Source organism: Perissodus microlepis, chromosome 20 (genome assembly GCF_051167445.1).
Source record: "Perissodus microlepis isolate ML-2025 ecotype Zambia chromosome 20, ASM5116744v1, whole genome shotgun sequence".
In the NCBI taxonomy this organism is placed as follows: domain Eukaryota; kingdom Metazoa; phylum Chordata; class Actinopteri; order Cichliformes; family Cichlidae; genus Perissodus; species Perissodus microlepis.
Window position 1 is genome coordinate 20,514,705 of NC_140480.1, and position 72,089 is coordinate 20,586,793.

Genomic DNA, 72,089 nt, shown 5'->3' on the forward strand with positions numbered 1-72,089 from the left:
TGTCGACCTCTTTGTTTGTAGCATAAATGTGTAATACATTAGATGGACAGTCTTTTATGTCATGGATAGCCTGTGTGAGCAAAGCTTTGTCATCGGCGTCAAGAGGATCTGTTTTTTGCTTCACTCTTATCCTGTTCAGAACTTCAGCAAAAGAATGATCATCTTTCTGTTGCATGATTTCTGTCAGGTTGACCATGTGGAAATAGTCTTTCCAGAGATCAAGGACATTGTCCTCGTACACACAGAGTGGTTTGGCTTTTCCAAGGGGTGGCAGCTGGTAAAAGTCTCCTACTGCAAGGATAGACATCCCACCAAAAGGTTTCTTGTTTCCTTTGATCTGCTGAAGTCTCCAGTGGATGTAGGCAAAAAGCTCTTTAGAAACCATAGATATCTCATCAATGATCAGAATCTCTGCATTTGAAAGTGAAGCTCTCACTTCATCCAGTGCATTCCCCAGTCCCTGATAAGACGGTTTTAAAGATTTTGGCAGCTTTAGCAGAGAGTGCAGTGTTTTCCCAGATATGTTAAAAGCTGCAGTGCCAGTAAATGCAGTCAGCAGTACTGCAGGGTAGAACATGTCTGCTTGGTCATGGAATCTGGGGAGTTGGTGCAAAATCTTTGTTGCCTCCTCATATATGCACTTAATAACATGTGATTTTCCACAGCCAGCTCCTCCAGAGACAAAATAAAAGAACTGCTCAGGACAGTGACCCCACACAAGTTTGAAACACCACTCACGCACTGTGTAGAATATGGAGGCTTGGGTTTCATTCAGACTTTGATACATCTTTCTGACAAAGTCTGGGCTCAGCTTTGGTGCTATGATTGCTGGCATGGTTCCACTGCTGCCACCACTGACTTGGTAGTCAGGAAGAATGTCCAGTTCATTTTCGTCAGTGTCATCTGTGGATTGTCGTTGGGCAACAACGCTTTTTGTTAAAGGTAACAATTGGCCGTACTGCAAAACCATGTTTTCGTCCACTTTTGTAGAACTGCTTGGATGTGGGGTATTTTGTGTTTTTAAGGTCATCATTTGATCGATGTGGAAAATAAAGTTTTAGTAGTCTGCTATAAAACTTTTCTGGTTGTTTCTTTTCTGAGAACCGAGGATATCTGATTTTTGCAGGTTTCCCTATTGTTCTTTTTTGAATATAACCCATGTTATTCAAAAGAGGGATGGCATTTTTGGACTCTGTTTGACGGCTGTAGAGAATCCTGTACTCTGAAGCAAATTCAGCCAAACACATTCTTTCAAACTCAGGTGTTCTGGGTCTGTTTGCATATTTTTCTGGCAATCCAGACATCCACACATTTTCAGCATCTGGTGACATGCTCTGCAACCTGCTCATCGGGAGACTCATTTTCAGGGCATCATCATCAGTCTGTATCCAATTTTCAATTCAATTTTATTTATATAGCGCCAAATCACAACAAAAGTCGCCTCAAGGCACTTCATAGATACAGAGAAAAACCCAACAATCATATGGCCCCCTATGAGCAAGCACTTTGGCGACAGTGGGAAGGAAAAACTCCCTTTTAACAGGAAGAAACCTCCGGCAGAACCAGGCTCAGGGAGGGGCGGCCATCTGCTGCGACCGGTTGGGGTGAGAGAAGGAAGACAGGATAAAAGACATGCTGTGGAAGAGAGACAGAGGTTAATAACAGATATGATTCAATGCAGAGAGGTCTATTAATACATAGTGAGTGAGAAAGGTGACTGGAAAGGAAAAACTCAATGCATCATGGGAATCCCCCGGCAGCCTACGTCTATTGCAGCATAACTAAGGGAGGATTCAGGGTCACCTGGTCCAGCCCTAACTATATGCTTTAGCAAAAAGGAAAGTTTTAAGCCTAATCTTAAAAGTAGAGATGATGTCTGTCTCCCGAATCCAAACTGGAAGCTGGTTCCACAGAAGAGGGGCCTGAAAACTGAAGGCTCTCCCTCCCATTCTACTTTTAAATACTCTAGGAACAACAAGTAGGCCTGCAGTGTGAGAGCGAAGTGCTCTAATAGGGTGATATGGTACTACAAGGTCATTAAGATAAGATGGGGCCTGATTATTTAAGACCTTGTATGTGAGGAGCAGGATTTTGAATTCAATTCTGGATTTAACAGGAAGCCAATGAAGGGAAGCCAAAACAGGAGAAATATGCTCTCTCTTTCTAGTCCCTGTCAGTACTCTTGCTGCAGCATTTTGGATTAACTGAAGGCTTTTCAGGGAGTTTTTTGGACATCCTGATAATAATGAATTACAGTAGTCAAGTCTGGAAGTAATAAATGCATGAACTAGTTTTTCAGCGTCACTCTGAGACAGGATATTTCTAATTTTAGAGATGTTGCGCAAATGGAAGAACGCAGTCTTACATATTTGTTTAATATGTGCGTTGAAGGACATATCCTGGTCAAAAATGACTCCAAGGTTCCTCACAGCGTTACTGGAGGCCAAGGTAATGCCATCCAGAGTAAGAATCTGGTTAGATACCATATTTCTAAGATTTTCAGGGCCGAGTACAATAACCTCAGTTTTATCTGAATTAAGAAGCAGAAAGTTAGTGGCCATCCAGGTCTTTATGTCTTTAAAACATTCCTGCAGTTTAACTAATTGGTGTGTGTTACCTGGCTTCATGGACAGAGCTGGGTGTCATCTGCATAGCAGTGAAAATGTATGCTATGTCTTCTAATGAAACTGCCTAAGGGAAGCATGTATAATGTAAACAGAATTGGTCCTAGCACTGAACCCTGTGGAACTCCATAATTAACTTCAGTGTGTGAAGAGGACTCTCCATTTATATGTACAAATTGAAGTCTACTAGATAGATATGATACAAACCACTGCAGCACAGTACCTGTAATACCTACAGCATGTTCTAATCGCTCTAATAGGATATTATGGTCAACAGTATCGAATGCTGCACTGAGGTCTAGCAGGACAAGCACAGAGATAAGTCCACTGTCAGAGGCCATAAAAAGATCATTTGTAACTAGGGCTGCCACGATTAGTCGATTAGTCACTTTTACGTCGACTATCAAAATCGTCGACGACTGATTTAATAGTCGACGCGTCGTTTGAAGCTTTGTAAGATCACAAAAGACGCAGGAATAAGTAGTAGGATTTAAGAGTGTAATAACGGACTGAAACAGAAGATGGCAGCACTGCATGTACAAGGATGCCAGCTGCCGTTAAACCCCGAAGAAGAAGAAGCTGTGTCCCAGAATTCATAGCGCAGCCCAGCTCAGTTTCCAACAATGGCGGCAGCTAGTTAGTTTTAATATTACTCTTATTATTCTTTCTGGGTCACAAAATAAACGTTTAACATATTTTTAGGCGAGAATGTAGCTGTGTAAACCTCAAATATCTGTTCAGTTTATCAAGACACCACATATTTTCAAAAGCGCTCCGACGTTTTCGGAGACGTCTGTTACCCACTAGCTCGATAGCTAGCCGGGGGCACGGCTCACCAGAGCCCGTGAGAACACCGGACTCCCGGCAAATCGTTTTCAAACCCACCGCCGTCTTTCTCAGGTTAAATATATATAAGTAACTTAGATAACTTCAAAATGTTATTGTTTGGCTTTTTTTTTAGTATTTTATTTGTTCCTGAGTAAATCAGTTTGGCTGAGATTAAAGTTATAGTTTTTACACAGGTGAATAAACGTCAAGCAGACAACTGATTATCAGAAGTGTGAGATGCTCGAGAATATACTCCGGTGTCCCGTTATATTTTAGATAGCAAGGAGTTTATTAAACTTCACCGAAACAATCTGCAAATTTCATTAAAATTTAATAAACTATCATCTTGTCTTTATTTTTAGTTAGCACATACCGTAAACACTTAAAGCTGTAAGCTAATGATAGTTATATAAGAGCAGATGCTGCTGGTGCAATAAGCTGTACACTGTACGTCCAATGGATGCATGATCTGATTAGTCGACTAATCGCAAAAATAATCGGTGACTAGTCGACTATCAAAATAATCGTTTGTGGCAGCCCTATTTGTAACCTTCACTAAAGCTGTTTCTGTGTTGTGATGAGCTCTGAAACCTGACTTAAACTCTTCAAATAAGCCATTCCTCTGCAGATGATCTGTTAGCTGCTTGACAACTACTCTTTCAAGGATTTTTGATATGAAAGGAAGGTTGGAGATTGGCTAAGACTGCTGGGTCTAGAGATGCTTTTTGAGTAAATGTTTAACTACAGCCACCTTGAAGGCCTGTGGTACATAGCTGATTATTAGAGATAGGTTGATCATATTTAAGATTGAAGCATTAATTAATGGCAGGACTTCTTTGAGCAGTTTTGTAGGAATGGGGTCTAACGTTGATGGTTTGGAGGAAGTAATTATTGAAGTTAACTCAGAAAGATCAATTGGAGAAAAAGAGTCTAACTTAACATCAATGGTACTAAGAGTAGCTGTAGATAATATTACATCTGTGGGATGATTATTGGTAATTTTTTCTCTAATGATTAAAATTTTATTTGTGAACAAGTTCATGAAGTCATTACTAGTTAACGTTAAAGGGATGGTTGGCTCAAAAGAGCTCTGACCTTTTGTCAGCCTGGCTACAGTGCTGAAGAGAAACCTGGGGAAGACATCTACTTTGATAAAGTCTACTCTCCACTGCTGTGTAATCAATTATTGTAAATGTAAATGTTATCAGGAAATGATCAGACAGGAGAGGGTTTTCAGGAAACACTGTTAAATGTTCAGTTTCTATGCCATATGTTAAAACAAGATCTAGAGTGTGATTAAAGTGGTGGGTGGGTTCTTTTACATTTTGAGAGAAGCCAATTGAGTCTAATAACAGATGAAATGCCATGTTGAGGCTGTCATTTTTAGCATCTACATGGATGTTAAAATCACCCACAATAATTATTTTATCTGAGCTCAGAACTAAATTAGATATAAAGTCTGAGAAATCAGACAAACTCTGTGTAAGGCGCAGGTGGACGATAGATGATAGCAAGTAAGACTGGTTTCTGAGTTTCACAGCTGGGGTGGACAAGGCTAAGCATCAGGCTTTCAAATGAATTAAGTCTTTCTTGGTCTTTCATTAATTAATAGGCTGGTGTGAAAAATTGCTGCCACACCGCCCCCTCGGCCTGTGCTTCGAGGTTTCTGGTAGTTAGAATGACTCGGGGGTGTTGATTCATTTAAACTAACATAATCATCCTGCTGCGACCAGGTTTCTGTACGGCAGAGTAAATCGATTTGTTGATCAATTATTAAGTCATGTACTAACAGAGACTTGGAGGAGAGAGACCTAATATTTAATAATTCACATTTCACTGTTTTACTCTTTGGTTCAGATGTGGATACTGTATTGTTCTTTCTTTGTAATTGTTTATGTTTAAGTTGTTTGTTGCTGGTTTTTAGTTTGTTTTTTGTCTTTTTGGGAGCTGACACAGTCTCTATGGAGATGGGTTTTTGGGGGGGTAGCAGGAGGAGAGAAGCTGCAGAGAGGCGTGTAAGACTGCAACTCTGCTTCCTGGTCCCAACTCTGGATAGTCATATTTTGGGGGGGGGGGGGTTAGGGGTTAATAAATTTGTCCATATTTCTAGAAATGAGAGCTGCTCCATCCAAAGTGGGATGGATGCCGTCTCTCCTAACAAGACCAGGTTTCCTCCAGAAGGTTTGCCAATTATCTATGAAGCCCACATCGTTTCTGGGACACCACTCAGACAGCCAGCAATTTAAGGAGAACATGCGGCTAAACATGTCACTCCTGGTCTGATTGGGGAGGGGACCAGAGAAAACTACAGAGTCCGACGTTGTTTTGGCAAAGTTGCACACCGATTCAATATTGATTTTAGTGACCTCCGATTGGCGTAACCGGGTGTCATTACTGCCGACGTGAATTATGATTTTACTGAATTTACGTTTACCCTTAGCCAGCAGTTTTAAATTTCCTTCAATGTCGCCTGCTCTGGCCCCTGGAAGACAATTGACTATGGTTGCCGGTGTCTCTAGCTTCACATGTCTGACGACAGAATTACCAGAGTTTGACCCCCGGCGGGTGTGTCGCCGAGTGGGGAAAAACGGTTAGACACATGAAGATCTTGTTTTAACATATGGCATAGAAACTGAACATTTAACAGTGTTTCCTGAAAACCCTCTCCTGTCTGATCATTTCCTGATAACATTTACATTTACAATAATTGATTACACAGCGGTGGAGAGTAGATTTTATCAAAGTAGATGTCTTTCTGAAAGCGCTGTAACTAAGTTTAAGAATATAATCCACCCACTGTTATCATCTTCAATGCCCTGTACCAACACAGAGCAGAGCAGCTATCTGAACGCTACCCCAACAGAGGTTGATTATCTTGTTAATAATTTCACCTCCTCACTACGTACGACTCTGGATACTGTAGCTCCAGTGAAAACTAAGGTCTCTAATCAGAAGTACCTGACTCCGTGGTATAATTCTCAAACACGTACCCTAAAGCAGATGACTCGTAATCTGGAGAGGAAATGGCGTGTCACAAATTTAGAGGATCATCATTTAGCCTGGAGAAATAGTTTGCTGCTTTATAAGAAAGCCCTCCGCAAAGCCAGAACATCTTACTATTCATCACTGATTGAAGAAAATAAGAACAACCCCAGGTTTCTCTTCAGCACTGTAGCCAGGCTGACAAAGAGTCAGAGCTCTGTTGAGCCAACCATCCCTTTAACGTTAACTAGTAATGACTTCATGAACTTCTTCACAAATAAAATTTTTATCATTAGAGAAAAAATTACCAGTAATCATCCCACAGATGTAATATTATCTACAGCTACTCTTAGTACCATTGATGTTAAGTTAGACTCTTTTTCTCCAATTGATCTTTCTGAGTTAACTTCAATAATTACTTCCTCCAAACCATCAACGTGTCTTTTAGACCCCATTCCTACAAAACTGCTCAAAGAAGTCCTGCCATTGATTAATTCTTCGATCTTAAATATGATCAACCTATCTCTAATGGTCGGCTATGTACCACAGGCCTTCAAGCTGTCTGTGGTTAAACCTTTACTCAAAAGGCCATCTCTAGACCCAGCAGTCTTAGCTAATTATAGGCCAATCTCCAACCTTCCTTTCATATCAAAAATCCTTGAAAGAGTAGTTGTCAAACAGCTAACAGATCATCTGCAGAGTTTCAGTCAGGTTTCAGAGCTCATCACAGCACAGAAACAGCTTTAGTGAAGGTTACAAATGATCTTCTTATGGCCTCTGACAGTGGACTCATCTCTGTGCTTGTCCTGCTAGACCTCAGTGCAGCGTTCGATACTGTCGACCATAATATCCTATTAGAGCGATTAGAACATGCTGTAGGTATTACAGGTACTGCACTGCAGTGGTTTGTATCATATCTATCTAATAGACTCCAATTTGTGCATGTAAATGGAGAGTCCTCTTCACACACTGAGGTTAATTATGGAGTTCCACAGGGTTCAGTGCTAGGACCAATTCTGTTTACATTATACATGCTTCCCTTAGGCAGCATCATTAGAAGACATAGCATACATTTTCACTGCTATGCAGATGACACCCAGCTCTATCTGTCCATGAAGCCAGATAACACACACCAATTAGTTAAACTGCAGGAATGTCTTAAAGACATAAAGACCTGGATGGCCGCTAACTTTCTGCTTCTTAATTCAGATAAAACTGAGGTTATTGTACTCGGCCCTGAAAATCTTAGAAATATGGTATCTAACCAGATTCATACTCTGGATGGCATTACCTTGGCCTCCAGTAACGCTGTGAGGAACCTTGGAGTCATTTTTGACCAGGACATGTCCTTCAACGCACATATTAAACAAATATGTAAGACTGCTTTCTTCCATTTGCGCAACATCTCTAAAATTAGAAATATCCTGTCTCAGAGTGACGCTGAAAAACTAGTTCATGCATTTATTACTTCCAGGCTGGACTACTGTAATTCATTATTATTAGGATGTCCAAAAAACTCACTGAAAAGCCTTCAGCTAATCCAAAATGCTGCAGCAAGAGTACTGACAGGGACTAGAAGGAGAGAGCATATTTCTCCTGTTTTGGCTTCCCTTCATTGGCTTCCTGTTAAGTCCAGAATTGAATTCAAAATCCTGCTCCTCACATACAAGGTCTTAAATAATCAGGCCCCATCTTATCTTAATGACCTTGTAGTACCATATCACCCTATTAGAGCACTTCGCTCTCGCTCTGCAGGCCTACTTGTTGTTCCTAGAGTATTTAAAAGTAGAATGGGAGGCAGAGCCTTCGGTTTTCAGGCCCCTCTTCTGTGGAACCAGCTTCCAGTTTGGATTCGGGAGACAGAAACTATCTCTACTTTCAAGATTAGGCTTAAAACTTTCCTTTTTGCTAAAGTATATAGTTAGGACTGGACCAGGTGACCCTGAATCCTCCCTTAGTTATGCTGCAATAGACATAGGCTGCCGGGGGATTCCCATGATGCATTGAGTTTTTCCTTTCCAGTCACCTTTCTCACTCACTATGTATTAATAGACCTCTCTGCATTGAATCATATCTGTTATTAACCTCTGTCTCTCTTCCACAGCATGTCTTTTATCCTGTCTTCCTTCTCTCACCCCAACCGGTCGCAGCAGATGGCCGCCCCTCCCTGAGCCTGGTTCTGCCGGAGGTTTCTTCCTGTTAAAAGGGAGTTTTTCCTTCCCACTGTCGCCAAAGTGCTTGCTCATAGGGGGTCATATGATTGTTGGGTTTTTCTCTGTATCTATGAAGCGCCTTGAGGCGACTTTTGTTGTGATTTGGCGCTATATAAATAAAATTGAATTGAATTGAATTGAATGAACGGGTTGGTGGTGTACCTGGGGCTTCTGTTTAGGACTATGCTTCCTCCTCACCGTCACCCAGCCGCCCTATTTCCCCAGCTGCTTGGGGTCTGCCGGGGAACAGCTAGCGGGGCCTACGCTATCTTCGGCTGCACCAGCTACAGGGGCCTGGCTAGCTACGGGCAGTGTTGGGGAGTAACGGAATACATGTACCGCCGTTACGTATTTAAAATACAAAATATGAGTAACTGTATTCCGTTACAGTTACCGTTTAAAAAGGTTACTTTGTTGGTTACAGTTACTTTGTTGAAATAAATGGATTACACTGCGGTACTTTCCTGTTTCATATTGTGGTGGGTCAGGACTGTTTTGGGTTTTGTTTGACAGCTACGTTATGTTGCTCCAGGTGGCAGTGTTACGGTTGCCATGGTTACAGGGCAATGCTCTCTCTCTCTCTCTCTCTCTCTCTCTCTCTCTCTCTCTCTCTCTCTCTCTGCGACTGTGTGTTTCCTGGGTGAGAGAGGCCTTTTTGTTGTTGTGCTAAGCTAACAGGCAGAATGCTACAGGCATAGCTCTAAAGAATGTAGCTTCATGGGCAGTGTAGTCCGTGCTGCAGGGAGAATGGACTGCTGTACCCGTTATGTGTGTGTGTGAGCAAGAGGAGGGAGAAAAAGGATAGTGGAAAAGTATGAGCTGTCATCGAGCAGAAACGGGAGCTTGAACCATGTAAATATAATAATAACCACTGCAGCCAAGAAGAGTGCCTGACGAGCCCAGCTGTAAGTAAGCTATTAAGACTGGACTGTACGCTGTGTTTGTGTTTTCCTCAGAAACAATAAGTTCCGTTGGAGCAGCCTTTCAACGCCTCTCTCTGTCTCTCGCTAGCAAAGTTGACCCAGACAACAAAGTAAAGCTATTTTTCGGCTACGAGCCCGACACAGACCCCGCCGTATTAGTCAGAGGTCCCTTTACTACGGTTCGGAGCAGCGGACCTTCAGTAACAGTAATAAATCACAGCAATAGTACATTCACGTAGTTGTAAAAAGCATGATAATATATTAAGTAATCCAAAGTATTCAGAATACGTTACTGTCATTGAGTAACGTAACGGAATACGTTACAAAATACATTTTGGGGCATGTAATCTGTAATCTGTAATGGAATACGGGTGAATGAAGGGTGCGAAGCCGAGTCTCCAATTCAGTAATCCTGGCCTCCAGAGCTGCAAATATGCTACATTTGTTACAGATATCATTACTGCTAAAGGAGGCCGAGGAGTAACTAAACATCTGACACAATGAGCAAGAAAGTGCAGGAGGGACAGGTGAAGTAGCCATGGTGCTAACGAGTCGGCTATGAGCTAAGCTAAGCTAGCGAAACAGTACAGAGACAGTGAGTGAATACTTTGGCTATAAATTAGGTAGTGAGTACACAGAAAGTGTGCTTCGGATGAAGCACGTGAAGATTATACTATGAAAAAAGAAGGTATCTAAAAGTTTTTAATTAAATTGCTAAGCAGATAAGCTATTCAGAAACACCACTGTGTTTGAGCAGGAACAGAAAGTGATACTCTACCGCAGAGCTAATTTTAAATACATTATTGAGGCAGATAAATCCATTTCAATAAGTGTGAGAAGATTATTGCATAAGATCTTCATAAGGAACGAACGTTTATACTGACATGAACTAAAAGTACATTTTGCCTGTGACGTGGACATGCTCTTACTGTGTGTGGACAAGATGGGCTACATTTCAAATCTCTTGTCCCTCTTACTTCTCACTCTTTCTTCTACCACCATTAGCCAGAGATTGATACTTGGAAAGAGGAATTGGCCCGAGCATGCCCACCTGGAGACAACCAAAATGTCACAGTTACAGCCAATGGCTTTGAAATTGTGGTGAGTTTTTGATCATCATTTGTTTTGTAAGATATTTACCTCTGCTGTGAAACCATGTTATTGTATGAAACAGGCTTTTTTATAACTTTCTTTTAGCACTTTACCATGGATTATGGGATAAAAGAAAAAGAACTCATTGAAAATATATTTTTCTACAAAAAGAATCAACCTGACAAACCATTCAAACTCCGTGAAGATGAGGTCAGAACCAAAACAATGAATTAAAAAAGTTTTGATCTTGGTATATTTCTATAAGTTTTTTGCTGTTTGTGTGTATATTTTTAAGACAACCTTTAGGACATTGTTATTTTAAACTTTATCTCTCATCATTCTTGTCAGGTTTCTATGCTTCTCCCAAAGTGCTTCTCTGAGCAGTTCACAAGGGTTTAATATAAGAACATCGATGAAGAAGTCGTTGAGACTGCCCAGAAGCACTTTGATAAGTGGCTCTCAGGTAATTTCTCTGATATCTAACGTAAAATGTACATGACTGGTTATTTTTTTTATCAGGGGTGATGACCAGCAGTACTCACCTGCTTTCATATCATCACAAACTAACACAGGTGGGGCTTGCAGGTTAAAAGATTTTAGTGATAGATTTTAGTGTTTTAATACGAATGAGCATCAGAAGTTAAACACAAGCAGATCAAGAGCAGATAAAAATTGTAAATATTGTCTGAGCTGATTTACGACAGACAAGGACTGCAGCTAATGCTTGTTCTAATCTATCATCTGAAGAATATACTGGTCATTTTCTTGTTAATCATGAAGTAAACCTTTGACAAACAGACACTTATAAATGATCAAATGTCTGCTAATAATAATGGGGATGCTGGGATCGAGCCCTTATTTATAGCATTTGTTAGCTATTCAAGCTTAAAAAATATCTAGTATAACATTAAAATATCTAGAATTAACTGTTATCACCTACAGATGCTAATAACAGACCATTTCCCTGCTCAAAACTGAAGTTTGTATTAGGCACTCTGCACTTCTCTCCTTAATACTAATGCACTAATTCTGTCTTTATTTAAATTACAGACTAAAATGGAAAATGCAGCAGTAATGAAAAATGAAGCTGAAGATGACCTAAAATGAAAAACATGAAACATTCAGTGACTCATTGAGATTGAGGACTCTAAAATAATGAATACATACTTTTAGTCTGATCTTTTTTTCTTTTATATTAGACTTCAGAAATTTGTAGCTTTGTTTTTTTTAAAAACTGATTAAGTTATAACATAAGAAAAGTATGCAAATATTTAAGAAGACTCAATTTACTTAAAGTACCATATATTATATATCAGATAATGGCTATATTCATGTCTTATATGCTATAGTGGAGGTTTGAAAAGAGGTAATTACATTGAAGGTTAAAGGACAGATGATCATGGCCGTACATGCTGTAAAACCCAAATGACATTTGTTATTTTATTATTTTAATTTAATTTGCTGGTTGGATGTCTGATTTGGAGAGTGTCATACTAACAAAAAGATGAGCGGCAGAGTTGAAGATGATTTTCACTGGGAGCGACCAGGATGAACGGGATTAGAAATGAGTACATCAGAGAGACAGCTCAGCGGTTTGAAGACAAAGTTAGAGAAGCAAGCCTGAGATGCTCTGGACATGTGCAGAGGAGGGAAAATTGATATACTGGACAAAGAATGACGAATATAAGGCTGTCAGGTGTGGAGGAAAAGAGAAATATAAAAGAGAAGATTCATGGATATAGTGAAGGATATGAAAGACAGTTGTTTGACACAGGAGGCAGCCAGGGATGGGAAAGATGCAGGCACATGACCCACTGTGGTGACCACCCTAAGTAAGCAATGGAAAGAAGATGACTCTTTGATGAGAACTGACCTCAACATCATAAGTTCATTTTAAGGTCTACTTCTTAAATGTGTGGATTTTCTGCTGTGCAGTCTGCATTTTATCTAATAGTTTGAGATCTTAACTCTTTGTTTTGATCATTGGGAAACTTTAACAGGTGTAAAAGCAGTCTACTTATCCCTTGTGTGTCCCTTTAGCTGGAATTCACATATATTTAGAGAAGGATGACCCACATTGTGAGACTTCAGTTAATCTTTAGAAAATGAAAAATAATAATACAAATAAAAATAATTTTAAAAAACCCACTTGGGAGGTTTAATTCGTTTATTTTTATTTGTTTTTCGCCCGCTGTACATGTAATGGAAAATGATTCTTTGCAAAAACTGGAAAAAAAAAACAAACCCAAATGCTTTTTAAATCTTGCTTGTGTCAATTACTACTAGACTGTAGAACTCTAAACATTTATTTGTGTAATTTAAAGTACCTCATGGGCTGACACACTGAATCAAAACATTGATTTGAGGGGAAATGTACAGCTTTCACACACATACAATGCCATCTAAAATAACTCTCATTTTATTTATTTATTTTTAATTAGCTTTTAAAGGACTAACCTAAAACAATAAAAGGAACAGGAGGCAAATGTATATACAATGAAGTGTCAAGTCCATGTGTACGTAGCAGAAATACAGCTGATCTGTAAACCTGCATTTTAGCTGAGTCATATGTTGCAGTAACAGTTGAGGTCTTCCTTGAATGAAAGGTAAATGTAGGGTGGTATGCACTCACAAATTAACTGATTTGCTGTACAAAAACCGCTAAAGATCCTGCTACATATCATTTTGGGGTGCAATAAGACACCACATGCACATCTTTGTACCAGATCTCTTGATTCTACAAATGCTGTGTGATCTGCTCTGTGATCTTTGAGAGTGACATCATAATGAAATAGCTACAACCCCGCTTCTTAAAACAAACTGACATAATGTGCTTTAAGTTATGCAAATTCTGGAAAAGATATTGTGGAATGCTTAAAATCACCCTTTTTCAAGTCTCTTTTAAAACAGCATTTTTAAACTAATACTCCATTGCAATAGTAATACTGAAAAACTGTTGGAAGCTGTGATCATATGCCTGCCCATACCGGCTGTGAAAACATCCATGCTACACTGATCATAGTGTAAGTAAACAGGGGTAAAGAAAGTTTTCTTCCCTCACAAATGTGCAGCTGATGTATCCCCTGAATAAAAAGATAATTTGATGATCAAAAAACACTGAAATCTCAATTTTGCTTCTTTAGGGTTTCACATCTCCTTTCTTTTGCACGCCATTCTTGATGACCATTGTGTACAATTTCCTTTGTCCTAAACTGTGTAAGTAGTTCTTCAGAATGTCATCTGACCAAAGACAAATGAGGCCCCCTTTCTCTGAAACAACGAGACTCCCTCGTTATGTGATATCATACATCTTCTCAAAGAGGATGGCTAGTTTCATAAACACACACACACACACACACACACACACACGGGACCTCATAAGGGTATTCTGCAATTGATACATGATCACGTTCACATACTCACTGATATATCACAGCAGGGCTGCTGTACAGTGAATGACCAGCAGATGTCAGTATTTCCAAATGAGCTGTTGAACGGGGCTTCGTGTGATCTGCGTTTTGGCGAAGCAATTGGCTGGAAAGATTCGACATATTCACGGGGCTTTATCACAACATCAGTAGTACTGTAGTTAGTGTAATGACACCCGATTATAGAATAAGCAAGGTGACTGAATATGAAACACATTCAGTGACATCAGACTACAGCAAAACAAAGCCAAAAAAAAGATCACGTGAACGTTTCCACATTGAAAGGAAAACAATCTTCGTCGTCACTCGGGAGATCTCGGAGTGCTTTACTACTATTGTTTAGTTCATAAACAGATTTGGTAAGTCAAACTTTGTTTCATATTTTCTCTCAAGGTGTTTATTCATCTCGTATACCTGTTTTTAAAAAAAACTCTCATGAAGCTTTGGGTTTATGTCCAGGCTCAGTGGGCTTTATAAAATAACATTTTCTTGTATTTTAAGTGATTTCATGTTTGCATGAAAGATTTACTCACAGGAGTGTTCCCAGATTAATTTATCAAACCAGCGAATTGTGCAAAGTTGTTTTTATAAATAGTTTTGTATATTAGACTGAATACATGTCATACTGTTGCAGTGCTTAACACATTTATTAGACCAGCTGTCATTAAAAACAATAAAGCAAAAATATTGTTTTTAAATCTGTGAAAAACTTGTTTAAGACTCTAAGTCAAAGTCATGGAACTGAATTCATGTTTTTATACCCATATTTTGGCCTGCACACTGGACCAGTCTGAGAATTCAGAAATTAATCAGACATAACATTCAATCACAAAAATTATTTTCTTAAATAAAGAAAATAAATTAACTTCTTTAATATTTTTTTCTACTTTTTTTGTCAAATGTGAATGTGAAAATCTTTGGATAACAAAAGTAATTGTATTGTATGATTAAAAGTATCATTTTAATTAAGGGGCTTATGCTTGCCAGTAGATGAAATACGTACAGGACACTTTGCAGTGAATGAGTTTCTACCAAATCTAAAAATGTACAGTGAATAGAACTGAACTGAGATGTCTGTTTAAAGTAAAAGAAGGCAAAGCATCATCCTGTTTCCTTGTAAACATGCAGCTCAAGACCAAATTAGGCTGCAGCATTGTCCCCTGTAGTGATAGCACTAATCTAATGTATTTGAAAAAAATCATAATATCAGAAGATTTATCTCTTTTTTCTAATTCATAAAGAAGTTAATGGTTGTGTGTCTCTGTCGTGGTTAGTCTATATCAATACAAAAACACATCAATGCAAAAAAGTTTACTTAGACATCAAAACATGAAAAAAAACGTTTGCCTGGGCCATGAAATGCCACCAATGGACTGCTGAATAATGGAAGGTGTTATGGACTGATGAATCAAAATGGGAAATCTTTGGTTCATCATGCAGGATTTTTGCACACTGTTGATTAGGCAAAACATTGGTTCCTTACTTTGTAGCATCAAATGTCAAACATTAAGGAGGAAGCATGGTTTGGGTGTTTTTGTTGGATACAGGTGGCTTTTACAGAGTGAGAGACATCCTGAACCAAAATGGCTACCATAGCATTCTGCAGTGGCCTCTGGTATGCACCTGGTTGGTCAGGGGTTCATCCTACAGCAAGATAATGACCCAAAACACAAGTCCAGGCTTTTACAGATCTATCTTAGGAAAAAAGAACAAGAAGGCAAGCTTGACAACATGGAATGGCCAGCACAGTCTCCAGACTTAAACCACATCAAGCTGGTTTGGAATGAACTGGACAGAAGAGTGAAAGCAAAGCAACCCAGAAGAGCCACACATTTATGCAACAGTTAGGAAGACCTTTCTGAAGAATATTTGGCTTCTGATGTAGAAAGAAGGGCATGAACACATTCAGCTGTTATATCTGTTAAAGGCAGCTATTTTGATGAGTCAGAAGATTAGAAAATGTTTGTTGTTTATAATTAGACTCCATGATTTCTTTTTTAACTTAAAAAGTTGTTTATTTGTTCTGTGCTTTAATTCAGAGAACAATGAGAAACTGAAGTGTCAGTTTCAATAAAAAACTGGAAGAACTGGTAAGTTCTCATACTTGACCAGTATTGAAAAATTACAATTACATTCATTGACTGTTTCCTTTCATATCCAGAATGCATGATGTGCAAAACTGTAATCTTTGGTCATTTAAACATTTACAGCACTATGGAGAAGCGCTTGAACATCAAAGATTTAAACAAGGTGATGTAACATGAAAGTATCTTATATAATATGGTCTTTGGTCTGTGGTCTAACTTACTGTTGTGATTAGCACTTTATAAAAATGTGAATTCATAATATATGTGTATCAGATTTGTCTATGTAAGATATCATTTGATGATCTTTTTAGGGAAATCCAATCTTTATATTAAATCACCTTAGACATAACGTCAGTAGGCTGGCCACCTGCCAGTGCCTTGGTCAAAGGCAAGGTGACAGAAAATTTGACCTAGCATGAGGCACAGTGTTTACTCACCAAGATGTGAGTGCTGAACGAAAATCTGAGACCAAGCCCTCCAAAACCCTCTAAGTTTGTCTATTTTTTGTTCATTTGTCTTCACACAGGTGTTTAATGATCCCATCCATGGCCACATCGAGTTACATCCACTACTTGTCAAGATCATAGACACACCTCAGTTTCAGAGACTACGAAAAATCAAGCAGCTTGGGGGCGGTTATTTCGTTTTTCCAGGAGCATCGCACAACCGCTTTGAACACTCAATAGGGTATGTCCACTTGTTTACAGTCAGATACACTAGTAATGCTTTTCTTTCAGTGCTGCATGATGAAGTGTGTGTGTGTGTGTTGGGGTGTGTGGTTTTTGGTGATACAGGGTGGGGCACTTAGCAGGAGAACTTGCAAAAACTCTGAAGCTGAAACAGCCAGAACTCGACATCAGTGAACGAGATGTCCTTTGTGTGCAAATTGCAGGTCTCTGTCATGACCTGGGTAAGTGCTGCACGTTTTTCACTCTAATAGCATCAAGTTTATAATACTAGCCAGTGTAAAATAAAACATGCGTGGTAAAATGAAAATGGCAAATGGTCAGTGTGTGTGTGTGTGTGTGTGTGAACTATAACAGGAGGCATTAATTATTATTATTATTTTTTACATTTGTTTCTCCATGAAGGACATGGACCTTTTTCCCATCTTTTTGATGGAATGTTCAACCCCGAAGCAGACCCAGAACATAAAGACTGGAAGGTACGAAAAACAATATATATTTCTACCGTGAGACGCGACATAATGGCCACCCACAAAAATCAAATATATTTGAAAACACTGTCAGATGCCATCTTGAGGAAATAAAGTACACATGGCACTAAATTATAGAAACAACACAGTGTTAACAATTATCAGCACATCAGCCAAAAAAATAAAAATCATATTAGGCTAAATCACAGCTGACAAGGAAAAATGCTTGTCAAAGGATAAAATGTAATATGTGTCTGAGCAACTTTTTCTGTAACACAAATCATCTCAGTGGCAAAATGTGTTCTCTTGCAGTAATAATATTATTATTTGATGAAGGATCTTTTTCTCAAAATTTGATTCTAAACTGATTCTGATTTTTTTTAAATCAGTCAAAGCGTCTTTAATTTGCAAACACAAACAAACATCATTTTCTGCTAAAAGAAGCCATACCACTGTTATGTCCACGCTCATCATGTCTAACTCATAAAAGTTGAGAACCTCTGGTTAAAACTGGAATACTGACACTAATTACCTCTATTAAGAGATGGTCATGTGCTCAAATTTGATTCTGTATGTTGTATCTGATCATTTTAAACTTTCAACCATTTGAATTCTGTTCTTAATATAAACAGTAATAAGGTATCTCTTACAGCATGAGGATGCCTCTTTAGAGATGTTTGATCATCTGGTGGTGGCGAGTGGTCTGGCACAAGAGATGGAGCGTTATGGACTGATACTCCCACCTGACCTGACATTTATCAAGGAAATGATTAAACCTCTAAAGAGTGATGACACTGAGGTACTGGTCAGTTACTGTCTGAATACTATGAAACCATCCGTTATCATCGCTGTCATGAAGGTCAATTCTGGTGTCGTCTCCACAGTGGCCGTATGAAGGTCGAGATGAGAATAAATCCTTTCTCTATGAAATTGTGTCAAACAAGCAAAATGGGATTGATGTGGACAAATTCGACTACTTTGCCAGGTGGGACTTGTGTTGATGACAAACTCAGTATTTCTATCTACAGCAAGTCTTAAAGGTGTTTTGGAGGGTTTACCATAATAAATGTAATTAAATTGATGTATGTCCTCTCTCCTATCTCAGGGATTGTCACCACCTGGGCATCCGGAACAACTTTGACCATCAACGCTTCATCATGTTTGCCAGGGTGTGTGATGTGAATGGGAGGAAGCACATTTGCTCTAGAGACAAGGTGTGGATCCCTGCTTTTTATCAGTTTAATGAGTAATTCATTATCTGATTGGCTGTAACTAAACTATAGGCGATGGTCTCAACAGGAAGTGGCAAACCTGTATGACATGTTCCACACAAGGAACTCTCTCCACAGAAGAGCCTACCAGCACAGAGTAACCAAGAGTGTAGAAATTATGTGAGTACCAACTGTGTAATTCTATTGTAAGACAACATTTATTTCATCTACACAGTGACCATAAAGTCATACTGGGTCTTTTTTATCCAGGATCAAAGACGCCCTCTTGAAAGCAGATCAGTACATCCTGACTAAAGGTTCAGGAGGAACAACGCTCTGTCTCTCCAAAGCTAAAACTGACATGGAAGCCTACACAAAGCTGACAGGTAGTGAAAAACATGCTCTACATATTTCCTTTTAAAAAAATACTAAAATGTCTATACATACATGTTCTGTCAAGTGATTTGTCTTACTTTGAAATAATTCTACTATCTCATTGATTTTAAGTGTTTTCAGTGCAGAATGGATAGATAGATAGTAGGGGTGCAACGATACACAAAATTCACGGTTCGGTTCGATACTTTGGTGTCACAGTTAGATATTTTTTCGATACAAAAAAAATGTTCATGCTTTTTTAATTTGTCATTTATTAAAATTATATATTTTAACTCAAAAGTACAGTTTTTAAATTTAATGTTGCTGAAACAACAAAGTAAGAAAAAAAATCTATCTGATCGAGAAATCACTCATCTTTGGAAAAGAGAGTTTATTACAGAGAAATTGCTCTTTCCAAAATAAAAGCTATACTATACACTTCTTCTGGGGTATACTCTCAGCAGCATATTAAACATATCAGGTCCCTATAAGGAGAATCATGTGCTAACGGCTGTCTAAATGACTCGGGTAAAGTTTGTAGCATGCGTGCTTGTTGTTTTTGTCTGCTTCCACTTGTCTTTGCACTAGGATGATGTCGGAGTAAATGTGCAGTCATATTCATTGTGTTCCCACTAGTGCTGTCAGCGTTAATCTCGTTGAAATGACGTTAACGCCACAACACGGCAAATCTCCGTTAACGAGCTACCGCCCCGTGCGTGGGGCTGGACGGCCAACACGTTAACGAGCTAACTGCGCTAACGCACTAGTTCCCACCCATGTAATTGAGTGTTGCATGGCACATCCGACATACTGTTTTACTTTAGTCCATGACAGCTTACCTTCAGGGTCATACTTCACATGAAAACCAAAATAGTTCCAAACGCCACATCTGAATTGGGGGGGGTTCAATTTGCCATGTTGCGATGAGAGCTTAACTTCTGTCTTGCTAGCTTGCGCTGCGCTCAGTGAATCTGTGTTCGACTACTCCTGATGGCACAATCATAAGGCCGGTGTGGGGGAAGAGAACGAGCGCGATCCTTACTAAACACCTCCGCTAGTTCATGGTATACTGAAGGAACTGCTGTTAGGTCCGGAGGAGTCTGCGGGGGTGACGCAGAGGAGCCAACGGATGGAATGGCGGATTTTAAGCAAGTCATATGGCAACCCTCCCCCCATCTAGACACACAGCCCGCCTGCCAATCAATCAGTGGGTTATGTTGCAACAGCCATGGATAGCCCAGAACCAGAGGCGTCAGCGGAGCTTCGAAAACAAACAGACTGATTAATTCAGTGTGATTTCCAGACAAACACAGGGTGACTGGTTCAGAAACATGGAACCAACCATCAGGCAAACACTGTCCATTCAGGGATGAGGCTCGAAGAGCATGAGGCAGAGGTTCAATAGTTAGGCCCAGTTTCTTAGCGAGTGATGCATCAAAACTCTGTTCGGCCCCTGAGTCTATCAAAGCCTTGAGTGAGCGGCAGGCGCTCGTCAACGTGAATGCACAGGGACATTAATGAGCTGAGAGATGATGGTAATTCCCTCGTCATGAGCTCATCCTTCAAATCCTCCGCAATATTGTTGAGCAGAACCTCCTTTACTGCCTCTTCTCTCCACAAGGTTTCTACAGCGAGAATGCGGAAGTCAACCGAGAAGTCAGCCATAGTGCGTTTACCTTGTTTCAGATTTAGTAGACGCTGTGCAGCAGCCGAGGGCCCGCCATCCCTTTCAAACACGCCTTTGAATTCAGTCAGGAAGTCGAGGTAGGAGATATTCGGCAGGGTTTTCAATAGTGCCTGAGCCCACTGGAGTGCGTGGTCTCGTAACAGCTGAACAAAGAAAGCAATCCGGGCATCGTCGCTGGCATACGTCCTGTTCTGCTGGCGGAAAAACAGGGAGACTTGGGCAAGAAAACCCGAACATTTCTCCAGCGCACCTGTAAATGGCTCGGGACTTGGCATCGTCCTCCCCGGGGCCTCTAGCCAGGCAGCGGGAGAGTCGGGGGGTGCAGCAGCGGCCTGGGAACTCGGAGATAGAGAGGGACTTACACGCGGAGATAGATTTACGCTCGGAGAGGGCGAGCTTACCAGGGGTGTGCGCTGGGCGAGAGCCTGTGTAAGGGCGGAGAGCTCTTTATTGATATGGTGGAGCATCTTCTCGTGCCGCTCCAGCAGGGCTTCCTGAGTGAGGAGAGCCCGTTGAACAGGGTCAGAATCCGCTGAGTCCATAGTGGCTGGATCGTTCTGTCACAGATTAGTAGGCAGAGGACTCACTCGCAGGACTCTGAAGTTTATAGAGAAGGTGAGGGTTTATTTGCAATGTGACACCAAGTGAGAATATATACATATATACAGTGGAACAGATAACACGGGGCTCCAGGGAGTAGGGCGGGGTCCGAAGGGAAGGTCCAAGACGGGGGTACACACACGCTCTTCTTCAACTTGATCCATAACTCACTCCAAATGTCCACACCAAAAAGCCCACGCTCACTCACACACATCCACAGAAATCCAGACGGCAGGGAAGACGGGCAGGGAGTCCAGAAGGCCTGAACACAGAGAAAAAAAACAATGTCAGGAGGAAACTCTAGGAGATCAAAGGAACACTTTCATAGGTTAGGCTACACTGACGCTAGGTAGTGTGACGATCCAGCGAGGAAGCAGCCTCTCTTGCCGTCTTAAGTAGTCTGCCAGGATCAGTGTGAATGAGCCACAGGTGCGTGTTCAGGGCGGGTTCAGAGGCGGGGAATCAAGGTCCAGTTCCGCCCTGGTGGGAGAGGCTAAGACAAAAAATACACACACCACGACCTCTCCAGATCTTGAGAACCATGACAACTCCGCCTAGGCTGCACTGTTGAGCGCAGATCCACTGAGCGCTCAACACAGATAGCAGAAGGAAAGTTGATAAAATAAATTAAAAATTTTGTATTGTTCGATACCTATGCGTACCGAACCGAAAGCACTGTATCGAATGGTTCAATATCGATACGAGTATCGTTGCACCCCTAATAGATAGATAGTAGGGGTGCAATGATACACAAAATTCACGGTTCGGTTCGGTTCGATACTTTGGTGTCATGGATCGATATTTTTTCGATACAAAAAATTATTTTCATGCTTTTTTAATTTGTCATTTATTAAAATTATAAATATATATTTTAACTCAAAAGTAGTTTTTAAATTTAATGTTGCTGAAACAACAAAGTAAGAAAAAAAAAAAATCTATCTGATCGAGAAATCACTCATCTTTGGAAAAGAGAGTTTATTACAGAGAAATGGCTCTTTCAAAAATAAAAGCTATACTATACGCTTCTTCTGGGCTATATTCTCAGCAGCATATTAAACATATCAGGTCCCCATAAGGAGAATCATGTGCTAACGACTGTCTAAATGACTCGGGTAAAGTTTGTAGCATGCGTGCTTGTTGTTTTTGTCTGCTTCCACTTGTCTTTGCACTAGGATGATGTCGGAGTAAATGTGCAGTCATATTCATTTTGTTCCCACTAGTGCTGTCAGCGTTAATTTCGTTGAAATGACGTTAACGCCACAACACGGCAAATCTCCGTTAACGAGCTACCGCGGATCGCCCCGTGCATGGGGCTGGACGGCCAACACGTTAACGAGCTAACTGCGCTAACGCACTAGTTCCCACCAATGTAATTGAGCATTGCGTGGCACATCCGACATACTGTTTTACTTTAGTCCATGACACACTTACCTTCAGGGTCATATGTCACATGAAAACCAAAATAGTTCCAAACGCCACATCTGAATTAGGGTGGGGGAGGTTCAATTTGCCATGTTGCAAGGAGAGCTTAACTTCTAGCTTGCCCTGCGCTCAGTGAATCTGTGTTCGATTACTCCGCCTAGGCTGCACTGTCGAGCGCAGATCCACTGAGCGCTCAACACAGACAGCATCGTCAGAAGGAAAGTTGATAAAATAAATTAAACATTTTGTATTGTTCGATACATATGCGTACCGAACCGTAAGCACTGTATCGAACGGTTCAATATCGATACGAGTATCGTTGCACCCCTAATAGATAGAAGTTGTTGTTGTTCTGTCAAGTAAGCCATTCATTTATAACCCAGTCAACACACATATGTGGGGCCCAAATAGGGAGCAGCAGGGCTAATATTTGGGGCCCACTTGGGAAACCCAACTGGGGTCCAGCTACTTTTGTCCTCAGTTTCCATGGTGGCCCCAAGTGTGTTTGCCCAGATGGGTTAATGATGGGCCCCGGATGGGTCCCAAATCAGGCCCAGCCAACAAACAAGTGTGAGACCCAGATGGGTAGAAGCGGGTCTGATATTTGGGGCCCACCTGGGTTACCCAACTGGGACCCAGCTACTTTTGTCCTCAGTTTCCATATTTAATGTGTAAAGGTATTTATAAATAATTATAAATTTATAATTAAACAGTCCAACCCAGTATCACACCAAAATGTTTGCTGGCCCACCGTGTCTATTTCACGCCTTGCCTGTCCAAAACATGAAATGGAGACACATGCAGACGTTGCATTGCCAGTGATCTTATATTTAAATTCAAGAATTCGGTAGTGAACAAAAACATATAAAGGTTCTTAATTGTCAGAAACTATTGAAGAAGGTGGCTAATATGTATGTAAATGAATTAACAACGTCTGTTTAAATGCTTACCAATGATTATTTTCATGTTGGTTTGAAATCGAAAAAACTCACTCTGCTGTTACTGCAGTTTATTGCAACTTACTGCAACTTCTGCATTTGTGGGGTTTTTTTTCACGCTTTGGAGATGCACAGCGTGAAAAAAAAAAAACGGTTGACTGGCGTGTCTATTACAGGATTTGCCATGATGTCAGGTTGATTCTTCAGTATGACGGATACGTCTCTACTAGTTTATAGTAAACTGTAAATTTATTTATTTAATACTGCAGTGTTACTAATGCTTTGCTTGCTTTATTGCTTGCTTATTTTGTTTTGTTTATTAATGTTAATCAATTTTTTGTGTGTCTTTCTTTATAAGACATTACTGATGAACTTGTGAATGTTTCTTTGGTTTACTTGAATCGACCTGATCTTAACTTTATTTGTCTGTTTACTCTGCAGATCAAATGATTGAAAGAATACTCCACCCTTGTTCTTGTTCAAATGAATTCACTCCCTCTCCTCTGGAGGAAGCAAGGATGATTCTGCAGAGGATCATGTCTCGAGACCTGTACCAGTTTATGGGTGAAACCAAGGTGTGCAATCAGGGCTGGACTGGGACAAAAACGTGGCCCAGGCTTTTTTGGCCCACCCACCTCTGCATATCACCTTTAAAAACTATTTATCTTGCCTTGTTATCATTTGGTATCATTCTTTTCAGTACAACCTCATATTTCTGAATTTAGTTATTTTTTCATTTTGACACAATTACTATAATTGATCTAAAATCAGACAAAAAACATAAAATCTGAGTAGAGAAAGTTATATTTTTACTGTAACAACCACAAACATGTTTAACAGATAATTTTCATAACTTGAAATGGAAATATAAATTCTAACTTTATAAACAAACAACATTTTTTGCAAATAGTTATTTGCAACTATTTGCAGCCATGGCGTTCTTTTATAGCCATTTCAAACTATTTACAGAACAATCTGGTGTTCCGCATCAAATAAGATGCCATACAAATTATTTGTGCCACTCCAAAAAATTATTTTTGTCCACTATAAGACAGAGGACATCATCTCAAGCCTAATACCTGCAGGCCTGACTGCACGAGGTGTATCACTCATCCTGTTTTCCACCATTTACACTGTAATCTGTCTCTGGTGACTTTTTAGCTGCAACTGTGACATTCACCAATCGCCTCATTTTTCTGACACACACACAAAAAAACTAACAACTACACACTAACTACACACTCCAAACACATTAAATATCACAAATCACACATCTCAAAACTCTCACTCTCTCTCGCTACCGACACTCTAAAAAATTACCCTTCTTCCTAAACAACAAATGCCCCATGTTGCCATATGATTTTTTGATTGGTTGACATGGTACATTTTTCCACCAATAGGAAAGGGGTGTTTTTTTAATTTATTTTAAATTAATTATTATTTGTTTGGTCATAAGCAGAGAGTGCTTGCTAGTGCTGTCCTTAGACATAAATGTGACAATAGTATTCAGGAAAAAAAAATGCGAACATTTTTTATCATGGCTCTGGTTTTACGTGGCCTTGTCAACACAATTTAAAAATTGGTATATAGTCTGAATACCTCACTTTAAACACAAAATGGACACTGAGGCTTGTCTTGGGTTCACATAACATCTTGTTGCTATGTCATCTTAAATTGGTCATGTGATTGGTTTACCATGGTTTACTACTTTTCTTTCTCAGCCAATCAGCAGGTCTTCTGCAATTGTTTCGCCCCCATAGCTCCCGGTAAGCTGTAGACAGCTTCAACTGTCTGTGTGTTTAAAAATAGTAATGCATCCGTGCAGCATTTTCTTGTTAGTAACGGTAACAGCATTGTAACAATAGAAATAGTAATGAGTTAGATTACTAGTTACTGAAAAATGCTGTTATTCTCATCACTGCTCTTCTCTTCCCCAACTCTCCACAGCTGGAGCGATAACAGTGCAGCAGCTAACATGGTGGTTAATTTGACACATTTTGCTGCATCTGCTAGTTTATTTTTATTGTTTTCTCTCAGGTGTGGACCAAAACAACTGCACCAAGATCCTTTGGCCCCATCAGATGATCTCATGACTCATCGAGTGACACAACTGACCAGTCAATCGGTGGCATGCGGTCTGACCACATCACATTTTAGTACCTGCTCAATCGTTTTGAACCCTGACTGAGCAGGCACTATTTTAGTACCTGGTACAAGGTACTATGACCTAATAGAAAACCCTGAAAACTGTGGCGAGTAGATCCAATTAGGTACTAATAAAAAGGGGCTTTTGGAGAAGGTTCGTTTATGGTATGAACATAATTCAAACTCGATCCCAACAGACTACCAGGTGTACATTGAGAGTTTGAACTAAAAAGCTTCTGTAAGATTTACATTAGAAAAAAGGGAGGAAATTACTGTAGATGTGCAAAGGCCTGTACAGGCTAGTATCTAGCCGTAAAATAAATGGAAATTGCCCTCTGGGAAATTCCTCCAGGAACTGCCTGCATACTCCCGCCACACCAGGACTGATGTTGTCATGCACCAGGAGGAATCCAGGACCCAATGCACCAGCATAGGGTCTGTAAGCGTGGGACTTCAACCCAAGATCTGTTGCATAACCTGTAGAGGTTTGTGTGTCTCTCCATGGATATGGCTCCCCAGACCATCACTTATAAACCCTCAAACTGGTCATGCTAAACAATGTTACAGGCAGCATCACATTTTCCATGGCTTCTCCAGACCCTTTCACAGCTGTCCAATGTGACCCTTTCTTATGTGTTCAGCTCTCATCTGTGAAAAGTGCAGGGTTCCAGTGGTAGACTTGCCATTTCTGGTATTTAATGGCAAATGCGTGGCGCAAAAGAGCAGATACTGCTCTGGACAGGACCTTCTATGGCCCTTTCCTGCTCTCCTAGAGTTACTGCTGTTAATGCCCTGGATTCTCCTCCATTCTCTTGAGACTGTACTGGGAGACACAGAAAAAACATCTGGCAGTGGCATGTATTAACGTGCCATTCTGGAAGATTTGGACAGCCTCTGTAGGGACCATGTATTGCTTCAGTCTTCCAGTAGTGACAATAACCCTTGCCAAAAGCAAAACTAGCCAAAAGCAGTGAGCCAGCCTGACGCAGGGCTTATGCAGAGAGACAGACAACCATACCCACCTGCGGGCAATTTAGATTCCCCACTTAACCTAACCCCACGACTTACATGTCATTGGACTGTGGGAGGAAGCTGGAGTACCTGGAGAGAACCCCCAAAAGAACATTAAACTCCACACAGAAAGGTCCCGGCCAGATGTGAAGTTGAACTCAGGACCTTCTTGCTGTGAGGGAACAGTGCTAATCACTACGCCACTGTACTGCCCAATATTCCCAATATTTGAGACAGAGTTAAGCTGAATTCATCGTAGCTGATTTTGATACCATTTTGAAACCATTTAAATCCTAAGTGAGTCATTCATAGTCACCTAAATAATAGCTTATTAGCTCAGTTTAACCTGCATTTTATTTTATTGCAAGAAAACATCTAGTTGATTACAATATTTGTGGTGTGTGAGTGCGCTAAAAAAGAGAGAGATGATGTGACTCTTCTCTCCCTTTCTCAGCTCAAGAAAGAAGACCAAGAGGAAATAAAAGTAAGAGTGAAAAGTGATCATAAAAAGAGATCTGCAAAACAATGATAACACAATGACAGCACATGTTCTCTCCTCCATCTGTCAGAAGATGAAGGACAGCTTGGAAAATGAACTAGTTAAAGTCATTCCAAAAGACAACTTTGAAATTATAGTGAGTTTTTATTCTAATTATACTCAGTAATAAATCTTCCTAAAATCTTGGCTTTTGTTTTGTTTTTTTAGTTAAATTGTGTTGCCAACCTCCACTGAGTCATAATGTACATGTGAACATCAACACAGGCTGCTCTGTCACACTCTTCTTTTAGGTTGTCACTTTGGACTATGGGATGAAAAACAAGGACCCCATCAATACCACATATTTCTACACTAAGGCTAAACCTACTGAAGCATTCAAGATTCCCAGAGAACAGGTCAGAACTACTGCATGTCTTTGCATGAGCTGTGTGTTCTTTCTGTAGATGTCTCTGTAAAACAGCTTTTATGTTACTGTCCTTGTTGTCAGGTGTCCAAGCTTCTCCCAGTGTGCTTTGCTGAGAAGATCCTCAGAGTTTACTGTAAGAACTCAGCGAGTCTGAGAGATGCTAAGTTCTGCTTTCAAAGCTGGTGTCACGAAAATGACTTTCTAACTGAGGTAACACTTTGTTCTGTTCGATGTCAGTGACAGGCATTACCATGTTACAACCAATGCGATGAGAACATAAACAAGAAATCTGCAGTTAAACCTGCATATCCTGTCAGAGCCTCAAGTTAACATTACACTTTTGTACTAATGAACTTGTCTGTATCTGCAGGATCGAGACAGAGCAACTCCATGAAATGAAGATGTGAAACAATGAGAGATTTATTTTTTTTGTGTTACTGCAGAGATTTAAAAACAGGTAACTCAGCAAACTAAAGAGGTTTATTTATGACACATCTTCACTATAATCAAACTATATAGCTCAACTTGGCTCAAAGGTTTAGATAAAGGCTACTGCTGTTGTGATTTGCTCATTGTGTGAAAAATAATTATTTATTATATAACAGGCCTCTAGATGAAAATTTTGCCAAAGGATAACAGAATCTTTCTGCTGTTTCCTCTTTAGATTTGTTTACTGCTGGTTTCTGATCAATTCAAAATAAAGTTTATTTTCTCTTTGTGTGTTATTTTTAAGTAACAGCTCCTAGAACATAAGAACATATGATACAAATACTATATTTTTTAAAAATTGCATAGATTTCACTTTGCTACTTATCCTTGCTGGTTACTGTTGGAAAAAGCATCCAGAATGCAAAACCTAATGTAGCCGGGTGGCAAAAGCTCTTATTATGAAACCCCAGTCACCAATCAGACATAATAGACACTTATAGCAATTCACATTGTGTGTGATTTTTCAGCGTTCCCTACTGGGGTAAGTAGTTTGGGTAATAAGTCTTATTGTTCAAAGAGATAAAGCCCATGTGCTGTTAGCTCCATTGCCACAGCTGAGGTTCAGAGAAGATTGAAACCTTTGTAAACTTTGTAAGAATGGAAAGATTACAATAACTGTGTCGAAGGCTGCACAGTGTCACAGGACGGCCACAGAAGCTGTTGGCACAATTTAGATGGTTGTGCTCCAACTTACTAGCAAACCAGGTGCACTGCAGTCACAAAGTTCAGAAGAATCTTTAAAACACATGTATTAGACCCCCTGTGTTTGTGTAACATTTTTTTGTTGTAAAATTCATAAGTTCCAATGTTTTGTGGCTGGAGTTCACTTATGAGCTACTGGCCAAAGCTAGTGAATGCCAGGTGCTGGATCAGTAAAGCGTGTGGTGCTGACATGACATGCTATTGAATGAAACATTCAGATTAGCTTCTGTTAGAATCTCTGAATATAATATGTTTAACTGCTTTGCCAGCGCTCTACTTCCCTGTTTAAATACTTATTTAATTGATTTTATTTGAAAATAAAATATACAATATTAACATAATGTTCCCAATTGATGCATTCTACCAGAGTTAGCTTAAAGCTTATTTCGATCTGGAGTCGATAGAATTTCCTGCAAGGGAAATTCTTGTGTTACCCCATATGGAAAAGAAATAGTAAAAACTTATAAAAGACTTGCATAAGATGTGGCCTACTTCATATAGTGAATCATATAAGCCTTATATGATTTACTCATGAAAGTGGCCACTTTCTCATTACTTTCATATTTTGTTTTAGTAAGTATCCAAAACATACAAGTTTCATTTATATAATTTTTCAAGGGTTCTTATATCTGTTTTCACTCTTGTATGCTTTTCATACAAGTTTCACACAAGACAGATTCAAACTTTATAAGATTTATATATATCTTTTCCATATGGGACAGCAACATGATAAATCATAAAAATTAAAGTGCCACAGGTGCTTGTTAAGGGCCTTATACTAGATACATACACACAAACCAGTGATAAAAAATACTAATCAAAGTTAACAGTTAGTTAAAAACAGAAAAACTAAGGCTGATATTGTGTATGAGAGCAAGTTGCTATACATCGATGCAACCGTTATAGCCCAAATTTTAATAATATGTATGCATTAAGTCCATAGTAACTACATAAATTGCAAAAAAGTGCAAAAAACTACAAAAAAATTACCCCCCCCCCTTTTTTTTGTTTTTTTACATATATATTTCTAGTTAGAGAAATTTAAGAGGTTTATCCCTCAAAACTGTAAATACAAAAAAGTTGCACAAAATAGTTTCCAACAACAGGAAATTTATTTTGAGTGTCTTCATAGTTTTATTTTTGAAATACACTCATTTTTATATATTGCAGGAAAAACGAAAAATAAATATTATAATCCAAGTTTACAAAAAAAAACAGCATGTGCATCAAAATAAACTATTTCCAGCAGAGCAATTTGAGTTCTAAGCATCCCAGAAACGATACAGAAAAGCACAATGTCAAATATAACTTTTAAAAACACCAGCATAGGCTTAGAAGGCCCTGAAGGTAAAAAAAAAAAAAAAAAACCTACATTTTTCACATCACTTCTGGTTTCAGGCAGGTAATGACGGACACGAGATAGCGCTGACGTCTATTCCAACATAGGAAGTGTTATGAACAGCTGATCGGATCGGCAAAGTGTGTTTCTGGAATTATGTTTTTGTTGCTGCAAGAGGTTTTTATGCAATTTTTACAAAGCTATATGTGGAAGGAAACCATGACCTAGGACAAGCTGATGGCATAAAATGTAAGTACAACTCCTCCGGTTTCATATGCAAAAAAAATATTGCGCTAGCTTACGTGGTACCAGTTCTACAGTGATTTAAAAATAGTTATGCAAAACGGAGCATGCCCGCTCCGACTGGTTTTAAAGGGTTAAGCAGAGGCGGGGGTTTACAACATCAACTGTCTGTCATCTATAAACCAGTTTTGAGATCCCTTTCCAGACGCCTTAACACCCACTCACATCCTGGACCATTTGACCTCAGTAAACCACATGATAGGGTGGGGCCAGGTTTCACAATGAGCTCACCCAAAACCCTGACTGATTGGGACCCACACCCGCTTTCACACCTTGGCTCATGTGATTAGGTAGAGGGTAAATAGGGGGCCCATGACCCTAAATCTGGGCCTCTCCACGAATTACTCTTATAACTGAAGAAGCTTCTCGGATGAGAGGTGACACGTTTTCAAGCAACTTGAAAAAAGGAGTCCAGATTCTCCTTAAGACAAGGAGGCCAATGTCTGTTGATCAATATACAGTCATCATATGTTGGTGCAGTGAAGTGTGTTTCTCAAAAAAATACGAAACTCATAGGAAAAGTTAATGTAAAATCGCATTTGCTAATTATGTTAATACACAAATACCCAGTGAGGCCCAGCACTGAGGTAACTGTACATATGACTTGTTTAAAACACGTATACGAGTTCAAACATTTGGTAAAACAAGTCTGAACAACGTTGGACACACCTAAGGCATAAACCAAAATAAATAAAGCTGTAGATAAACTGGACACACAGGATGAACACAACACAATGAACCTTGAGTGATTGTTCCACAAGTATTTCTTGTTTTATACTCAAGTCTTCCTCATCATCATGTTTTCTCTTTCATTTCTTGTTGTGCTAGGATGTTGTGTTAGTTAGAAACATCATGGTGATGAACAAATCATTTTACTCTGCCATACAGAAACCTGGTTACAGCAGGATGATTATGTTAGCTTAAATGAATCAGCACACCTGAGTTATACTATCAGAATCTTCGAAGTGCAATCTGAGGGGCAATGTGGCAGCAATTTTCCACACCAGCCTATTAATCAACCAAAGACCAAGACAGAGCTTAGGCTTGTCCACTCTAGCTAGAAAACTCACAAAAACAGATTTTTTTGTTATCATCTTTTGTCCACCTGGACCTTACACAGAGTTTCTTTCTGATTTCTCAGACTTTGTATTTGAATGAGTGCTCAGATAAATTAATTATTGTGGGAGGTTTTAACATCCATGTAGATGTTAAAAATGACATTCTCAACATGGCATTTAATCTGTTATTAGACTCAACTGGCTTCTCCAACCTTCCTTTCATATCAAAAATTCTTGAAAGAGTAGTTGTCAAACAGCTAACAGATCATCTGCAGAGGAATGGCTTATTTGAAGAGTTTCAGTCAGGTTTCAGAGCTCATCACAGCACAGAAACAGCTTTAGTTACAAATGCTCTTCTTGAGGCCTCTGACATTGGACTCATCTCTGTGCTTGTCCTGCTAGACCTCAGTGCAGCGTTCGATACTCTCAACCATAATATTCTATTAGAGCAATTAGAGCACGCTGTAGGTATTACAGCTGCAGTGGTTTGTATCATATCTATTTAATAGACTACAATTTGTTCATGTAAATGTAAATTCTTCTTCACACGCTAAGGTTAATTATGGAGTTCCACAGGGTTCAGTGCTAAGACCAGTTCTTGTTACATTATACATGCTTCCCTTAGGCAGTATCATCAGTAGGCATAGCATACATTTTCATTGCTATGCAGATGACACACAACTTTATCCATCTATGAAGCCAGGTAAAACACACCAATTGTTTAAACTACAGGAATGTTTTAAAGACATAAAGACCTGGATGGCCGCTAACTTTCTGCTTCTTAATTCAGATAAAACTGAGGTTATTGTACTCGGCCCTGAAAATCTTAGAAATATGGTATCTAACCAGATTCTTACTCTGGATGGCATTACTTTGGCCTCCAGTAATGCTGTGAGGAACCTTGGAGTCATTTTTGACCAGGATATGTCCTTCAACGCACATATTAAACAAATATGTAAGACTGCTTTCTTCCATTTGCGCAACATCTCTAAAATTAGAAATATCCTGTCTCAGAGTGATGCTGAAAAACTAGTTTATGCATTTATTACTTTTAGGCTGGACTACTGTAATTCATTATTATCAGGATGCCCTAAAAACTCCCTGAAAGGCCTTCAATTAATTCAAAATGCTGCAGCAAGAGTGCTGACAGGGACTAGAACAAGAGAGCATATTTCTCCTGTTTTGGCTTCCCTTCATTGGCTCTCCGTTAAATCCAGAACTGAATTCAAAATCCTGCTCCTCACATACAAGGTCTTGAATAATCAGGCCCCATCTATCTTAATGACCCTGTAGTACCATATCACCCTATTAGAGCACTTTGCTCTCACACTGCAGGCCTACTTGTTGTTCCTAGAGTATTTAAAAGTAGAATGGGAGGCAGAGCCTTCAGTTTTCAGCCCCCTCTTCTGTGGAACCAGCTTCCAGTTTGGATTTGGGAGACAGACACTATCTCTACTTTTAAGATTAAAAAAAACGAAAGTTTTAAGCCTAAAGCATATAGTTAGGGCTGGACCAGGTGACCCTGAATCCTCCTGTAGTTATGCTGCAATAGGTGTAGGCTGCTTGGGAATTCCCATAATGTATTCAGTATTTCTTCCTCAGTCAGCTCTCTCACTCACTATGCTCACTAGACATGCTCTCTTTGAAACCTGTTCTCACTCCCAACATGTAAAATACCGATGATTTGTCACATCCTTAAACTTCTCATACTGACGCAAAAGGTACCCTTCCATGTCTGTATGAAACGCTGTGGGTTCTCAATTCACTCCGATATGAACCTGCTCACGGCGCTAAGGGACGCTTAGAGCAGAGGCTCCAGTCGTCCATTTACTCCAATAATAACCCAGTCACGGTGAAGCATGATGCCACCAGATACAATCTGATTGGAGAACTGAGGACCCTCTCCCTGGAAGTGTTTTTCTCACTATTTTAAGGATTTCTTTTGATGACATTGTTGAAATTTCTCAACAAAAACACATCCAAGTAAAGCAGTTTGATGAATAAACTACTTATGACACATCTTCACTATAATCAAACTATATAGCTCAACTTGGCTCAAAGGTTTAGATAAAGGCTACTGCTGTTGTGATTTGCTCATTGTGTGAAAAATAATTATTTATTATATAACAGGCCTCTAGATGAAAATTTTGCCAAAGGATAACAGAATCTTTCTGCTGTTTCCTCTTTAGATTTGTTTACTGCTGGTTTCTGATCAATTCAAAATAAAGTTTATTTTCTCTTTGTGTGTTATTTTTAAGTAACAGCTCCTAGAACATAAGAACATATGATACAAATACTATATTTTTTAAAAATTGCATAGATTTCACTTTGCTACTTATCCTTGCTGGTTACTGTTGGAAAAAGCATCCAGAATGCAAAACCTAATGTAGCCGGGTGGCAAAAGCTCTCATTATGAAACCCCAGTCACCAATCAGACATAATAGACACTTATAGCAATTCACATTGTGTGTGATTTTTCAGCGTTCCCTACTGGGGTAAGTAGTTTGGGTAATAAGTCTTATTGTTCAAAGAGATAAAGCCCATGTGCTGTTAGCTCCATTGCCACAGCTGAGGTTCAGAGAAGATTGAAACCTTTGTAAACTTTGTAAGAATGGAAAGATTACAATAACTGTGTCGAAGGCTGCACAGTGTCACAGGACGGCCACAGAAGCTGTTGGCACAATTTAGATGGTTGTGCTCCAACTTACTAGCAAACCAGGTGCACTGCAGTCACAAAGTTCAGAAGAATCTTTAAAACACATGTATTAGACCCCCTGTGTTTGTGTAACATTTTTTTGTTGTAAAATTCATAAGTTCCAATGTTTTGTGGCTGGAGTTCACTTATGAGCTACTGGCCAAAGCTAGTGAATGCCAGGTGCTGGATCAGTAAAGCGTGTGGTGCTGACATGACATGCTATTGAATGAAACATTCAGATTAGCTTCTGTTAGAATCTCTGAATATAATATGTTTAACTGCTTTGCCAGCGCTCTACTTCCCTGTTTAAATACTTATTTAATTGATTTTATTTGAAAATAAAATATACAATATTAACATAATGTTCCCAATTGATGCATTCTACCAGAGTTAGCTTAAAGCTTATTTCGATCTGGAGTCGATAGAATTTCCTGCAAGGGAAATTCTTGTGTTACCCCATATGGAAAAGAAATAGTAAAAACTTATAAAAGACTTGCATAAGATGTGGCCTACTTCATATAGTGAATCATATAAGCCTTATATGATTTACTCATGAAAGTGGCCACTTTCTCATTACTTTCATATTTTGTTTTAGTAAGTATCCAAAACATACAAGTTTCATTTATATAATTTTTCAAGGGTTCTTATATCTGTTTTCACTCTTGTATGCTTTTCATACAAGTTTCACACAAGACAGATTCAAACTTTATAAGATTTATATATATCTTTTCCATATGGGACAGCAACATGATAAATCATAAAAATTAAAGTGCCACAGGTGCTTGTTAAGGGCCTTATACTAGATACATACACACAAACCAGTGATAAAAAATACTAATCAAAGTTAACAGTTAGTTAAAAACAGAAAAACTAAGGCTGATATTGTGTATGAGAGCAAGTTGCTATACATCGATGCAACCGTTATAGCCCAAATTTTAATAATATGTATGCATTAAGTCCATAGTAACTACATAAATTGCAAAAAAGTGCAAAAAACTACAAAAAAATTACCCCCCCCCCTTTTTTTTGTTTTTTTACATATATATTTCTAGTTAGAGAAATTTAAGAGGTTTATCCCTCAAAACTGTAAATACAAAAAAGTTGCACAAAATAGTTTCCAACAACAGGAAATTTATTTTGAGTGTCTTCATAGTTTTATTTTTGAAATACACTCATTTTTATATATTGCAGGAAAAACGAAAAATAAATATTATAATCCAAGTTTACAAAAAAAAACAGCATGTGCATCAAAATAAACTATTTCCAGCAGAGCAATTTGAGTTCTAAGCATCCCAGAAACGATACAGAAAAGCACAATGTCAAATATAACTTTTAAAAACACCAGCATAGGCTTAGAAGGCCCTGAAGGTAAAAAAAAAAAAAAAAAACCTACATTTTTCACATCACTTCTGGTTTCAGGCAGGTAATGACGGACACGAGATAGCGCTGACGTCTATTCCAACATAGGAAGTGTTATGAACAGCTGATCGGATCGGCAAAGTGTGTTTCTGGAATTATGTTTTTGTTGCTGCAAGAGGTTTTTATGCAATTTTTACAAAGCTATATGTGGAAGGAAACCATGACCTAGGACAAGCTGATGGCATAAAATGTAAGTACAACTCCTCCGGTTTCATATGCAAAAAAAATATTGCGCTAGCTTACGTGGTACCAGTTCTACAGTGATTTAAAAATAGTTATGCAAAACGGAGCATGCCCGCTCCGACTGGTTTTAAAGGGTTAAGCAGAGGCGGGGGTTTACAACATCAACTGTCTGTCATCTATAAACCAGTTTTGAGATCCCTTTCCAGACGCCTTAACACCCACTCACATCCTGGACCATTTGACCTCAGTAAACCACATGATAGGGTGGGGCCAGGTTTCACAATGAGCTCACCCAAAACCCTGACTGATTGGGACCCACACCCGCTTTCACACCTTGGCTCATGTGATTAGGTAGAGGGTAAATAGGGGGCCCATGACCCTAAATCTGGGCCTCTCCACGAATTACTCTTATAACTGAAGAAGCTTCTCGGATGAGAGGTGACACGTTTTCAAGCAACTTGAAAAAAGGAGTCCAGATTCTCCTTAAGACAAGGAGGCCAATGTCTGTTGATCAATATACAGTCATCATATGTTGGTGCAGTGAAGTGTGTTTCTCAAAAAAATACGAAACTCATAGGAAAAGTTAATGTAAAATCGCATTTGCTAATTATGTTAATACACAAATACCCAGTGAGGCCCAGCACTGAGGTAACTGTACATATGACTTGTTTAAAACACGTATACGAGTTCAAACATTTGGTAAAACAAGTCTGAACAACGTTGGACACACCTAAGGCATAAACCAAAATAAATAAAGCTGTAGATAAACTGGACACACAGGATGAACACAACACAATGAACCTTGAGTGATTGTTCCACAAGTATTTCTTGTTTTATACTCAAGTCTTCCTCATCATCATGTTTTCTCTTTCATTTCTTGTTGTGCTAGGATGTTGTGTTAGTTAGAAACATCATGGTGATGAACAAATCATTTTACTCTGCCATACAGAAACCTGGTTACAGCAGGATGATTATGTTAGCTTAAATGAATCAGCACACCTGAGTTATACTATCAGAATCTTCGAAGTGCAATCTGAGGGGCAATGTGGCAGCAATTTTCCACACCAGCCTATTAATCAACCAAAGACCAAGACAGAGCTTAGGCTTGTCCACTCTAGCTAGAAAACTCACAAAAACAGATTTTTTTGTTATCATCTTTTGTCCACCTGGACCTTACACAGAGTTTCTTTCTGATTTCTCAGACTTTGTATTTGAATGAGTGCTCAGATAAATTAATTATTGTGGGAGGTTTTAACATCCATGTAGATGTTAAAAATGACATTCTCAACATGGCATTTAATCTGTTATTAGACTCAACTGGCTTCTCCAACCTTCCTTTCATATCAAAAATTCTTGAAAGAGTAGTTGTCAAACAGCTAACAGATCATCTGCAGAGGAATGGCTTATTTGAAGAGTTTCAGTCAGGTTTCAGAGCTCATCACAGCACAGAAACAGCTTTAGTTACAAATGCTCTTCTTGAGGCCTCTGACATTGGACTCATCTCTGTGCTTGTCCTGCTAGACCTCAGTGCAGCGTTCGATACTCTCAACCATAATATTCTATTAGAGCAATTAGAGCACGCTGTAGGTATTACAGCTGCAGTGGTTTGTATCATATCTATTTAATAGACTACAATTTGTTCATGTAAATGTAAATTCTTCTTCACACGCTAAGGTTAATTATGGAGTTCCACAGGGTTCAGTGCTAAGACCAGTTCTTGTTACATTATACATGCTTCCCTTAGGCAGTATCATCAGTAGGCATAGCATACATTTTCATTGCTATGCAGATGACACACAACTTTATCCATCTATGAAGCCAGGTAAAACACACCAATTGTTTAAACTACAGGAATGTTTTAAAGACATAAAGACCTGGATGGCCGCTAACTTTCTGCTTCTTAATTCAGATAAAACTGAGGTTATTGTACTCGGCCCTGAAAATCTTAGAAATATGGTATCTAACCAGATTCTTACTCTGGATGGCATTACTTTGGCCTCCAGTAATGCTGTGAGGAACCTTGGAGTCATTTTTGACCAGGATATGTCCTTCAACGCACATATTAAACAAATATGTAAGACTGCTTTCTTCCATTTGCGCAACATCTCTAAAATTAGAAATATCCTGTCTCAGAGTGATGCTGAAAAACTAGTTTATGCATTTATTACTTTTAGGCTGGACTACTGTAATTCATTATTATCAGGATGCCCTAAAAACTCCCTGAAAGGCCTTCAATTAATTCAAAATGCTGCAGCAAGAGTGCTGACAGGGACTAGAACAAGAGAGCATATTTCTCCTGTTTTGGCTTCCCTTCATTGGCTCTCCGTTAAATCCAGAACTGAATTCAAAATCCTGCTCCTCACATACAAGGTCTTGAATAATCAGGCCCCATCTATCTTAATGACCCTGTAGTACCATATCACCCTATTAGAGCACTTTGCTCTCACACTGCAGGCCTACTTGTTGTTCCTAGAGTATTTAAAAGTAGAATGGGAGGCAGAGCCTTCAGTTTTCAGCCCCCTCTTCTGTGGAACCAGCTTCCAGTTTGGATTTGGGAGACAGACACTATCTCTACTTTTAAGATTAAAAAAAACGAAAGTTTTAAGCCTAAAGCATATAGTTAGGGCTGGACCAGGTGACCCTGAATCCTCCTGTAGTTATGCTGCAATAGGTGTAGGCTGCTTGGGAATTCCCATAATGTATTCAGTATTTCTTCCTCAGTCAGCTCTCTCACTCACTATGCTCACTAGACATGCTCTCTTTGAAACCTGTTCTCACTCCCAACATGTAAAATACCGATGATTTGTCACATCCTTAAACTTCTCATACTGACGCAAAAGGTACCCTTCCATGTCTGTATGAAACGCTGTGGGTTCTCAATTCACTCCGATATGAACCTGCTCACGGCGCTAAGGGACGCTTAGAGCAGAGGCTCCAGTCGTCCATTTACTCCAATAATAACCCAGTCACGGTGAAGCATGATGCCACCAGATACAATCTGATTGGAGAACTGAGGACCCTCTCCCTGGAAGTGTTTTTCTCACTATTTTAAGGATTTCTTTTGATGACATTGTTGAAATTTCTCAACAAAAACACATCCAAGTAAAGCAGTTTGATGAATAAACTACTTATGACACATCTTCACTATAATCAAACTATATAGCTCAACTTGGCTCAAAGGTTTAGATAAAGGCTACTGCTGTTGTGATTTGCTCATTGTGTGAAAAATAATTATTTATTATATAACAGGCCTCTAGATGAAAATTTTGCCAAAGGATAACAGAATCTTTCTGCTGTTTCCTCTTTAGATTTGTTTACTGCTGGTTTCTGATCAATTCAAAATAAAGTTTATTTTCTCTTTGTGTGTTATTTTTAAGTAACAGCTCCTAGAACATAAGAACATATGATACAAATACTATATTTTTTAAAAATTGCATAGATTTCACTTTGCTACTTATCCTTGCTGGTTACTGTTGGAAAAAGCATCCAGAATGCAAAACCTAATGTAGCCGGGTGGCAAAAGCTCTCATTATGAAACCCCAGTCACCAATCAGACATAATAGACACTTATAGCAATTCACATTGTGTGTGATTTTTCAGCGTTCCCTACTGGGGTAAGTAGTTTGGGTAATAAGTCTTATTGTTCAAAGAGATAAAGCCCATGTGCTGTTAGCTCCATTGCCACAGCTGAGGTTCAGAGAAGATTGAAACCTTTGTAAACTTTGTAAGAATGGAAAGATTACAATAACTGTGTCGAAGGCTGCACAGTGTCACAGGACGGCCACAGAAGCTGTTGGCACAATTTAGATGGTTGTGCTCCAACTTACTAGCAAACCAGGTGCACTGCAGTCACAAAGTTCAGAAGAATCTTTAAAACACATGTATTAGACCCCCTGTGTTTGTGTAACATTTTTTTGTTGTAAAATTCATAAGTTCCAATGTTTTGTGGCTGGAGTTCACTTATGAGCTACTGGCCAAAGCTAGTGAATGCCAGGTGCTGGATCAGTAAAGCGTGTGGTGCTGACATGACATGCTATTGAATGAAACATTCAGATTAGCTTCTGTTAGAATCTCTGAATATAATATGTTTAACTGCTTTGCCAGCGCTCTACTTCCCTGTTTAAATACTTATTTAATTGATTTTATTTGAAAATAAAATATACAATATTAACATAATGTTCCCAATTGATGCATTCTACCAGAGTTAGCTTAAAGCTTATTTCGATCTGGAGTCGATAGAATTTCCTGCAAGGGAAATTCTTGTGTTACCCCATATGGAAAAGAAATAGTAAAAACTTATAAAAGACTTGCATAAGATGTGGCCTACTTCATATAGTGAATCATATAAGCCTTATATGATTTACTCATGAAAGTGGCCACTTTCTCATTACTTTCATATTTTGTTTTAGTAAGTATCCAAAACATACAAGTTTCATTTATATAATTTTTCAAGGGTTCTTATATCTGTTTTCACTCTTGTATGCTTTTCATACAAGTTTCACACAAGACAGATTCAAACTTTATAAGATTTATATATATCTTTTCCATATGGGACAGCAACATGATAAATCATAAAAATTAAAGTGCCACAGGTGCTTGTTAAGGGCCTTATACTAGATACATACACACAAACCAGTGATAAAAAATACTAATCAAAGTTAACAGTTAGTTAAAAACAGAAAAACTAAGGCTGATATTGTGTATGAGAGCAAGTTGCTATACATCGATGCAACCGTTATAGCCCAAATTTTAATAATATGTATGCATTAAGTCCATAGTAACTACATAAATTGCAAAAAAGTGCAAAAAACTACAAAAAAATTACCACCCCCCCCTTTTTTTGTTTTTTTACATATATATTTCTAGTTAGAGAAATTTAAGAGGTTTATCCCTCAAAACTGTAAATACAAAAAAGTTGCACAAAATAGTTTCCAACAACAGGAAATTTATTTTGAGTGTCTTCATAGTTTTATTTTTGAAATACACTCATTTTTATATATTGCAGGAAAAACGAAAAATAAATATTATAATCCAAGTTTACAAAAAAAAACAGCATGTGCATCAAAATAAACTATTTCCAGCAGAGCAATTTGAGTTCTAAGCATCCCAGAAACGATACAGAAAAGCACAATGTCAAATATAACTTTTAAAAACACCAGCATAGGTTTATAAGGCCCTGAAGGTAAAAAAAAACAAAAAAACCTACATTTTTCACATCACTTCTGGTTTCAGGCAGGTAATGACGGACACGAGATAGCGCTGACGTCTATTCCAACACAGGAAGTGTTATGAACAGCTGATCGGATCGGCAAAGTGTGTTTCTGGAATTATGTTTTTGTTGCTGCAAGAGGTTTTTATGCAATTTTTACAAAGCTATATGTGGAAGGAAACCATGACCTAGGACAAGCTGATGGCATAAAATGTAAGTACAACTCCTCCGGTTTCATATGCAAAAAAAATATTGCGCTAGCTTACGTGGTACCAGTTCTACAGTGATTTAAAAATAGTTATGCAAAACGGAGCATGCCCGCTCCGACTGGTTTTAAAGGGTTAAGCAGAGGCGGGGGTTTACAACATCAACTGTCTGTCATCTATAAACCAGTTTTGAGATCCCTTTCCAGACGCCTTAACACCCACTCACATCCTGGACCATTTGACCTCAGTAAACCACATGATAGGGTGGGGCCAGGTTTCACAATGAGCTCACCCAAAACCCTGACTGATTGGGACCCACACCCGCTTTCACACCTTGGCTCATGTGATTAGGTAGAGGGTAAATAGAGGGCCCATGACCCTAAATCTGGGCCTCTCCACGAATTACTCTTATAACTGAAGAAGCTTCTCGGATGAGAGGTGACACGTTTTCAAGCAACTTGAAAAAAGGAGTCCAGATTCTCCTTAAGACAAGGAGGCCAATGTCTGTTGATCAATATACAGTCATCATATGTTGGTGCAGTGAAGTGTGTTTCTCAAAAAAATACGAAACTCATAGGAAAAGTTAATGTAAAATCGCATTCGCTAATTATGTTAATACACAAATACCCAGTGAGGCCCAGCACTGAGGTAACTGTACATATGACTTGTTTAAGACACGTATACGAGTTCAAACATTTGGTAAAACAAGTCTGAACAACGTTGGACACACCTAAGGCATAAACCAAAATAAATAAAGCTGTAGATAAACTGGACACACAGGATGAACACAACACAATGAACCTTGAGTGATTGTTCCACAAGTATTTCTTGTTTTATACTCAAGTCTTCCTCATCATCATGTTTTCTCTTTCATTTCTTGTTGTGCTAGGATGTTGTGTTAGTTAGAAACATCATGGTGATGAACAAATCATTTTACTCTGCCATACAGAAACCTGGTTACAGCAGGATGATTATGTTAGCTTAAATGAATCAGCACACCTGAGTTATACTATCAGAATCTTCGAAGTGCAATCTGAGGGGCAATGTGGCAGCAATTTTCCACACCAGCCTATTAATCAACCAAAGACCAAGACAGAGCTTAGGCTTGTCCACTCTAGCTAGAAAACTCACAAAAACAGATTTTTTTGTTATCATCTTTTGTCCACCTGGACCTTACACAGAGTTTCTTTCTGATTTCTCAGACTTTGTATTTGAATGAGTGCTCAGATAAATTAATTATTGTGGGAGGTTTTAACATCCATGTAGATGTTAAAAATGACATTCTCAACATGGCATTTAATCTGTTATTAGACTCAACTGGCTTCTCCAACCTTCCTTTCATATCAAAAATTCTTGAAAGAGTAGTTGTCAAACAGCTAACAGATCATCTGCAGAGGAATGGCTTATTTGAAGAGTTTCAGTCAGGTTTCAGAACTCATCACAGCACAGAAACAGCTTTAGTTACAAATGCTCTTCTTGAGGCCTCTGACATTGGACTCATCTCTGTGCTTGTCCTGCTAGACCTCAGTGCAGCGTTCGATACTCTCAACCATAATATTCTATTAGAGCAATTAGAGCACGCTGTAGGTATTACAGCTGCAGTGGTTTGTATCATATCTATTTAATAGACTACAATTTGTTCATGTAAATGTAAATTCTTCTTCACACACTAAGGTTAATTATGGAGTTCCACAGGGTTCAGTGCTAAGACCAGTTCTTGTTACATTATACATGCTTCCCTTAGGCAGTATCATCAGTAGGCATAGCATACATTTTCATTGCTATGCAGATGACACACAACTTTATCCATCTATGAAGCCAGGTAAAACACACCAATTGTTTAAACTACAGGAATGTTTTAAAGACATAAAGACCTGGATGGCCGCTAACTTTCTGCTTCTTAATTCAGATAAAACTGAGGTTATTGTACTCGGCCCTGAAAATCTTAGAAATATGGTATCTAACCAGATTCTTACTCTGGATGGCATTACTTTGGCCTCCAGTAATGCTGTGAGGAACCTTGGAGTCATTTTTGACCAGGATATGTCCTTCAACGCACATATTAAACAAATATGTAAGACTGCTTTCTTCCATTTGCGCAACATCTCTAAAATTAGAAATATCCTGTCTCAGAGTGATGCTGAAAAACTAGTTCATGCATTTATTACTTTTAGGCTGGACTACTGTAATTCATTATTATCAGGATGCCCTAAAAACTCCCTGAAAGGCCTTCAATTAATTAATTAATTAATTAATTAATTAATTCAAAATGCTGCAGCAAGAGTGCTGACAGGGACTAGAACAAGAGAGCATATTTCTCCTGTATTGGCTCTCCGTTAAATCCAGAACTGAATTCAAAATCCTGCTCCTCACATACAAGGTCTTGAATAATCAGGCCCCATCTATCTTAATGACCCTGTAGTACCATATCACCCTATTAGAGCACTTTGCTCTCACACTGCAGGCCTACTTGTTGTTCCTAGAGTATTTAAAAGTAGAATGGGAGGCAGAGCCTTCAGTTTTCAGCCCCCTCTTCTGTGGAACCAGCTTCCAGTTTGGATTCGGGAGACAGACACTATCTCTACTTTTAAGATTAGGCTTAAAACTTTCGTTTTTTTTAAAGCATATAGTTAGGGCTGGACCAGGTGACCCTGAATCCTCCTGTAGTTATGCTGCAATAGGTGTAGGCTGCTTGGGAATTCCCATAATGTATTCAGTATTTCTTCCTCAGTCAGCTCTCTCACTCACTATGCTCACTAGACATGCTCTCTTTGAAACCTGTTCTCACTCCCAACGTGTAAAATACCGATGATTTGTCACATCCTTAAACTTCTCATACTGACGCAAAAGGTACCCTTCCATGTCTGTATGAAACGCTGTGGGTTCTCAATTCACTCCGATATGAACCTGCTCACGGCGCTAAGGGACGCTTAGAGCAGAGTCGTCCATTTACTCCAATAATAACCCAGTCACGGTGAAGCATGACGCCACCAGATACAATCTGATTGGAGAACTGAGGACCCTCTCCCTGGAAGTGTTTTTCTCACTATTTTAAGGATTTCTTTTGATGACATTGTTGAAATTTCTCAACAAAAACACATCCAAGTAAAGCAGTTTGATGAATAAACTACTTATGACACATCTTCACTATAATCAAACTATATAGCTCAACTTGGCTCAAAGGTTTAGATAAAGGCTACTGCTGTTGTGATTTGCTCATTGTGTGAAAAATAATTATTTATTATATAACAGGCCTCTAGATGAAAATTTTGCCAAAGGATAACAGAATCTTTCTGCTGTTTCCTCTTTAGATTTGTTTACTGCTGGTTTCTGATCAATTCAAAATAAAGTTTATTTTCTCTTTGTGTGTTATTTTTAAGTAACAGCTCCTAGAACATAAGAACATATGATACAAATACTATATTTTTTAAAAATTGCATAGATTTCACTTTGCTACTTATCCTTGCTGGTTACTGTTGGAAAAAGCATCCAGAATGCAAAACCTAATGTAGCCGGGTGGCAAAAGCTCTCATTATGAAACCCCAGTCACCAATCAGACATAATAGACACTTATAGCAATTCACATTGTGTGTGATTTTTCAGCGTTCCCTACTGGGGTAAGTAGTTTGGGTAATAAGTCTTATTGTTCAAAGAGATAAAGCCCATGTGCTGTTAGCTCCATTGCCACAGCTGAGGTTCAGAGAAGATTGAAACCTTTGTAAACTTTGTAAGAATGGAAAGATTACAATAACTGTGTCGAAGGCTGCACAGTGTCACAGGACGGCCACAGAAGCTGTTGGCACAATTTAGATGGTTGTGCTCCAACTTACTAGCAAACCAGGTGCACTGCAGTCACAAAGTTCAGAAGAATCTTTAAAACACATGTATTAGACCCCCTGTGTTTGTGTAACATTTTTTTGTTGTAAAATTCATAAGTTCCAATGTTTTGTGGCTGGAGTTCACTTATGAGCTACTGGCCAAAGCTAGTGAATGCCAGGTGCTGGATCAGTAAAGCGTGTGGTGCTGACATGACATGCTATTGAATGAAACATTCAGATTAGCTTCTGTTAGAATCTCTGAATATAATATGTTTAACTGCTTTGCCAGCGCTCTACTTCCCTGTTTAAATACTTATTTAATTGATTTTATTTGAAAATAAAATATACAATATTAACACAATGTTCCCAATTGATGCATTCTACCAGAGTTAGCTTAAAGCTTATTTCGATCTGGAGTCGATAGAATTTCCTGCAAGGGAAATTCTTGTGTTACCCCATATGGAAAAGAAATAGTAAAAACTTATAAAAGACTTGCATAAGATGTGGCCTACTTCATATAGTGAATCATATAAGCCTTATATGATTTACTCATGAAAGTGGCCACTTTCTCATTACTTTCATATTTTGTTTTAGTAAGTATCCAAAACATACAAGTTTCATTTATATAATTTTTCAAGGGTTCTTATATCTGTTTTCACTCTTGTATGCTTTTCATACAAGTTTCACACAAGACAGATTCAAACTTTATAAGATTTATATATATCTTTTCCATATGGGACAGCAACATGATAAATCATAAAAATTAAAGTGCCACAGGTGCTTGTTAAGGGCCTTATACTAGATACATACACACAAACCAGTGATAAAAAATACTAATCAAAGTTAACAGTTAGTTAAAAACAGAAAAACTAAGGCTGATATTGTGTATGAGAGCAAGTTGCTATACATCGATGCAACCGTTATAGCCCAAATTTTAATAATATGTATGCATTAAGTCCATAGTAACTACATAAATTGCAAAAAAGTGCAAAAAACTACAAAAAAATTACCACCCCCCCCTTTTTTTGTTTTTTTACATATATATTTCTAGTTAGAGAAATTTAAGAGGTTTATCCCTCAAAACTGTAAATACAAAAAAGTTGCACAAAATAGTTTCCAACAACAGGAAATTTATTTTGAGTGTCTTCATAGTTTTATTTTTGAAATACACTCATTTTTATATATTGCAGGAAAAACGAAAAATAAATATTATAATCCAAGTTTACAAAAAAAAACAGCATGTGCATCAAAATAAACTATTTCCAGCAGAGCAATTTGAGTTCTAAGCATCCCAGAAACGATACAGAAAAGCACAATGTCAAATATAACTTTTAAAAACACCAGCATAGGTTTATAAGGCCCTGAAGGTAAAAAAAAACAAAAAAACCTACATTTTTCACATCACTTCTGGTTTCAGGCAGGTAATGACGGACACGAGATAGCGCTGACGTCTATTCCAACACAGGAAGTGTTATGAACAGCTGATCGGATCGGCAAAGTGTGTTTCTGGAATTATGTTTTTGTTGCTGCAAGAGGTTTTTATGCAATTTTTACAAAGCTATATGTGGAAGGAAACCATGACCTAGGACAAGCTGATGGCATAAAATGTAAGTACAACTCCTCCGGTTTCATATGCAAAAAAAATATTGCGCTAGCTTACGTGGTACCAGTTCTACAGTGATTTAAAAATAGTTATGCAAAACGGAGCATGCCCGCTCCGACTGGTTTTAAAGGGTTAAGCAGAGGCGGGGGTTTACAACATCAACTGTCTGTCATCTATAAACCAGTTTTGAGATCCCTTTCCAGACGCCTTAACACCCACTCACATCCTGGACCATTTGACCTCAGTAAACCACATGATAGGGTGGGGCCAGGTTTCACAATGAGCTCACCCAAAACCCTGACTGATTGGGACCCACACCCGCTTTCACACCTTGGCTCATGTGATTAGGTAGAGGGTAAATAGAGGGCCCGTGACCCTAAATCTGGGCCTCTCCACGAATTACTCTTATAACTGAAGAAGCTTCTCGGATGAGAGGTGACACGTTTTCAAGCAACTTGAAAAAAGGAGTCCAGATTCTCCTTAAGACAAGGAGGCCAATGTCTGTTGATCAATATACAGTCATCATATGTTGGTGCAGTGAAGTGTGTTTCTCAAAAAAATACGAAACTCATAGGAAAAGTTAATGTAAAATCGCATTCGCTAATTATGTTAATACACAAATACCCAGTGAGGCCCAGCACTGAGGTAACTGTACATATGACTTGTTTAAGACACGTATACGAGTTCAAACATTTGGTAAAACAAGTCTGAACAACGTTGGACACACCTAAGGCATAAACCAAAATAAATAAAGCTGTAGATAAACTGGACACACAGGATGAACACAACACAATGAACCTTGAGTGATTGTTCCACAAGTATTTCTTGTTTTATACTCAAGTCTTCCTCATCATCATGTTTTCTCTTTCATTTCTTGTTGTGCTAGGATGTTGTGTTAGTTAGAAACATCATGGTGATGAACAAATCATTTTACTCTGCCATACAGAAACCTGGTTACAGCAGGATGATTATGTTAGCTTAAATGAATCAGCACACCTGAGTTATACTATCAGAATCTTCGAAGTGCAATCTGAGGGGCAATGTGGCAGCAATTTTCCACACCAGCCTATTAATCAACCAAAGACCAAGACAGAGCTTAGGCTTGTCCACTCTAGCTAGAAAACTCACAAAAACAGATTTTTTTGTTATCATCTTTTGTCCACCTGGACCTTACACAGAGTTTCTTTCTGATTTCTCAGACTTTGTATTTGAATGAGTGCTCAGATAAATTAATTATTGTGGGAGGTTTTAACATCCATGTAGATGTTAAAAATGACATTCTCAACATGGCATTTAATCTGTTATTAGACTCAACTGGCTTCTCCAACCTTCCTTTCATATCAAAAATTCTTGAAAGAGTAGTTGTCAAACAGCTAACAGATCATCTGCAGAGGAATGGCTTATTTGAAGAGTTTCAGTCAGGTTTCACAACTCATCACAGCACAGAAACAGCTTTAGTTACAAATGCTCTTCTTGAGGCCTCTGACATTGGACTCATCTCTGTGCTTGTCCTGCTAGACCTCAGTGCAGCGTTCGATACTCTCAACCATAATATTCTATTAGAGCAATTAGAGCACGCTGTAGGTATTACAGCTGCAGTGGTTTGTATCATATCTATTTAATAGACTACAATTTGTTCATGTAAATGTAAATTCTTCTTCACACACTAAGGTTAATTATGGAGTTCCACAGGGTTCAGTGCTAAGACCAGTTCTTGTTACATTATACATGCTTCCCTTAGGCAGTATCATCAGTAGGCATAGCATACATTTTCATTGCTATGCAGATGACACACAACTTTATCCATCTATGAAGCCAGGTAAAACACACCAATTGTTTAAACTACAGGAATGTTTTAAAGACATAAAGACCTGGATGGCCGCTAACTTTCTGCTTCTTAATTCAGATAAAACTGAGGTTATTGTACTCGGCCCTGAAAATCTTAGAAATATGGTATCTAACCAGATTCTTACTCTGGATGGCATTACTTTGGCCTCCAGTAATGCTGTGAGGAACCTTGGAGTCATTTTTGACCAGGATATGTCCTTCAACGCACATATTAAACAAATATGTAAGACTGCTTTCTTCCATTTGCGCAACATCTCTAAAATTAGAAATATCCTGTCTCAGAGTGATGCTGAAAAACTAGTTCATGCATTTATTACTTTTAGGCTGGACTACTGTAATTCATTATTATCAGGATGCCCTAAAAACTCCCTGAAAGGCCTTCAATTAATTAATTAATTAATTAATTAATTAATTCAAAATGCTGCAGCAAGAGTGCTGACAGGGACTAGAACAAGAGAGCATATTTCTCCTGTATTGGCTCTCCGTTAAATCCAGAACTGAATTCAAAATCCTGCTCCTCACATACAAGGTCTTGAATAATCAGGCCCCATCTATCTTAATGACCCTGTAGTACCATATCACCCTATTAGAGCACTTTGCTCTCACACTGCAGGCCTACTTGTTGTTCCTAGAGTATTTAAAAGTAGAATGGGAGGCAGAGCCTTCAGTTTTCAGCCCCCTCTTCTGTGGAACCAGCTTCCAGTTTGGATTCGGGAGACAGACACTATCTCTACTTTTAAGATTAGGCTTAAAACTTTCGTTTTTTTTAAAGCATATAGTTAGGGCTGGACCAGGTGACCCTGAATCCTCCTGTAGTTATGCTGCAATAGGTGTAGGCTGCTTGGGAATTCCCATAATGTATTCAGTATTTCTTCCTCAGTCAGCTCTCTCACTCACTATGCTCACTAGACATGCTCTCTTTGAAACCTGTTCTCACTCCCAACGTGTAAAATACCGATGATTTGTCACATCCTTAAACTTCTCATACTGACGCAAAAGGTACCCTTCCATGTCTGTATGAAACGCTGTGGGTTCTCAATTCACTCCGATATGAACCTGCTCACGGCGCTAAGGGACGCTTAGAGCAGAGTCGTCCATTTACTCCAATAATAACCCAGTCACGGTGAAGCATGACGCCACCAGATACAATCTGATTGGAGAACTGAGGACCCTCTCCCTGGAAGTGTTTTTCTCACTATTTTAAGGATTTCTTTTGATGACATTGTTGAAATTTCTCAACAAAAACACATCCAAGTAAAGCAGTTTGATGAATAAACTACTTATGACACATCTTCACTATAATCAAACTATATAGCTCAACTTGGCTCAAAGGTTTAGATAAAGGCTACTGCTGTTGTGATTTGCTCATTGTGTGAAAAATAATTATTTATTATATAACAGGCCTCTAGATGAAAATTTTGCCAAAGGATAACAGAATCTTTCTGCTGTTTCCTCTTTAGATTTGTTTACTGCTGGTTTCTGATCAATTCAAAATAAAGTTTATTTTCTCTTTGTGTGTTATTTTTAAGTAACAGCTCCTAGAACATAAGAACATATGATACAAATACTATATTTTTTAAAAATTGCATAGATTTCACTTTGCTACTTATCCTTGCTGGTTACTGTTGGAAAAAGCATCCAGAATGCAAAACCTAATGTAGCCGGGTGGCAAAAGCTCTCATTATGAAACCCCAGTCACCAATCAGACATAATAGACACTTATAGCAATTCACATTGTGTGTGATTTTTCAGCGTTCCCTACTGGGGTAAGTAGTTTGGGTAATAAGTCTTATTGTTCAAAGAGATAAAGCCCATGTGCTGTTAGCTCCATTGCCACAGCTGAGGTTCAGAGAAGATTGAAACCTTTGTAAACTTTGTAAGAATGGAAAGATTACAATAACTGTGTCGAAGGCTGCACAGTGTCACAGGACGGCCACAGAAGCTGTTGGCACAATTTAGATGGTTGTGCTCCAACTTACTAGCAAACCAGGTGCACTGCAGTCACAAAGTTCAGAAGAATCTTTAAAACACATGTATTAGACCCCCTGTGTTTGTGTAACATTTTTTTGTTGTAAAATTCATAAGTTCCAATGTTTTGTGGCTGGAGTTCACTTATGAGCTACTGGCCAAAGCTAGTGAATGCCAGGTGCTGGATCAGTAAAGCGTGTGGTGCTGACATGACATGCTATTGAATGAAACATTCAGATTAGCTTCTGTTAGAATCTCTGAATATAATATGTTTAACTGCTTTGCCAGCGCTCTACTTCCCTGTTTAAATACTTATTTAATTGATTTTATTTGAAAATAAAATATACAATATTAACATAATGTTCCCAATTGATGCATTCTACCAGAGTTAGCTTAAAGCTTATTTCGATCTGGAGTCGATAGAATTTCCTGCAAGGGAAATTCTTGTGTTACCCCATATGGAAAAGAAATAGTAAAAACTTATAAAAGACTTGCATAAGATGTGGCCTACTTCATATAGTGAATCATATAAGCCTTATATGATTTACTCATGAAAGTGGCCACTTTCTCATTACTTTCATATTTTGTTTTAGTAAGTATCCAAAACATACAAGTTTCATTTATATAATTTTTCAAGGGTTCTTATATCTGTTTTCACTCTTGTATGCTTTTCATACAAGTTTCACACAAGACAGATTCAAACTTTATAAGATTTATATATATCTTTTCCATATGGGACAGCAACATGATAAATCATAAAAATTAAAGTGCCACAGGTGCTTGTTAAGGGCCTTATACTAGATACATACACACAAACCAGTGATAAAAAATACTAATCAAAGTTAACAGTTAGTTAAAAACAGAAAAACTAAGGCTGATATTGTGTATGAGAGCAAGTTGCTATACATCGATGCAACCGTTATAGCCCAAATTTTAATAATATGTATGCATTAAGTCCATAGTAACTACATAAATTGCAAAAAAGTGCAAAAAACTACAAAAAAATTACCCCCCCCCCCTTTTTTTGTTTTTTTACATATATATTTCTAGTTAGAGAAATTTAAGAGGTTTATCCCTCAAAACTGTAAATACAAAAAAGTTGCACAAAATAGTTTCCAACAACAGGAAATTTATTTTGAGTGTCTTCATAGTTTTATTTTTGAAATACACTCATTTTTATATATTGCAGGAAAAACGAAAAATAAATATTATAATCCAAGTTTACAAAAAAAACAGCATGTGCATCAAAATAAACTATTTCCAGCAGAGCAATTTGAGTTCTAAGCATCCCAGAAACGATACAGAAAAGCACAATGTCAAATATAACTTTTAAAAACACCAGCATAGGCTTAGAAGGCCCTGAAGGTAAAAAAAAACAAAAAAACCTACATTTTTCACATCACTTCGGGTTTCAGGCAGGTAATGACGGACACGAGATAGCGCTGACGTCTATTCCAACACAGGAAGTGTTATGAACAGCTGATCGGATCGGCAAAGTGTGTTTCTGGAATTATGTTTTTGTTGCTGCAAGAGGTTTTTATGCAATTTTTACAAAGCTATATGTGGAAAGAAACCATGACCTAGGACAAGCTGATGGCATAAAATGTAAGTACAACTCCTCCGGTTTCATATGCAAAAAAAATATTGCGCTAGCTTACGTGGTACCAGTTCTACAGTGATTTAAAAATAGTTATGCAAAACGGAGCATGCCCGCTCCGACTGGTTTTAAAGGGTTAAGCAGAGGCGGGGGTTTACAACATCAACTGTCTGTCATCTATAAACCAGTTTTGAGATCCCTTTCCAGACGCCTTAACACCCACTCACATCCTGGACCATTTGACCTCAGTAAACCACATGATAGGGTGGGGCCAGGTTTCACAATGAGCTCACCCAAAACCCTGACTGATTGGGACCCACACCCGCTTTCACACCTTGGCTCATGTGATTAGGTAGAGGGTAAATAGAGGGCCCATGACCCTAAATCTGGGCCTCTCCACGAATTACTCTTATAACTGAAGAAGCTTCTCGGATGAGAGGTGACACGTTTTCAAGCAACTTGAAAAAAGGAGTCCAGATTCTCCTTAAGACAAGGAGGCCAATGTCTGTTGATCAATATACAGTCATCATATGTTGGTGCAGTGAAGTGTGTTTCTCAAAAAAATACGAAACTCATAGGAAAAGTTAATGTAAAATCGCATTCGCTAATTATGTTAATACACAAATACCCAGTGAGGCCCAGCACTGAGGTAACTGTACATATGACTTGTTTAAGACACGTATACGAGTTCAAACATTTGGTAAAACAAGTCTGAACAACGTTGGACACACCTAAGGCATAAACCAAAATAAATAAAGCTGTAGATAAACTGGACACACAGGATGAACACAACACAATGAACCTTGAGTGATTGTTCCACAAGTATTTCTTGTTTCATACTCAAGTCTTCCTCATCATCATGTTTTCTCTTTCATTTCTTGTTGTGCTAGGATGTTGTGTTAGTTAGAAACATCATGGTGATGAACAAATCATTTTACTCTGCCATACAGAAACCTGGTTACAGCAGGATGATTATGTTAGCTTAAATGAATCAGCACACCTGAGTTATACTATCAGAATCTTCGAAGTGCAATCTGAGGGGCAATGTGGCAGCAATTTTCCACACCAGCCTATTAATCAACCAAAGACCAAGACAGAGCTTAGGCTTGTCCACTCTAGCTAGAAAACTCACAAAAACAGATTTTTTTGTTATCATCTTTTGTCCACCTGGACCTTACACAGAGTTTCTTTCTGATTTCTCAGACTTTGTATTTGAATGAGTGCTCAGATAAATTAATTATTGTGGGAGGTTTTAACATCCATGTAGATGTTAAAAATGACATTCTCAACATGGCATTTAATCTGTTATTAGACTCAACTGGCTTCTCCAACCTTCCTTTCATATCAAAAATTCTTGAAAGAGTAGTTGTCAAACAGCTAACAGATCATCTGCAGAGGAATGGCTTATTTGAAGAGTTTCAGTCAGGTTTCAGAACTCATCACAGCACAGAAACAGCTTTAGTTACAAATGCTCTTCTTGAGGCCTCTGACATTGGACTCATCTCTGTGCTTGTCCTGCTAGACCTCAGTGCAGCGTTCGATACTCTCAACCATAATATTCTATTAGAGCAATTAGAGCACGCTGTAGGTATTACAGCTGCAGTGGTTTGTATCATATCTATTTAATAGACTACAATTTGTTCATGTAAATGTAAATTCTTCTTCACACACTAAGGTTAATTATGGAGTTCCACAGGGTTCAGTGCTAAGACCAGTTCTTGTTACATTATACATGCTTCCCTTAGGCAGTATCATCAGTAGGCATAGCATACATTTTCATTGCTATGCAGATGACACACAACTTTATCCATCTATGAAGCCAGGTAAAACACACCAATTGTTTAAACTACAGGAATGTTTTAAAGACATAAAGACCTGGATGGCCGCTAACTTTCTGCTTCTTAATTCAGATAAAACTGAGGTTATTGTACTCGGCCCTGAAAATCTTAGAAATATGGTATCTAACCAGATTCTTACTCTGGATGGCATTACTTTGGCCTCCAGTAATGCTGTGAGGAACCTTGGAGTCATTTTTGACCAGGATATGTCCTTCAACGCACATATTAAACAAATATGTAAGACTGCTTTCTTCCATTTGCGCAACATCTCTAAAATTAGAAATATCCTGTCTCAGAGTGATGCTGAAAAACTAGTTCATGCATTTATTACTTTTAGGCTGGACTACTGTAATTCATTATTATCAGGATGCCCTAAAAACTCCCTGAAAGGCCTTCAATTAATTAATTAATTAATTAATTAATTAATTAATTAATTAATTAATTAATTAATTAAAAATGCTGCAGCAAGAGTGCTGACAGGGACTAGAACAAGAGAGCATATTTCTCCTGTATTGGCTCTCCGTTAAATCCAGAACTGAATTCAAAATCCTGCTCCTCACATACAAGGTCTTGAATAATCAGGCCCCATCTATCTTAATGACCCTGTAGTACCATATCACCCTATTAGAGCACTTTGCTCTCACACTGCAGGCCTACTTGTTGTTCCTAGAGTATTTAAAAGTAGAATGGGAGGCAGAGCCTTCAGTTTTCAGCCCCCTCTTCTGTGGAACCAGCTTCCAGTTTGGATTCGGGAGACAGACACTATCTCTACTTTTAAGATTAGGCTTAAAACTTTCGTTTTTTTTAAAGCATATAGTTAGGGCTGGACCAGGTGACCCTGAATCCTCCTGTAGTTATGCTGCAATAGGTGTAGGCTGCTTGGGAATTCCCATAATGTATTCAGTATTTCTTCCTCAGTCAGCTCTCTCACTCACTATGCTCACTAGACATGCTCTCTTTGAAACCTGTTCTCACTCCCAACGTGTAAAATACCGATGATTTGTCACATCCTTAAACTTCTCATACTGACGCAAAAGGTACCCTTCCATGTCTGTATGAAACGCTGTGGGTTCTCAATTCACTCCGATATGAACCTGCTCACGGCGCTAAGGGACGCTTAGAGCAGAGTCGTCCATTTACTCCAATAATAACCCAGTCACGGTGAAGCATGACGCCACCAGATACAATCTGATTGGAGAACTGAGGACCCTCTCCCTGGAAGTGTTTTTCTCACTATTTTAAGGATTTCTTTTGATGACATTGTTGAAATTTCTCAACAAAAACACATCCAAGTAAAGCAGTTTGATGAATAAACTACTTATGACACATCTTCACTATAATCAAACTATATAGCTCAACTTGGCTCAAAGGTTTAGATAAAGGCTACTGCTGTTGTGATTTGCTCATTGTGTGAAAAATAATTATTTATTATATAACAGGCCTCTAGATGAAAATTTTGCCAAAGGATAACAGAATCTTTCTGCTGTTTCCTCTTTAGATTTGTTTACTGCTGGTTTCTGATCAATTCAAAATAAAGTTTATTTTCTCTTTGTGTGTTATTTTTAAGTAACAGCTCCTAGAACATAAGAACATATGATACAAATACTATATTTTTTAAAAATTGCATAGATTTCACTTTGCTACTTATCCTTGCTGGTTACTGTTGGAAAAAGCATCCAGAATGCAAAACCTAATGTAGCCGGGTGGCAAAAGCTCTCATTATGAAACCCCAGTCACCAATCAGACATAATAGACACTTATAGCAATTCACATTGTGTGTGATTTTTCAGCGTTCCCTACTGGGGTAAGTAGTTTGGGTAATAAGTCTTATTGTTCAAAGAGATAAAGCCCATGTGCTGTTAGCTCCATTGCCACAGCTGAGGTTCAGAGAAGATTGAAACCTTTGTAAACTTTGTAAGAATGGAAAGATTACAATAACTGTGTCGAAGGCTGCACAGTGTCACAGGACGGCCACAGAAGCTGTTGGCACAATTTAGATGGTTGTGCTCCAACTTACTAGCAAACCAGGTGCACTGCAGTCACAAAGTTCAGAAGAATCTTTAAAACACATGTATTAGACCCCCTGTGTTTGTGTAACATTTTTTTGTTGTAAAATTCATAAGTTCCAATGTTTTGTGGCTGGAGTTCACTTATGAGCTACTGGCCAAAGCTAGTGAATGCCAGGTGCTGGATCAGTAAAGCGTGTGGTGCTGACATGACATGCTATTGAATGAAACATTCAGATTAGCTTCTGTTAGAATCTCTGAATATAATATGTTTAACTGCTTTGCCAGCGCTCTACTTCCCTGTTTAAATACTTATTTAATTGATTTTATTTGAAAATAAAATATACAATATTAACATAATGTTCCCAATTGATGCATTCTACCAGAGTTAGCTTAAAGCTTATTTCGATCTGGAGTCGATAGAATTTCCTGCAAGGGAAATTCTTGTGTTACCCCATATGGAAAAGAAATAGTAAAAACTTATAAAAGACTTGCATAAGATGTGGCCTACTTCATATAGTGAATCATATAAGCCTTATATGATTTACTCATGAAAGTGGCCACTTTCTCATTACTTTCATATTTTGTTTTAGTAAGTATCCAAAACATACAAGTTTCATTTATATAATTTTTCAAGGGTTCTTATATCTGTTTTCACTCTTGTATGCTTTTCATACAAGTTTCACACAAGACAGATTCAAACTTTATAAGATTTATATATATCTTTTCCATATGGGACAGCAACATGATAAATCATAAAAATTAAAGTGCCACAGGTGCTTGTTAAGGGCCTTATACTAGATACATACACACAAACCAGTGATAAAAAATACTAATCAAAGTTAACAGTTAGTTAAAAACAGAAAAACTAAGGCTGATATTGTGTATGAGAGCAAGTTGCTATACATCGATGCAACCGTTATAGCCCAAATTTTAATAATATGTATGCATTAAGTCCATAGTAACTACATAAATTGCAAAAAAGTGCAAAAAACTACAAAAAAATTACCCCCCCCCCCTTTTTTTGTTTTTTTACATATATATTTCTAGTTAGAGAAATTTAAGAGGTTTATCCCTCAAAACTGTAAATACAAAAAAGTTGCACAAAATAGTTTCCAACAACAGGAAATTTATTTTGAGTGTCTTCATAGTTTTATTTTTGAAATACACTCATTTTTATATATTGCAGGAAAAACGAAAAATAAATATTATAATCCAAGTTTACAAAAAAAACAGCATGTGCATCAAAATAAACTATTTCCAGCAGAGCAATTTGAGTTCTAAGCATCCCAGAAACGATACAGAAAAGCACAATGTCAAATATAACTTTTAAAAACACCAGCATAGGCTTAGAAGGCCCTGAAGGTAAAAAAAAAAAAAAAACCTACATTTTTCACATCACTTCTGGTTTCAGGCAGGTAATGACGGACACGAGATAGCGCTGACGTCTATTCCAACACAGGAAGTGTTATGAACAGCTGATCGGATCGGCAAAGTGTGTTTCTGGAATTATGTTTTTGTTGCTGCAAGAGGTTTTTATGCAATTTTTACAAAGCTATATGTGGAAAGAAACCATGACCTAGGACAAGCTGATGGCATAAAATGTAAGTACAACTCCTCCGGTTTCATATGCAAAAAAAATATTGCGCTAGCTTACGTGGTACCAGTTCTACAGTGATTTAAAAATAGTTATGCAAAACGGAGCATGCCCGCTCCGACTGGTTTTAAAGGGTTAAGCAGAGGCGGGGGTTTACAACATCAACTGTCTGTCATCTATAAACCAGTTTTGAGATCCCTTTCCAGACGCCTTAACACCCACTCACATCCTGGACCATTTGACCTCAGTAAACCACATGATAGGGTGGGGCCAGGTTTCACAATGAGCTCACCCAAAACCCTGACTGATTGGGACCCACACCCGCTTTCACACCTTGGCTCATGTGATTAGGTAGAGGGTAAATAGAGGGCCCATGACCCTAAATCTGGGCCTCTCCACGAATTACTCTTATAACTGAAGAAGCTTCTCGGATGAGAGGTGACACGTTTTCAAGCAACTTGAAAAAAGGAGTCCAGATTCTCCTTAAGACAAGGAGGCCAATGTCTGTTGATCAATATACAGTCATCATATGTTGGTGCAGTGAAGTGTGTTTCTCAAAAAAATACGAAACTCATAGGAAAAGTTAATGTAAAATCGCATTCGCTAATTATGTTAATACACAAATACCCAGTGAGGCCCAGCACTGAGGTAACTGTACATATGACTTGTTTAAGACACGTATACGAGTTCAAACATTTGGTAAAACAAGTCTGAACAACGTTGGACACACCTAAGGCATAAACCAAAATAAATAAAGCTGTAGATAAACTGGACACACAGGATGAACACAACACAATGAACCTTGAGTGATTGTTCCACAAGTATTTCTTGTTTTATACTCAAGTCTTCCTCATCATCATGTTTTCTCTTTCATTTCTTGTTGTGCTAGGATGTTGTGTTAGTTAGAAACATCATGGTGATGAACAAATCATTTTACTCTGCCATACAGAAACCTGGTTACAGCAGGATGATTATGTTAGCTTAAATGAATCAGCACACCTGAGTTATACTATCAGAATCTTCGAAGTGCAATCTGAGGGGCAATGTGGCAGCAATTTTCCACACCAGCCTATTAATCAACCAAAGACCAAGACAGAGCTTAGGCTTGTCCACTCTAGCTAGAAAACTCACAAAAACAGATTTTTTTGTTATCATCTTTTGTACACCTGGACCTTACACAGAGTTTCTTTCTGATTTCTCAGACTTTGTATTTGAATGAGTGCTCAGATAAATTAATTATTGTGGGAGGTTTTAACATCCATGTAGATGTTAAAAATGACATTCTCAACATGGCATTTAATCTGTTATTAGACTCAACTGGCTTCTCCAACCTTCCTTTCATATCAAAAATTCTTGAAAGAGTAGTTGTCAAACAGCTAACAGATCATCTGCAGAGGAATGGCTTATTTGAAGAGTTTCAGTCAGGTTTCAGAACTCATCACAGCACAGAAACAGCTTTAGTTACAAATGCTCTTCTTGAGGCCTCTGACATTGGACTCATCTCTGTGCTTGTCCTGCTAGACCTCAGTGCAGCGTTCGATACTCTCAACCATAATATTCTATTAGAGCAATTAGAGCACGCTGTAGGTATTACAGCTGCAGTGGTTTGTATCATATCTATTTAATAGACTACAATTTGTTCATGTAAATGTAAATTCTTCTTCACACACTAAGGTTAATTATGGAGTTCCACAGGGTTCAGTGCTAAGACCAGTTCTTGTTACATTATACATGCTTCCCTTAGGCAGTATCATCAGTAGGCATAGCATACATTTTCATTGCTATGCAGATGACACACAACTTTATCCATCTATGAAGCCAGGTAAAACACACCAATTGTTTAAACTACAGGAATGTTTTAAAGACATAAAGACCTGGATGGCCGCTAACTTTCTGCTTCTTAATTCAGATAAAACTGAGGTTATTGTACTCGGCCCTGAAAATCTTAGAAATATGGTATCTAACCAGATTCTTACTCTGGATGGCATTACTTTGGCCTCCAGTAATGCTGTGAGGAACCTTGGAGTCATTTTTGACCAGGATATGTCCTTCAACGCACATATTAAACAAATATGTAAGACTGCTTTCTTCCATTTGCGCAACATCTCTAAAATTAGAAATATCCTGTCTCAGAGTGATGCTGAAAAACTAGTTCATGCATTTATTACTTTTAGGCTGGACTACTGTAATTCATTATTATCAGGATGCCCTAAAAACTCCCTGAAAGGCCTTCAATTAATTAATTAATTAATTAATTAATTAAAAATGCTGCAGCAAGAGTGCTGACAGGGACTAGAACAAGAGAGCATATTTCTCCTGTATTGGCTCTCCGTTAAATCCAGAACTGAATTCAAAATCCTGCTCCTCACATACAAGGTCTTGAATAATCAGGCCCCATCTATCTTAATGACCCTGTAGTACCATATCACCCTATTAGAGCACTTTGCTCTCACACTGCAGGCCTACTTGTTGTTCCTAGAGTATTTAAAAGTAGAATGGGAGGCAGAGCCTTCAGTTTTCAGCCCCCTCTTCTGTGGAACCAGCTTCCAGTTTGGATTCGGGAGACAGACACTATCTCTACTTTTAAGATTAGGCTTAAAACTTTCGTTTTTTTTAAAGCATATAGTTAGGGCTGGACCAGGTGACCCTGAATCCTCCTGTAGTTATGCTGCAATAGGTGTAGGCTGCTTGGGAATTCCCATAATGTATTCAGTATTTCTTCCTCAGTCAGCTCTCTCACTCACTATGCTCACTAGACATGCTCTCTTTGAAACCTGTTCTCACTCCCAACGTGTAAAATACCGATGATTTGTCACATCCTTAAACTTCTCATACTGACGCAAAAGGTACCCTTCCATGTCTGTATGAAACGCTGTGGGTTCTCAATTCACTCCGATATGAACCTGCTCACGGCGCTAAGGGACGCTTAGAGCAGAGTCGTCCATTTACTCCAATAATAACCCAGTCACGGTGAAGCATGACGCCACCAGATACAATCTGATTGGAGAACTGAGGACCCTCTCCCTGGAAGTGTTTTTCTCACTATTTTAAGGATTTCTTTTGATGACATTGTTGAAATTTCTCAACAAAAACACATCCAAGTAAAGCAGTTTGATGAATAAACTACTTATGACACATCTTCACTATAATCAAACTATATAGCTCAACTTGGCTCAAAGGTTTAGATAAAGGCTACTGCTGTTGTGATTTGCTCATTGTGTGAAAAATAATTATTTATTATATAACAGGCCTCTAGATGAAAATTTTGCCAAAGGATAACAGAATCTTTCTGCTGTTTCCTCTTTAGATTTGTTTACTGCTGGTTTCTGATCAATTCAAAATAAAGTTTATTTTCTCTTTGTGTGTTATTTTTAAGTAACAGCTCCTAGAACATAAGAACATATGATACAAATACTATATTTTTTAAAAATTGCATAGATTTCACTTTGCTACTTATCCTTGCTGGTTACTGTTGGAAAAAGCATCCAGAATGCAAAACCTAATGTAGCCGGGTGGCAAAAGCTCTCATTATGAAACCCCAGTCACCAATCAGACATAATAGACACTTATAGCAATTCACATTGTGTGTGATTTTTCAGCGTTCCCTACTGGGGTAAGTAGTTTGGGTAATAAGTCTTATTGTTCAAAGAGATAAAGCCCATGTGCTGTTAGCTCCATTGCCACAGCTGAGGTTCAGAGAAGATTGAAACCTTTGTAAACTTTGTAAGAATGGAAAGATTACAATAACTGTGTCGAAGGCTGCACAGTGTCACAGGACGGCCACAGAAGCTGTTGGCACAATTTAGATGGTTGTGCTCCAACTTACTAGCAAACCAGGTGCACTGCAGTCACAAAGTTCAGAAGAATCTTTAAAACACATGTATTAGACCCCCTGTGTTTGTGTAACATTTTTTTGTTGTAAAATTCATAAGTTCCAATGTTTTGTGGCTGGAGTTCACTTATGAGCTACTGGCCAAAGCTAGTGAATGCCAGGTGCTGGATCAGTAAAGCGTGTGGTGCTGACATGACATGCTATTGAATGAAACATTCAGATTAGCTTCTGTTAGAATCTCTGAATATAATATGTTTAACTGCTTTGCCAGCGCTCTACTTCCCTGTTTAAATACTTATTTAATTGATTTTATTTGAAAATAAAATATACAATATTAACATAATGTTCCCAATTGATGCATTCTACCAGAGTTAGCTTAAAGCTTATTTCGATCTGGAGTCGATAGAATTTCCTGCAAGGGAAATTCTTGTGTTACCCCATATGGAAAAGAAATAGTAAAAACTTATAAAAGACTTGCATAAGATGTGGCCTACTTCATATAGTGAATCATATAAGCCTTATATGATTTACTCATGAAAGTGGCCACTTTCTCATTACTTTCATATTTTGTTTTAGTAAGTATCCAAAACATACAAGTTTCATTTATATAATTTTTCAAGGGTTCTTATATCTGTTTTCACTCTTGTATGCTTTTCATACAAGTTTCACACAAGACAGATTCAAACTTTATAAGATTTATATATATCTTTTCCATATGGGACAGCAACATGATAAATCATAAAAATTAAAGTGCCACAGGTGCTTGTTAAGGGCCTTATACTAGATACATACACACAAACCAGTGATAAAAAATACTAATCAAAGTTAACAGTTAGTTAAAAACAGAAAAACTAAGGCTGATATTGTGTATGAGAGCAAGTTGCTATACATCGATGCAACCGTTATAGCCCAAATTTTAATAATATGTATGCATTAAGTCCATAGTAACTACATAAATTGCAAAAAAGTGCAAAAAACTACAAAAAAATTACCCCCCCCCCCTTTTTTTGTTTTTTTACATATATATTTCTAGTTAGAGAAATTTAAGAGGTTTATCCCTCAAAACTGTAAATACAAAAAAGTTGCACAAAATAGTTTCCAACAACAGGAAATTTATTTTGAGTGTCTTCATAGTTTTATTTTTGAAATACACTCATTTTTATATATTGCAGGAAAAACGAAAAAATAAATATTATAATCCAAGTTTACAAAAAAAAACAGCATGTGCATCAAAATAAACTATTTCCAGCAGAGCAATTTGAGTTCTAAGCATCCCAGAAACGATACAGAAAAGCACAATGTCAAATATAACTTTTAAAAACACCAGCATAGGCTTAGAAGGCCCTGAAGGTAAAAAAAAACAAAAAAACCTACATTTTTCACATCACTTCTGGTTTCAGGCAGGTAATGACGGACACGAGATAGCGCTGACGTCTATTCCAACACAGGAAGTGTTATGAACAGCTGATCGGATCGGCAAAGTGTGTTTCTGGAATTATGTTTTTGTTGCTGCAAGAGGTTTTTATGCAATTTTTACAAAGCTATATGTGGAAGGAAACCATGACCTAGGACAAGCTGATGGCATAAAATGTAAGTACAACTCCTCCGGTTTCATATGCAAAAAAAATATTGCGCTAGCTTACGTGGTACCAGTTCTACAGTGATTTAAAAATAGTTATGCAAAACGGAGCATGCCCGCTCCGACTGGTTTTAAAGGGTTAAGCAGAGGCGGGGGTTTACAACATCAACTGTCTGTCATCTATAAACCAGTTTTGAGATCCCTTTCCAGACGCCTTAACACCCACTCACATCCTGGACCATTTGACCTCAGTAAACCACATGATAGGGTGGGGCCAGGTTTCACAATGAGCTCACCCAAAACCCTGACTGATTGGGACCCACACCCGCTTTCACACCTTGGCTCATGTGATTAGGTAGAGGGTAAATAGAGGGCCCATGACCCTAAATCTGGGCCTCTCCACGAATTACTCTTATAACTGAAGAAGCTTCTCGGATGAGAGGTGACACGTTTTCAAGCAACTTGAAAAAAGGAGTCCAGATTCTCCTTAAGACAAGGAGGCCAATGTCTGTTGATCAATATACAGTCATCATATGTTGGTGCAGTGAAGTGTGTTTCTCAAAAAAATACGAAACTCATAGGAAAAGTTAATGTAAAATCGCATTCGCTAATTATGTTAATACACAAATACCCAGTGAGGCCCAGCACTGAGGTAACTGTACATATGACTTGTTTAAGACACGTATACGAGTTCAAACATTTGGTAAAACAAGTCTGAACAACGTTGGACACACCTAAGGCATAAACCAAAATAAATAAAGCTGTAGATAAACTGGACACACAGGATGAACACAACACAATGAACCTTGAGTGATTGTTCCACAAGTATTTCTTGTTTTATACTCAAGTCTTCCTCATCATCATGTTTTCTCTTTCATTTCTTGTTGTGCTAGGATGTTGTGTTAGTTAGAAACATCATGGTGATGAACAAATCATTTTACTCTGCCATACAGAAACCTGGTTACAGCAGGATGATTATGTTAGCTTAAATGAATCAGCACACCTGAGTTATACTATCAGAATCTTCGAAGTGCAATCTGAGGGGCAATGTGGCAGCAATTTTCCACACCAGCCTATTAATCAACCAAAGACCAAGACAGAGCTTAGGCTTGTCCACTCTAGCTAGAAAACTCACAAAAACAGATTTTTTTGTTATCATCTTTTGTCCACCTGGACCTTACACAGAGTTTCTTTCTGATTTCTCAGACTTTGTATTTGAATGAGTGCTCAGATAAATTAATTATTGTGGGAGGTTTTAACATCCATGTAGATGTTAAAAATGACATTCTCAACATGGCATTTAATCTGTTATTAGACTCAACTGGCTTCTCCAACCTTCCTTTCATATCAAAAATTCTTGAAAGAGTAGTTGTCAAACAGCTAACAGATCATCTGCAGAGGAATGGCTTATTTGAAGAGTTTCAGTCAGGTTTCAGAACTCATCACAGCACAGAAACAGCTTTAGTTACAAATGCTCTTCTTGAGGCCTCTGACATTGGACTCATCTCTGTGCTTGTCCTGCTAGACCTCAGTGCAGCGTTCGATACTCTCAACCATAATATTCTATTAGAGCAATTAGAGCACGCTGTAGGTATTACAGCTGCAGTGGTTTGTATCATATCTATTTAATAGACTACAATTTGTTCATGTAAATGTAAATTCTTCTTCACACACTAAGGTTAATTATGGAGTTCCACAGGGTTCAGTGCTAAGACCAGTTCTTGTTACATTATACATGCTTCCCTTAGGCAGTATCATCAGTAGGCATAGCATACATTTTCATTGCTATGCAGATGACACACAACTTTATCCATCTATGAAGCCAGGTAAAACACACCAATTGTTTAAACTACAGGAATGTTTTAAAGACATAAAGACCTGGATGGCCGCTAACTTTCTGCTTCTTAATTCAGATAAAACTGAGGTTATTGTACTCGGCCCTGAAAATCTTAGAAATATGGTATCTAACCAGATTCTTACTCTGGATGGCATTACTTTGGCCTCCAGTAATGCTGTGAGGAACCTTGGAGTCATTTTTGACCAGGATATGTCCTTCAACGCACATATTAAACAAATATGTAAGACTGCTTTCTTCCATTTGCGCAACATCTCTAAAATTAGAAATATCCTGTCTCAGAGTGATGCTGAAAAACTAGTTCATGCATTTATTACTTTTAGGCTGGACTACTGTAATTCATTATTATCAGGATGCCCTAAAAACTCCCTGAAAGGCCTTCAATTAATTAATTAATTAATTAATTAATTAATTAATTAATTAATTAATTAATTAATTAAAAATGCTGCAGCAAGAGTGCTGACAGGGACTAGAACAAGAGAGCATATTTCTCCTGTATTGGCTCTCCGTTAAATCCAGAACTGAATTCAAAATCCTGCTCCTCACATACAAGGTCTTGAATAATCAGGCCCCATCTATCTTAATGACCCTGTAGTACCATATCACCCTATTAGAGCACTTTGCTCTCACACTGCAGGCCTACTTGTTGTTCCTAGAGTATTTAAAAGTAGAATGGGAGGCAGAGCCTTCAGTTTTCAGCCCCCTCTTCTGTGGAACCAGCTTCCAGTTTGGATTCGGGAGACAGACACTATCTCTACTTTTAAGATTAGGCTTAAAACTTTCGTTTTTTTTAAAGCATATAGTTAGGGCTGGACCAGGTGACCCTGAATCCTCCTGTAGTTATGCTGCAATAGGTGTAGGCTGCTTGGGAATTCCCATAATGTATTCAGTATTTCTTCCTCAGTCAGCTCTCTCACTCACTATGCTCACTAGACATGCTCTCTTTGAAACCTGTTCTCACTCCCAACGTGTAAAATACCGATGATTTGTCACATCCTTAAACTTCTCATACTGACGCAAAAGGTACCCTTCCATGTCTGTATGAAACGCTGTGGGTTCTCAATTCACTCCGATATGAACCTGCTCACGGCGCTAAGGGACGCTTAGAGCAGAGTCGTCCATTTACTCCAATAATAACCCAGTCACGGTGAAGCATGACGCCACCAGATACAATCTGATTGGAGAACTGAGGACCCTCTCCCTGGAAGTGTTTTTCTCACTATTTTAAGGATTTCTTTTGATGACATTGTTGAAATTTCTCAACAAAAACACATCCAAGTAAAGCAGTTTGATGAATAAACTACTTATGACACATCTTCACTATAATCAAACTATATAGCTCAACTTGGCTCAAAGGTTTAGATAAAGGCTACTGCTGTTGTGATTTGCTCATTGTGTGAAAAATAATTATTTATTATATAACAGGCCTCTAGATGAAAATTTTGCCAAAGGATAACAGAATCTTTCTGCTGTTTCCTCTTTAGATTTGTTTACTGCTGGTTTCTGATCAATTCAAAATAAAGTTTATTTTCTCTTTGTGTGTTATTTTTAAGTAACAGCTCCTAGAACATAAGAACATATGATACAAATACTATATTTTTTAAAAATTGCATAGATTTCACTTTGCTACTTATCCTTGCTGGTTACTGTTGGAAAAAGCATCCAGAATGCAAAACCTAATGTAGCCGGGTGGCAAAAGCTCTCATTATGAAACCCCAGTCACCAATCAGACATAATAGACACTTATAGCAATTCACATTGTGTGTGATTTTTCAGCGTTCCCTACTGGGGTAAGTAGTTTGGGTAATAAGTCTTATTGTTCAAAGAGATAAAGCCCATGTGCTGTTAGCTCCATTGCCACAGCTGAGGTTCAGAGAAGATTGAAACCTTTGTAAACTTTGTAAGAATGGAAAGATTACAATAACTGTGTCGAAGGCTGCACAGTGTCACAGGACGGCCACAGAAGCTGTTGGCACAATTTAGATGGTTGTGCTCCAACTTACTAGCAAACCAGGTGCACTGCAGTCACAAAGTTCAGAAGAATCTTTAAAACACATGTATTAGACCCCCTGTGTTTGTGTAACATTTTTTTGTTGTAAAATTCATAAGTTCCAATGTTTTGTGGCTGGAGTTCACTTATGAGCTACTGGCCAAAGCTAGTGAATGCCAGGTGCTGGATCAGTAAAGCGTGTGGTGCTGACATGACATGCTATTGAATGAAACATTCAGATTAGCTTCTGTTAGAATCTCTGAATATAATATGTTTAACTGCTTTGCCAGCGCTCTACTTCCCTGTTTAAATACTTATTTAATTGATTTTATTTGAAAATAAAATATACAATATTAACATAATGTTCCCAATTGATGCATTCTACCAGAGTTAGCTTAAAGCTTATTTCGATCTGGAGTCGATAGAATTTCCTGCAAGGGAAATTCTTGTGTTACCCCATATGGAAAAGAAATAGTAAAAACTTATAAAAGACTTGCATAAGATGTGGCCTACTTCATATAGTGAATCATATAAGCCTTATATGATTTACTCATGAAAGTGGCCACTTTCTCATTACTTTCATATTTTGTTTTAGTAAGTATCCAAAACATACAAGTTTCATTTATATAATTTTTCAAGGGTTCTTATATCTGTTTTCACTCTTGTATGCTTTTCATACAAGTTTCACACAAGACAGATTCAAACTTTATAAGATTTATATATATCTTTTCCATATGGGACAGCAACATGATAAATCATAAAAATTAAAGTGCCACAGGTGCTTGTTAAGGGCCTTATACTAGATACATACACACAAACCAGTGATAAAAAATACTAATCAAAGTTAACAGTTAGTTAAAAACAGAAAAACTAAGGCTGATATTGTGTATGAGAGCAAGTTGCTATACATCGATGCAACCGTTATAGCCCAAATTTTAATAATATGTATGCATTAAGTCCATAGTAACTACATAAATTGCAAAAAAGTGCAAAAAACTACAAAAAAATTACCCCCCCCCCCTTTTTTTGTTTTTTTACATATATATTTCTAGTTAGAGAAATTTAAGAGGTTTATCCCTCAAAACTGTAAATACAAAAAAGTTGCACAAAATAGTTTCCAACAACAGGAAATTTATTTTGAGTGTCTTCATAGTTTTATTTTTGAAATACACTCATTTTTATATATTGCAGGAAAAACGAAAAATAAATATTATAATCCAAGTTTACAAAAAAAACAGCATGTGCATCAAAATAAACTATTTCCAGCAGAGCAATTTGAGTTCTAAGCATCCCAGAAACGATACAGAAAAGCACAATGTCAAATATAACTTTTAAAAACACCAGCATAGGCTTAGAAGGCCCTGAAGGTAAAAAAAAAAAAAAAAACCTACATTTTTCACATCACTTCTGGTTTCAGGCAGGTAATGACGGACACGAGATAGCGCTGACGTCTATTCCAACACAGGAAGTGTTATGAACAGCTGATCGGATCGGCAAAGTGTGTTTCTGGAATTATGTTTTTGTTGCTGCAAGAGGTTTTTATGCAATTTTTACAAAGCTATATGTGGAAAGAAACCATGACCTAGGACAAGCTGATGGCATAAAATGTAAGTACAACTCCTCCGGTTTCATATGCAAAAAAAATATTGCGCTAGCTTACGTGGTACCAGTTCTACAGTGATTTAAAAATAGTTATGCAAAACGGAGCATGCCCGCTCCGACTGGTTTTAAAGGGTTAAGCAGAGGCGGGGGTTTACAACATCAACTGTCTGTCATCTATAAACCAGTTTTGAGATCCCTTTCCAGACGCCTTAACACCCACTCACATCCTGGACCATTTGACCTCAGTAAACCACATGATAGGGTGGGGCCAGGTTTCACAATGAGCTCACCCAAAACCCTGACTGATTGGGACCCACACCCGCTTTCACACCTTGGCTCATGTGATTAGGTAGAGGGTAAATAGAGGGCCCATGACCCTAAATCTGGGCCTCTCCACGAATTACTCTTATAACTGAAGAAGCTTCTCGGATGAGAGGTGACACGTTTTCAAGCAACTTGAAAAAAGGAGTCCAGATTCTCCTTAAGACAAGGAGGCCAATGTCTGTTGATCAATATACAGTCATCATATGTTGGTGCAGTGAAGTGTGTTTCTCAAAAAAATACGAAACTCATAGGAAAAGTTAATGTAAAATCGCATTCGCTAATTATGTTAATACACAAATACCCAGTGAGGCCCAGCACTGAGGTAACTGTACATATGACTTGTTTAAGACACGTATACGAGTTCAAACATTTGGTAAAACAAGTCTGAACAACGTTGGACACACCTAAGGCATAAACCAAAATAAATAAAGCTGTAGATAAACTGGACACACAGGATGAACACAACACAATGAACCTTGAGTGATTGTTCCACAAGTATTTCTTGTTTTATACTCAAGTCTTCCTCATCATCATGTTTTCTCTTTCATTTCTTGTTGTGCTAGGATGTTGTGTTAGTTAGAAACATCATGGTGATGAACAAATCATTTTACTCTGCCATACAGAAACCTGGTTACAGCAGGATGATTATGTTAGCTTAAATGAATCAGCACACCTGAGTTATACTATCAGAATCTTCGAAGTGCAATCTGAGGGGCAATGTGGCAGCAATTTTCCACACCAGCCTATTAATCAACCAAAGACCAAGACAGAGCTTAGGCTTGTCCACTCTAGCTAGAAAACTCACAAAAACAGATTTTTTTGTTATCATCTTTTGTACACCTGGACCTTACACAGAGTTTCTTTCTGATTTCTCAGACTTTGTATTTGAATGAGTGCTCAGATAAATTAATTATTGTGGGAGGTTTTAACATCCATGTAGATGTTAAAAATGACATTCTCAACATGGCATTTAATCTGTTATTAGACTCAACTGGCTTCTCCAACCTTCCTTTCATATCAAAAATTCTTGAAAGAGTAGTTGTCAAACAGCTAACAGATCATCTGCAGAGGAATGGCTTATTTGAAGAGTTTCAGTCAGGTTTCAGAACTCATCACAGCACAGAAACAGCTTTAGTTACAAATGCTCTTCTTGAGGCCTCTGACATTGGACTCATCTCTGTGCTTGTCCTGCTAGACCTCAGTGCAGCGTTCGATACTCTCAACCATAATATTCTATTAGAGCAATTAGAGCACGCTGTAGGTATTACAGCTGCAGTGGTTTGTATCATATCTATTTAATAGACTACAATTTGTTCATGTAAATGTAAATTCTTCTTCACACACTAAGGTTAATTATGGAGTTCCACAGGGTTCAGTGCTAAGACCAGTTCTTGTTACATTATACATGCTTCCCTTAGGCAGTATCATCAGTAGGCATAGCATACATTTTCATTGCTATGCAGATGACACACAACTTTATCCATCTATGAAGCCAGGTAAAACACACCAATTGTTTAAACTACAGGAATGTTTTAAAGACATAAAGACCTGGATGGCCGCTAACTTTCTGCTTCTTAATTCAGATAAAACTGAGGTTATTGTACTCGGCCCTGAAAATCTTAGAAATATGGTATCTAACCAGATTCTTACTCTGGATGGCATTACTTTGGCCTCCAGTAATGCTGTGAGGAACCTTGGAGTCATTTTTGACCAGGATATGTCCTTCAACGCACATATTAAACAAATATGTAAGACTGCTTTCTTCCATTTGCGCAACATCTCTAAAATTAGAAATATCCTGTCTCAGAGTGATGCTGAAAAACTAGTTCATGCATTTATTACTTTTAGGCTGGACTACTGTAATTCATTATTATCAGGATGCCCTAAAAACTCCCTGAAAGGCCTTCAATTAATTAATTAATTAATTAATTAATTAAAAATGCTGCAGCAAGAGTGCTGACAGGGACTAGAACAAGAGAGCATATTTCTCCTGTATTGGCTCTCCGTTAAATCCAGAACTGAATTCAAAATCCTGCTCCTCACATACAAGGTCTTGAATAATCAGGCCCCATCTATCTTAATGACCCTGTAGTACCATATCACCCTATTAGAGCACTTTGCTCTCACACTGCAGGCCTACTTGTTGTTCCTAGAGTATTTAAAAGTAGAATGGGAGGCAGAGCCTTCAGTTTTCAGCCCCCTCTTCTGTGGAACCAGCTTCCAGTTTGGATTCGGGAGACAGACACTATCTCTACTTTTAAGATTAGGCTTAAAACTTTCGTTTTTTTTAAAGCATATAGTTAGGGCTGGACCAGGTGACCCTGAATCCTCCTGTAGTTATGCTGCAATAGGTGTAGGCTGCTTGGGAATTCCCATAATGTATTCAGTATTTCTTCCTCAGTCAGCTCTCTCACTCACTATGCTCACTAGACATGCTCTCTTTGAAACCTGTTCTCACTCCCAACGTGTAAAATACCGATGATTTGTCACATCCTTAAACTTCTCATACTGACGCAAAAGGTACCCTTCCATGTCTGTATGAAACGCTGTGGGTTCTCAATTCACTCCGATATGAACCTGCTCACGGCGCTAAGGGACGCTTAGAGCAGAGTCGTCCATTTACTCCAATAATAACCCAGTCACGGTGAAGCATGACGCCACCAGATACAATCTGATTGGAGAACTGAGGACCCTCTCCCTGGAAGTGTTTTTCTCACTATTTTAAGGATTTCTTTTGATGACATTGTTGAAATTTCTCAACAAAAACACATCCAAGTAAAGCAGTTTGATGAATAAACTACTTATGACACATCTTCACTATAATCAAACTATATAGCTCAACTTGGCTCAAAGGTTTAGATAAAGGCTACTGCTGTTGTGATTTGCTCATTGTGTGAAAAATAATTATTTATTATATAACAGGCCTCTAGATGAAAATTTTGCCAAAGGATAACAGAATCTTTCTGCTGTTTCCTCTTTAGATTTGTTTACTGCTGGTTTCTGATCAATTCAAAATAAAGTTTATTTTCTCTTTGTGTGTTATTTTTAAGTAACAGCTCCTAGAACATAAGAACATATGATACAAATACTATATTTTTTAAAAATTGCATAGATTTCACTTTGCTACTTATCCTTGCTGGTTACTGTTGGAAAAAGCATCCAGAATGCAAAACCTAATGTAGCCGGGTGGCAAAAGCTCTCATTATGAAACCCCAGTCACCAATCAGACATAATAGACACTTATAGCAATTCACATTGTGTGTGATTTTTCAGCGTTCCCTACTGGGGTAAGTAGTTTGGGTAATAAGTCTTATTGTTCAAAGAGATAAAGCCCATGTGCTGTTAGCTCCATTGCCACAGCTGAGGTTCAGAGAAGATTGAAACCTTTGTAAACTTTGTAAG

At 38.3% G+C, this 72,089-nt stretch overlaps 1 protein-coding gene across 6 annotated transcripts; it reads left to right on the plus strand.

Moving 5' to 3' along the window:
* The first annotated feature begins 9,274 nt into the window (after positions 1 to 9,274).
* LOC146364448 (deoxynucleoside triphosphate triphosphohydrolase SAMHD1-like) lies at positions 9,275 to 28,341 on the plus strand. 6 transcript variants are annotated; one of them, XM_084917646.1, is made up of 18 exons: positions 9,275 to 9,552; positions 10,576 to 10,671; positions 10,768 to 10,872; positions 11,011 to 11,125; positions 16,704 to 16,864; positions 16,972 to 17,087; positions 17,269 to 17,342; positions 17,986 to 18,132; positions 18,218 to 18,318; positions 18,439 to 18,547; positions 18,633 to 18,724; positions 18,815 to 18,930; positions 24,008 to 24,141; positions 27,177 to 27,206; positions 27,292 to 27,357; positions 27,512 to 27,616; positions 27,709 to 27,837; positions 27,998 to 28,341. In XM_084917646.1, exons 3-18 carry the CDS (start codon positions 10,868 to 10,870, stop codon positions 28,019 to 28,021), a joined length of 1,524 nt encoding a protein of 507 aa, XP_084773772.1. In that variant the 5' UTR covers positions 9,275 to 9,552; positions 10,576 to 10,671; positions 10,768 to 10,867; the 3' UTR covers positions 28,022 to 28,341. The 6 variants fall into 6 exon arrangements, with proteins under 6 accessions (XP_084773772.1, XP_084773771.1, XP_084773777.1 ...); XM_084917645.1 differs by having other exon boundaries at positions 27,709 to 28,341; XM_084917650.1 differs by lacking the exons at positions 9,275 to 9,552; positions 10,576 to 10,671; positions 10,768 to 10,872; positions 11,011 to 11,125 and adding exons at positions 14,172 to 14,449; positions 16,130 to 16,180; positions 16,301 to 16,340.
* Positions 28,342 to 72,089: the final 43,748 nt, after the last annotated feature.

What these genes read in the sequence shown, in the direction of transcription:
- LOC146364448 (XM_084917645.1), top strand. An exon ending in CGCTTTGAACACTCAATAGG is followed by an intron (nt 16,865 to 16,971) that starts GTATGTCCACTT and finishes TTGGTGATACAG; the next exon opens with GGTGGGGCACTTAGCAGGAG. An exon ending in AAGACCAAGAGGAAATAAAA is followed by an intron (nt 27,207 to 27,291) that starts GTAAGAGTGAAA and finishes TCCATCTGTCAG; the next exon opens with AAGATGAAGGACAGCTTGGA.